This window comes from Chelonoidis abingdonii, chromosome 15, assembly GCF_003597395.2.
Source record: "Chelonoidis abingdonii isolate Lonesome George chromosome 15, CheloAbing_2.0, whole genome shotgun sequence".
Lineage (NCBI taxonomy): Eukaryota > Metazoa > Chordata > Testudines > Testudinidae > Chelonoidis > Chelonoidis abingdonii.
In genome coordinates this window covers 36,199,156-36,271,244 of record NC_133783.1, presented here as the reverse complement: position 1 = coordinate 36,271,244, position 72,089 = coordinate 36,199,156, and the positions used below count along the sequence as shown (strand labels likewise).

General features: G+C 42.6%; 2 protein-coding genes and 1 pseudogene across 2 annotated transcripts; 2 read left to right on the top strand and 1 right to left on the bottom strand.

Annotated features, from left to right (window-relative positions):
* The first annotated feature begins 3,391 nt into the window (after positions 1–3,391).
* On the top strand, positions 3,392–5,623 carry LOC116820691 (uncharacterized). Its single transcript, XM_032773344.2, has 3 exons — positions 3,392–3,668; positions 4,307–4,545; positions 4,627–5,623. The coding sequence occupies exons 1-3, from the start codon at positions 3,392–3,394 to the stop codon at positions 4,933–4,935; spliced, it is 825 nt and encodes a 274-aa protein (XP_032629235.1). The 3' UTR covers positions 4,936–5,623.
* A 12,787-nt stretch (positions 5,624–18,410) lies between these two features.
* LOC116820690 (homeobox protein vent1-like) lies at positions 18,411–20,389 on the top strand. Its single transcript, XM_032773343.2, has 3 exons — positions 18,411–18,666; positions 18,919–19,151; positions 20,030–20,389. The coding sequence occupies exons 1-3, from the start codon at positions 18,411–18,413 to the stop codon at positions 20,387–20,389; spliced, it is 849 nt and encodes a 282-aa protein (XP_032629234.2).
* Positions 20,390–25,614: 5,225 nt separating this feature from the next.
* On the bottom strand, positions 25,615–29,566 carry LOC116820689 (uncharacterized; annotated as a pseudogene).
* Between the last annotated feature and the right edge of the window lie 42,523 nt (positions 29,567–72,089).

Here is a 72,089-nt window from a genome sequence, read left to right as displayed (position 1 = left end):
CTCAATTTCAATACTATCTATTTGTAGCTCGGGTGGCACCTCATATTCTTATCTGTACGGCCTCCACCTCCCCCTAAAATTTCCCTACATTCATACTCTGAGCGGGTTCATGTAATACCATGGTGAAATGTTGGCACTAGAACTGGTTGAAAAATAAGTATGTCTTGTGAAAAATGTTAGCATGACAAGGTTGATGAGGTAATAGCTTTTATTGGGCCACCTTCTGTTGGTGAGGAGAAGGAACAGTTGGTACAATACAAGATCCATCACTCATCCACCTAGGCTCTCTTAACATCCTGGGACCAGCATGGCTGCAACAACACTTCATACAACAGTGAAAAATGACATTTTCTGATTTTTTGATTGAAAAATCTCTTAATTTTTTGGTTTTTGCTTTTCCCCCTGAAAAGGGGGATGGAAAGGAAGAAAAGGGGATAGTGAGACCTGAAATGTGAGAAAGGGGGGAAAGGAGGCAAAAAGAGGAAGGCAAAAATTTGCAGATGAGGGTCTTTTTTCTTTTAAAGAATAGTTACGTGAAGATATTTGGTTTGTGAAAAAGGCCATTTCTCATTGAACTGGATTTCAAAGAATTTTGGCCAGCTGTAGCTAGCACCCATTCTCACAATTGCTGTCACAAGTTGAGACATTTAGGTCTGGAGAAAACTAATGTAGACACACGCTAAAGCCCTGTCTACAACAGAAATGTTCATAATCATCTTTAGTATGTATGTAATAGGGTGCCATTGTTACCTATATTTGAAGCTGTAACGTAGGCTGGGTTTAAGCATTTGAATACTGTTCCGGTTAGCCTTTCTTAGGAGGCAGATTCAGTCTATCTAGTTTTAAATATGGGTTGAGTGGAGATTATGGAAGATGGCAAATGATGCTTACATAGATCCCTACCTAAGCTGGAGCACAGGCTGTTGTTTGCCCTGAAGGTTTTGTGGAAAACCTCCCATTTATTTTTCTTCTTTTTTTGGTCATTTTCACAATAATTTTACATTTGCCATTATGCACATCGTGTATCCATTTAATCAAGAAAAATGCTAATTAATTCAACCCTCAGTAGAATATTTGCTATCAAAATGCCCTTGCTATGGTCTGGTATCCACTTCTCTGCCTACATTATGTTTCATACACCTAGCCAAGCAAGTTTTGTGTTCCCATCTTTGTTGTAGCACTGGTAAATTTTAAAGTGAGAGATGGGACAAATATTATCCAGGCTGTACAAAGATGGGGAATCCAAGGCATAGAAAGGTTTGAGGGCTAGACTGAAGCACTTGGCCACAGAAGCCACAATTAAAATCCGGCCCCAGTGCACTAGATGGTCTAAAAACATGTGCAAAGACACAATTCCTGCTCCAGTGAGTTTATAGTTTAAGTAGATAAGTGACCTAGGGATAATGATGCAATCAAATAGAGAAAGCATTTTAAATTTTAAATATATATGTAAATTATGTATATAGCATATTAAATAGATAAAGTGTCAATGATCCTCACATAGCCAGCACTGATTGGTACAATTTGCATAGGCAACTTAGTAGAGGTGAGTCTTGAAGAGTTATTTGAAGGAGAGTGTAGAGGCCTTAAAGAGTGGTGCAGGATAGGAATTCCTTGCATAAGGAGCAGTGTGGAAGAAAACAGAGATTTGTGTGAAATGCTGACAAACCAGCAGAGCAGAGTAGGACAATGTGAACAAGTAGGCAGGGGCAGAGCTGTGAAGGGTCTTAAAAGTCAAGTTTGAACTTCATGCAGTGAGTTAAGTGGAGGGATTCAAAAAGGGGGGTGAAGTGCCAGGAGCACTGGGAAAGGAGAATGCTTTTACCAGCTGTTTTGAATGGACTGGAAGATGTGCTGTAGATTTCAGGGAGGTTGCAGTAAATAAGATATAAGACGATAAGGGTCTGGGCAGGAGTCACTGAAGATAAACCCTTCCCTTACAGATTTGTTTGGCGGAGATGGTGGCATTGTCAACAGTGACAGAAATGACAGATCAGGAGATGTTAAACTGAAGTGAATAATGAGAAATCCAGTAAGTGTGTCAGAGTAACAGGCCAAGTTTCAGGATTTAATGTAGAAATCAGAAGTGGAAAGATACATTGGAGTGAGGGTAGCTATTGAAATTGAGCAATCAGAGGAGAGCCCACAGAAGGAGGGTATAGACAGAAGAGCAAGAAAACAAGGACAGTGGGGGAGGGGGAGGTACAGAGGTCCTTCCCAAGGAGTATCTGAAGGGACAGGTAAGAATAGAAGGAGGAGATGAAGCTTCTTAAATGTTTTAGAAACCTTATTTACTTTACATACAACAATAGTTTAGTTATATATTATAGACTTATAGAAAGAGACCTTCTAAAAAAATTAAAATGTATTACTGGCACGCAAAACCTTAAATTAGAGTGAATAAATGAAGACTCGGCACAGCACTTCTGAAAGGTTGCTGACCCCTGTGGTAGACCATAGAAATCCCGGTGAAGTCAAAAGGAGTTCTGTGCATGAAGAGTGTGTAGAATTGGATTTCATCCCACAGCTAAATACTAATGGCTGTTGTAGCAAACAAGCACTATGCCCAGCAATAAGATGTTTGTACTGGGCCCACCCTAAAGCCCCAGCCCTGCAATTTGTTGTGTGTGTGAGCAAATCCCATATTGAAGTCAATAGGGCTCTGTGAGAGTGCAGCAGTCTGACTGCACAGAGTCAAATCCAGGATCTAGTGTCTAGATTGCCAGCCCTTTAGGGCAGGGACTTTTTCTTATATATCCATACAGCAGCGTGTTCCCCTCCACCCTGTCAAAACAGTCCAAGTAAAACAGTGGCTCATAATTAGCTGTTAAAACATATACGCATAAAACTTAACAGACCTAATTTCTGGACTTGTAAAATCTCAAACTTAAATTAGACCTGTGGAAACCTTAACTGGTACTCCGTTGTCTGCAGAAAGTAGAAATTACCAATTCACTCAAGTATAGTTTTCTTAAAATATGAATTGAATAAAGTACATTTCTAAACACTCGATACGTTTAGAGAAAAGCTCTTTAAATTCCCGATTGTCTTTTGAAGCTTCTGTGAGTTCAAGCAATAAGTGCCATTTACACAGGGATAGGATGTAACAAGTATTGTAAATCACTTACAACAGAGTTCACTAATCTATTGGCAGACATTGTGGAGCCAACCCTAACCGAGCTTTGGAAAATGTGTGAACAGCATCTTTTGTGAGGGAGACCTGATGGCAATTAGACGATACTTATCTGGGCCTTTGATGTTTGTTTACATAAACAACATTTTCCTTGAGACTCCCTTTATAAAAGAAGCAACCCAGAGAGAGGAATTCTCTGACTCTGCTGCTCAAAAATCCATCATCCCCTAGCTTGTGCTGAAATAGAAGACTATCAGGATGACCAAGACCCCTTTCTCTGTAGAGTGGCTTTCCCAGAGCAGCCAGGATACCTATGAACCACAGCAAAGGCCCAGTAGCTACGCAGAAGGCACTCAGGGCAGGAATTTTGCATCACATGGATTGCTCACCCGGGTCGGAAATCCAGTCTGCAGCTCCAGAACAAACCCACAACCGCACCAAACAGGGAAGAAGGGTGAACGTATAAAGACCCTGGACACCTCTTCTAAGAACGACCCCAGGAGTGAGAAGCTTTTGGATTCTTCCTCCTCTATAGGTGATTATAATTGCATCTAGTATTGTGCTTTAAAGACCATCCCAATGAATGCTTGCCCTTGTTATCTCTTCAGTGAGTAGAGGGAGGGAGGAGAGTTGAGTTATAACAGTGAGTAGAGGGAGGGAGAATTGTTCATTATTCTTTGCTAAGTGTATTAGGACACAAAGGGTGAAATCCTGGCCCCACTGAAGCCCGTGGGAGTTTTGTCGCTGACTTCAGTAGAGTTGGGATTTGACCCAGGGGATGTTTTTAAGTGACCGGGCATAGGATGGGGAGTCGGGACTCTTGAGTTTAATTTCCCCGACTACCGCAGGTTCCATATCTGACAGTGGGCAAGTCATCTGATCTCCCTATGCCAGCCTCGACGGGGAGTCCTTTGGTTTGACCGTGGTAAGACGCTTGGAGAGCCTATGGGGCCAGGAGATACGTGGGTGCAAGACACTAGCTGAGCCCTTCTATTTAGGAGATAAGAATCGCCCCGGAAAACTGCTTGATTTCCGTGCCAGGAAAAGCCTTTGTCATCTGCCTGCAGCTGTGTCCTTCAGTGGTGTATAATGCCCGAGGGATGCATGAGCCCTGCAGCCCCCCACTGGAGTGCTCTGAGCGGGGCTGACCTGGTTCCTCTCTGTGCCCAGCAGCAACACCAGCCGCAGCCAAGCGGGCGTGGAGCGCCGCGGAGTCCGGTTCCGACTGGGAGAGCGGCCGCTCGGAGTGCCTGTCCCCCGAGGAGCCCGGCGGCAGGGGCAGCCGCCGCTTGCGCACCGCCTTCAGCGTGGAGCAGATCAGCACCCTGGAGAGCTCCTTCAAGCGCCACAAGTACCTGGGCTCCGCCGAGCGCCGCAAGCTGGCCGCCAAGATGCAGCTGTCCGAAGTGCAGGTGAGCGGGCCGGGCGGCTGGCTGGAGGCAGGGCCGGGCTCTCCGGGGGCGCCTGGGTGACACTCTTTCTTCTCCCCACAGATCAAGACCTGGTTCCAGAACCGGCGCATGAAGCTGAAGCGGCAGCTGCAGGAGATGAGGCCGGAGCCCTTCTACAGCCCCGTACCCTTCGGAGCGCGGCCCCTGCCCCTGCACTACGTCTACCCGGCTCAGCAGCAGCTCTTGGCTCACCTCCCCAGGCAGGAGGCTGTCCCCGCCAGCTTCGCCTTCCCAGCACTGCCAGCCTCTGCCCTGAGCCCCGCCAGCACCTTCCGGGCGGAGCCAGGCTTTTGGCAGGCGCCCTGCTTTGTGGGCTACAGAGACTCCAGGGCCTTCTTGTTGCCCATTTGAACCCGCTGAGCTGGCCTGTGACTCAGAAAAGGATTTGCACTAACTCTGGCTCTGCGGGTCGCCTAGGTCTGTACCTGCCTGCTGTGTTTATGATGCGATCCCCTGGTACATAAGGACAATATTTTATATGGACACTTACGTGAGAATAATGGGGTCGAGTATTAATATAATGTGGAACCATCCAAAAAAAATGAACACTTGCCAGCTTTCACTCTACTTCCTTGCACAAGACCTCGGGAGCCCTTACTTGCCATAACCCTGAACACAGCCTCTTTCTTTCCTTCCTTCTGCCTTGCCTCCTAAATTCAGGATGTCAACTAATCTGCTGCAAAGCCCTGACCCAAACCCAACTCTTCCCTTCCATGGGCCCAGAATAGGCTCCTATATAGATTTGCAATCTGAGCTGGTTTAATAGTCTCTGCCTGGATACCACCTTTTAAGGAAGCGGGTTGAGAGTTTAAGAATAATAACCTGGAGAAACTCAATACCCTGCCTAACCACCCAGCAGCCAGCAGAGTGTTGAACCTTGCAGTATGCACACAATGGGTCAAATCATGTACTCATGGCAAAATTCCCATTGACTGCAATGGACTTGACTGTGGCCAGGATTTCACACTATGTTGAGTTTTAGTGCTGCTGCCTGATCCTTGTTACAGAGGCCCCTATACTTGCCCTGTTCTGGTTAAAACTGTTAACTATTCTAGACACTCCATCATTATCCAATTTAAATTACTAGGAGAGAAATCCTAGGTCCATTGAAGTCAATGGCAAAACTCCTACTGAGTGACTTCAGTGGGGCCAGGTTTTCACCACAGGGAAGTTTGCTACTGACACAAACAGGAACAAGATTGGGCCCTATGTCTTCATCTACTCCCTGGGTGGTTCTGCTTCTATTTTATTTAATCTGACAGCACTAATATATAATGACCATAGGATTCATTTTCAGCTTTATTCATGCATCTAAAATAAAATCAGCTTCCTACATTTAAGCATACATTGATAAGTCTAAGAGATCTGTCCAGAATCGGGCCTGCAGCTCTTATTCACATGAAAAGCAGATAGCTACATCAGTAGGATTAGTCTTGTTCAAAATAGATGTGCAGGAAAAATAGAGGTTTGTGGATTTAAATATACTTCTGGGCTATAAGAAATAAGCCTAGGGGTTTGCCTGCTATTAGTGTGATCTTTTAAGAAATCAAAAGCAAAATGAGTGGATTTGATTGAGGAAAATGTTTTGAATGCAACCTAAATTAGTTGTAGATTTAAAGTTATTTCTGAAATGCAAAATTTGTCCTCCTGAAGTAGCTACATTGACTTTCATCTTCCTTCTGTTGATCAGTCTTCTGGGATTATGAATTGTACCTCTTAAATGCATGAATGTATTAAGATATCTCCAAGGAAGCTGTCATATGGTAGATTTCTTATCAGGGCTAAAGCAGCCAAATTTTAAGGAGGGTCAAACAGTCAATGTCTAAAAATATGGATGTTTACATGAAAGCCTCTAAATTTATCTGCTTTATTGTGTCTGTTATGTAGTCATGGGATTATTGCTTTACAGGCAAAGACTGGAGTAACTCACTAAAAGGCATACACATGGAACTCAGCTTCAAAATGCTTTTTTTGGATGGGGTGGGTGGTTTCTGCTTTTCCTGCCTGGAAAAAACCTGAAGTTTGAAGGTGTTAGTGAATTGCATAATTTGCCTGCCCTCAAGACCCACCCACCTAGTAATTATTTCCCCAGTCTCATCTGAAGGATGAGGAGCCTCCTGGCTGTTGGTCTCACTGGCAGAGAGGAGATAAAACATGGTTGAAAGAAGGGGGAAAGGGGAGACAACTGAAAGGAAAAAAACAGGAGAGGAGAAGGTGTTGAAGCAAAAATGAGTCAGAAAACCTGACTGGAGAGGGAGAGCGCGCACCCCGCCCTAAACAGGTAGTGCTGCTGGGGGAGGGGAAGACATGGGAGTGGTAAACAGGAAACTCCATCACCAGGGCCCATAACACAAGTTTACAAGGTCCTTGGGAAGAAGCCACTGCGAGAGTCTCAGATTTCTTATTTTATGAAAATGCCCCTAGGCTGTCTGGCTTTCACAAAACATTTTATGAAGAAACACGACTCATGGAAGCTCCCCTAGAAATTCAAAATCGGGAGCAAATCCTCCTTCCCACAGCATCTCCTTCTCTTCCCCCACCCCAGTTTCATTCTGAAATAGCTGAGTTAGCCATTGCAGTAGCTACTGGTTGCAATGGCTTCTGAAGAGGAATAAAAAATAATTGCAAGGGTCTAGCTATTGAGTAGCTGTGGAATCTGACTGCTTATAAAGGTATTACACTTTTCATGTTATCTTCCTCATCTCCAACATTTCACATACGGGGCAGTAAAGCTACTTTTTCAAACAGCTCCTAGCTAGCTGCCCCTACAGCACCTGAGGCCAGAGGTGCTGGAACAATTTCTGTTCCAGCACCTCTGTAGTGGGGGTGCTGAAAGCCATTGAACCAAACTGTAAACCCTGTGTATGATGGAAACCACCTGAAGTCATGGGGTGCGGGAGCACCCCTACTGCCAGTACCTATGCCTAAGGCCTCCTTTTATTGTCTAATGGGCTTTTGACCTTTGTCTTCCTAGGAGGGCCCCTGTAGAAGTAGGCTTGAGTTAGAAACGCAGGAGAGTTTGATCACAGTGCAAATAATCACATACAACCATATCTGGTTTTATAATGAACTCACCATTATTCACAAACTAATTAGTAGCAACTGCTCAGTCCCAGTTTCCCTGCCCCTACCAGGACCTAAAACTATATCATACAGTAATATAACCCCAAGCATATTGCCTTGCTATGGGATGCATACATACAATTACATTCCCAGCATTCTCCCTTCAACGACAAAATCATACGGGTGGGATAACACCCCATCGTTCTCGATTCCCTGTGTGTGTGTTGCATGCACGCACATTGTTTGCACTTGTGGTAATTACATCCAGGAAGCTGGAAATATTCATATTTGATAGATACGTTTCATAGTTTAGCTGTAAGAGTTAGGCCTGGGTGCGTGAAAACAATGCAGCATATCATTGTGCGTTGCAATGATTCCTGAACGAGAGTCCTTTTGTCGTCGTTCTGGGGCGCTGGGAGGAAACTACTGCGGAAAAGAAAGACAGGGCAGAAACACCCTGTCACCAGTTAAAAAGGTGCTAATGAGCACTTTGCATAATGACTATTCAACAACCGCCTTGAAATCTTTCAGCATTTGGCAACATTAACTAGAAACGGTGGCCCGATTTATGCCAAAATCTGCCTATATGAGATACTTTTACCTGGTTAAACTTCCGAGGGTAATATAGCAATTGTGGCATCCACCTGACAAATACCAGTTGTATCTGGTAACATCTGTTTTAACTAAACATCTCGAGAAAGAGTGAGTTTACGTGAAACAGAACGGTGCAAATAAGTTCTGTTAAGCGTGATTATATAGTATATGTTGCATCTGCAAAAACAAATCCCGCTCTCCTTTGTTTTTGCAAGTTTTTTTTTTCCAGCCATAGCTCTTGTGAACGGAAGGCTGAAGTTTGATAGTAACACGTTTAACGTGTAGTATACACTGTAGCGAATTCCATCCCCAAAGAACCCACAGCGCTTAATAATTATATATAAGCTTGGGTTGGGACACTGAAGTGCAACTACTTCGCGGATAGAGAGAGATGATCAATTGCTATGCAGCACACTGGACACCAAGTAGATAGAGTCCACAGCAAACTTTGGGTCTGGACTTCCAAGCGGCCAGAGAGATAGAGAAGTTGAGGTCACACCTTAATACATAAAAGCAACTAAAATGTGTCTGAATTACGCTGCAGAGGAGGGTTAGGTGGGTTTTTTCCACCAGCAGATTTGAGCAAGTCCCTTATTTCAACATCTCTTTTTGTCTCTTTAGTCGCAGGTGGGGGTCAGGCACAATAAGCGATCAGTCCTCCCTGAGGACAGCGTGATGCTAGTGAGTCAAGTTTTCCGTTTGTACTTTAGAAAGTAAAGTATTTGGGGAGTGGAAGCGAGTTTACTACTTGTTCCTTTGAAAAAGCAACGCAGTGAAACTGCTATTATTGTTCCGCCATCGGCTTTTTACCCCACATCTGATGGGTAGCTGGATCTGCGCGGAGAGATTCGATACTATGGAGGAAAAAACTTGAATGCAAAAGCGCTCGAGCAGTGACTTCAAAGTTCCACTGCCAATCATCTCTGCCCCTGCAGCCTGGGGAACCTGATTTAATTAGCAAGGCAATAATGTCAGAGATGTCTGCAGCCTGCGCTTGCTTAACCGCCTTTATCCAATTTGGCCAGAATAGTTTGCCAGCATAGTAGCGGTTTGGCCAGATTATTTGTACCCCTGCTGCTCGCAGACTCTGTGGAGCCACTCAAGGGACCTGTTTTCAAACCAGGTGAAGCAATTCCGTGCCGTGTGCTAATAGGGAGAGAGCTCACACTGCAGGGCCATTAGATCTAATTGCTGCCCATTATCTCTGTCTTTGATAGGCAATTAGATGACAATTAACTTGGAAAAGCCCTGAGGGCTTGGAGTAGAGACGGGGGAGGAAAGTCCTTCATGTTTCAGTACATGGTCTGTGCAAAGCCTGTTAACTTTTCCTTTCAGCTGCATGCATACAAACAAACCTCGTGGGGGAAAAGGATTTCTTCTCTTCCCCCCGAAAAAAATTCTGCGCCGTGATTTTAGTGGACCCAAAACCAAAATATATCTGTAATCAAAAAAACAAGTTTCAGCGTTTCCCTTTTGCAAAGATCTATTTCTAACCCAGGGAACTTCGTATTTATTATTTATAGTAACTATGTTTTCACATTTGAACAACATACTGTAAAGGTATCGGAGTTCTTTGGACATCCCTCAGCTGTTTTGAGAAGGATAGACTTTAGGTTCATTACATCTTCTTGCTTTATTTGGTCATCCTTTGATATCAATTTTCAAAGAGCAAAATGAGATTTTCAAAATCCGGTTTTAAAATGATTACTCCCACAACTGTGATGTAATTGTCCAGATCGTTTTCAGAGTAGAAGACGTGTTAGTTTGTAAATTTGTTTATAATTTGTTAGTCTTTAAGGTGCCACAAGTACTCCTGTTCTTTTAGTTCAAAAAGGAAAATTGACATATTGCAACATGCAATCGAATTTTAAAATTGTATTTTAAAACGGTTCTGCAATATCTCCATAATTGTTACCAGAACTCTGCCTCCAGCTGCAACCAAGGGAGTGAGGGGGCAATGGACAAGTTAGTGTTCACGGGTACTTCAAGTAAAAAGGCATTTACTCTTAAACAAGTAATCTCGTTGATGCCTAATTGACTATCTAATAGCATGTATCAGTACATCAAAGCCTCGCTGAATAAACTTGTTAGCATTTCTAAGGGGGTCAGTGAGCGTTACAAACAGTGATCAATTCTCTTATCAGCCATACTTAAAAGGAAGCTGTCCCTCTTAGCAGATAACGATGTGTGTGCCTAAGTGAAGTATTGGGATTCATTGTCTCCCATGGAAAGTCTGAGAACAATAAAATCTGAAGGGGCTGACGACAGTGAGAGTTTCCCCAGTTTGGGTCCCTTTGATCAGCAAAACTGGCCGCTTGAGATGCTCCTAGACTCCTGGCGCCTTCCAGTGGGGTGGGTATGGTTTGTGCCCGGGCAAAGGTCTATGGGTGGAAATATAACTGTTCTCTCTCAATAAAACTATTATGCCCTCGCATCAATAGAGTGAATCTTGGTGTGCATTTAAATAACATATATGGATCTCATCCAAAATATATACCCTCCTCAGGCTATATCTCATTTAATCAATCCCCTCTCACTTCAGTGGCCTTGGGTATTGGTGCACTTAGTCCTTCCTGTTCTCTGCCTGTTACAGACAATAATTTAATCATCGAAAGGTTGTAATACTGTGGCTAGTTCTGGTTGTTGGTTAGGTGTTGGGGTGACTGGGTGACAGTTAGTGGCCTGTGATATACAGGAGGACAGACTAGATGATCTCTTCCTGCCATGCTTCTAATGAACCCAGTAGCAAAGCACCCGTGAGAGCAGCACCAGGCCCAATTTCTCCAGGGCTGACTCAGTATCATAGAGTATGCTGTGTGTGACTTTTCCTTAACATAGCCCTGTCTGTGTGAACATTGGATGCCAAGATATATGGAGTCAAGTATCAGAGGGGTAGCCGTGTTAGTCTGGATCTGTAAAAGCAGCAGAGAATCCTGTGGCACCCTATAGACTAACAGACGTTTTGGAGGAAAGCTCATGCTCCAAAACATCTGTTAGTCTATAAGGTATATGGAGATCAGCTGCTGCTGCAGCTCCTGGACATATTCTGATTGCCTCAGACACTGCTACCCTGGGTTCAGTGTACCATGCAGCAGCTGTGATCAGACAACTGATGCAGAAAAGGAACCAAACAGAGATTTACTTCTTTCATTACATGGTTCCACCACATAAGGTCCTTCTGGGAGATATTATTAGTACCGAGACCCCCCAAACTAGGGGTTTGCCCCAAAGTTCTTGGTCAAAATTTCCCTTTCTGTTGTTGCACTATTTGCCTCTTGGCTAGTGTCCTCCACCCCAGATATGATTGATTTTTCTGTAGTGTTGTATGCCTCTGAGGACGTCATTATGGAACCCTGGGAGCTGAAACATGTTTTATATTTGTAAGGTATTACACCTTAGGAGAGAGAGAGCAGAACCTCTGAAGCAGAACTTACAGTGACTTAATTCCTTCATCATAAATATTGATAACATAGAAAATGGTAGGGAAATATTTAGTGTCAGTAAGATATTTACATTTTCTGTGTATGCCGAGGTTATATGAAAGTTTTGGATTCTCTTTTTCAAAAATGAGAATAATCAAATTATCATAGGTTATTTTATATTTATGAATAAAAATGGTAAAGTGACAACAAAAATCATGGAATTCAGAAGATGGGTACATCCCATCCCATCCCATTGTATTGGCTTTAGTTACAAACAGAGAGGATTCTAAGCATAAGTGGACTAAACAATTGCTTAGGCCCCTGAGCTGCTCAAGAGGGTCCCCTATTAATTAGTATGTGTTAAGTGGGGGATATTCCTGCTTAGGGTGCACAATGGGGAAGCACTGGCACTGATCTGGTTATAAATTCTATCCCTTGTATGTATTGTAAGCTCCTCAGGACTAAGATCTCACTCCTATTACACATGTGTCCTATTAGTAGTAATGGGACAGGTGGGTGTAGGCCCTCCTCCTCAGCTAAGGTGGTAGAACCCCTGAACCCAAACTACTGTTGAATTCTGGGAATGACAAATGAAAAAAACAAGCAAGGGAATGAGGTCAAAGGTTAATGACAAGGGATCCGGGGGGACACCAAGCAGAGAACCCAAGACAATGTCCAAAGCTCCTCAAAGGCATCTAAGGTGTCAGTGGACACTGCCCTCAGGAACTCTGTCCAGAGGCATGAACGTATAAGGTGCCAGAAGTCCAGAGTATTCCCCCATCCAGCTTCCTCCTCCTGGTATGATGAATGGCTGACTTGGCCATCCCCAGGAGGCAGTTCATGAGGAGGTCTTGTGACTTTGTGGGGCTATGGATGGGTGGTGCACTGAGCAGAAGACATGAAGAAAAGTGCAGCCAGAACCTCAGTGATGGTGTATTTGGGGGGGTTCAGTGATGGTGTATTTGGGGGGGTTCTGGAGGTCTATGTGTGTACTGGGAGGGGTACCCTGGGGGTGTTGAAGAGGATATCGGAGGGGAGCGGTATGGGAGAGGTATGAGCATATTGGGAGGGGTATTTGGGGAGTGATAGAGGGGTTATCTGTGGAAGACATAATCACTGGAGGTGGGGGGTGGTGTCGCTCCCTATCATGATGGCGGGGTGGCTGATGCAAGCCCAGAGTGTAGTGCCAGCCATCCGTCAGTGTCTCCCTCTGGGACCTCCCACCCCAGAGCTGGGATCCAGCAGCTGTGACTGCAGGGGAATGGACCAGTCATCTGCAGAGGCAGGGAGGGACCAGTCAGGCAGCAGACCTTTCAGGGCTCTTTCTGAGCTGCAATGACTGCTGTTCAAAAATCCCAGACATTGCCTGTTATTTGAAAAATCTGCCCAGACAGCAGGCAGATGATCCAAAAAAAGGCAATGCCTGGGAAAACCCAGACATATGGTAACCCTAACTGAACACCAGCCAGACTGACTGACTCCAGACCATACCCAGGAAATGTCTGTCTGTGCTCATGCTTCATCCCATCCACTTCCTCACCCACATGTCCTACCTTGACACCCAGAGGCATGACAGGTTGCTACCTAAAGAGGGTGAGGAGGTCCCATTGGCAAGTTGGTACTCCACTCAGGTCCCATGGCCCACCAGAGATATTAGCTGGTGGCTCCTTCATGGAGCTGCGAGCACGGGCATGTACCTGCCATGGTTCATGAACTCCAGACACCCGTATTTTCTGCATCCAGAGGGAGATCCTCACCACACTGCTTTTCTCTCTGCCTGTCCTTTTCCTCCTGAAACCCCACCCCCCTGGCCAGGCCAGGAGCCAGAGCCTGGCTGGGGAGCCCAGGCAGCATGAGGTGCTGAGCTGCAGACCCTCCACCTGTCCAGGGTGGGGATGGGGGCGAGAGCAGTCCCCAGCCTGTGTCCCTATCCCCCAGACCCTCCTCTTAGGGCAGGTGGAGGGTCCATGCCTCCTGGCAGCTGCACAGCTCTTACTATGGCTGGGCTGTGGCTCTGAGGCCCTGTCCCCTGGCCAGAGCTGGGTCAGGGGGAGCTGCAAACCCCCTACCTACCATGGGAACAGGTAGCGGGAAACCCTCTGCAAACCCTCTACCTGCCACCGAGAACAGGGGTGGGAACATTGGTGGGGGACTGCTCTTGGCCTCCCCTCCCAGGCAGGTGGAGGGTCTGCAGCTCCTGGCCTGCTCTGGCTTCTGGCTTGTCCGGGAGCAGGGCCTCAGATGGAAGGGGCAGAGCCTCAAATGGAAGGGGCAGAATGGGGCCATGGAGGAAGCAGGGGTCCCTGCTGGCCCCCACACTTTTGGGAAGACTCTGTCACCCTGTCCTGGACCCTGAGTCAGAAGGAGCACATCTTCAGAATATGCCAACAGGCCCACCCACAAATCCAGCAATGACATGTCTGTAGAGCAGTGGTTTTCAATTAAGGGTACCTCAGGGGTGGGGGTGGGGTATGCAGAGGTTTTCCAGGAGGTACATCAACACAACTCATCTAGATATATGCCTAGTTTTAAAACAGGCTACATAAAAAGCACTAGCGAAGTCAGTACAGACTAAAATTTCATATAATGACTTGTTTGAACTGTTCTGTATAATATATGCTGAATTCTAAGTACGATATTTATATTCCAATTGATTTATTTTATAATTATATGGTAAAAATAAAAAAAGTAGTAATAGTGGCTGTGACACCTTTGTATTTTTATGTCTGATTTTGTAAGAGAGTAGTTTTTAAGTGCAATGGAACTTGAGGGTATGCAGGACAAATCAGTTTCCTGAAAGGGGTACAGTAGTCTGGAAAGGTGGAGAGACACTGAAGAGCATCTAGCACTCTAAACAAATAGGCATGGGTGGCAAGTTTGTAGAAATTTTGGTGGTGCCCAGAACCCGCCCCCCAACTCTGCCCCCACTTGCCTAAGGGTCTGGGTGGGGTTTTGGGGGGGAGGTCTGGGGTGCAGGTCCTGGGCTGGGGATTAGGGTGAAGGAGGGGTGCAGGCTTTGGGATGGAGTTTGGGTGCTGGGGGCAGGCTGGGGGAGCCGTTCCACGCGAGGGACACGCAGGGGGAGGGGTGGCAGGCGGAGGCTGGGACCCGCTCCAGGCAGAGACGCGGCAGCGCGGGGGTGACCCGCAGGGGCCCGGGCAGATCCAGGCAGGGCCGGGGGAGAGACCCAGCTCCAAATATTGCTGGAGCAGGGCACCCAGCCCTGACTATTCCTGGTGCTTGGGCACCGCAAATGTATATAACCTGCTGTTTATGCAAATAGGGGCTAAAAATGACTCCCTTCTACTCAATTAGCCTCTGCGATAGTTTCACCTGCTTATTGCTGATGCAGATGTGAGTGGAGAGGCCCAGGCCTTTCCCTTTTTATTCTGTGCTGCTCTCCGGGTTGTGTGTGTGTTTGGAGGGACTTCAGCGACTCTAAGATCGGAATTGCCTGCCCTGCTGGTATTTCTCATTTCCGTCAGCCACTGACCCCTGTGTGCGGAGAGCCTTTGAAATGGACATGAGGCCTCTACAGAGTTAAAGCATCAGCCTCGCAGAGCAGTGCCGCTTCGCACGCGCGGCCCCTCGGGATTTAGAGCCTGTCTGAGCCCAGCCTGCCTTGTAGCTTGTGTAGGGGTTGCTCTCTTGGCTCCCGGCCGTGCAGGAGCTTCGGGAAATGTCTCCCTTGCTCAGTGCCCCTAAAGCTCGTCCATGAAAAGCCCCAGGCAGCCCTCACTGCTTAAACCGTCAGAGACCGGGTCCGGGTGTTTCCGAACAGGCCACCCGCAGTGGAGCCGAGTCCGTTTTAGAGGTTTCCAGCTTTAGAGGTAACAGCAGCTGCTGTAACGTCCTCTGGGAGAGGAAACGCCGCGAGCAGGCAGGTGTGAGGAAGCGGCGTGTAGGGCTCGGAGGGAACCAGCTGGAGCCTGTTCCCCAGTGATAACGCTGGGGGTGCAGAGCGCGGAGCGTCACAAAGGCACAGATGTGAGCGATCGCAGCACAGCGCTGGGAAGAAGAAACGCCAAGAGTCAAGCGGGGGGGCTCAAGCACTCCTGGGGCGGAGCGGAAAGGGACAGCCGCAGTAACCCCGCCCACCTGCAGCCGGGATGTGTTCAGGGCTAACCAATAGAACAAGCCCCAGTCTGGGAGCTGTGGATGAGAACGAAATAGCTGGCTGAGCCCCTGGCATGGCACAATCACGATTGGAGCTAACCTGTTTTCTTATCGCGACGCTGCCCGGTCATGTCATGCCAAGGACAGGGTGTGTGCCATTATAGCTGGTGTGTTTAATCACAATACTTTAGTTGTAATACAGCAAAGGGGTGGGGGAAGGGCACAGAGAGCCTTTTAAGCCTCCTTCTATCTGGGGCTGGAAAATAAATAGAACCAGAAAAAGTGTCTTGTTAAGTATGAATTACAAGGAGAAAGGAAAGATCGGGAAAAACAGCATCCTAAGGGCTGCTGCTGCTTTATTTCCACACACAGTGGAGACAGAACCTGTAAGTTCTACTGAGCCCACCACTCCTATGCCAGCTCAGCCAGCGCTTCTCAGAAGGCCTCTTAAGAAATTAGGTTCATGTGGCCTGATATTCAGCCGTGTTCAGCGTATGCAGCTGTCCCGAAATGCAGGTGCTGAGTAAAACCTGTTCCTAAGGCCCTGCTGCCCTCCTACTTGTATGTAATGGGCCAGGTTGCAACTTTAGTCGATTCTCCGCGCTCTGGTAGGATTAGGAAAGATTCTTACACTTTTCGCGGAAAGTTCTATGCTTAAATGGCCCCTTGCATTCTGTGATACAGATCAGTACAAGTTCATAATCTGCTGCAGCTCGCTGTGTTAAGACATCGGTAGCAGAGGATGAGGGTGGAATTGGAAACCAAGAAAAGCAGCCTCACTCACATACCATTGCATTTTCAGTGAAACTTGCCTTTGGGGAAAGAAGGAGGCATTTATGTTTTTTCGTTCTGAAAAGAAAGATCAATAATCTAATTATAGGAAGAAGAAAAAGAAACAAATATGCTGCTCATTAGATCCGAGTTTGAGTCAAATCCTTCAGTTTTGGCGGGTTTCATCGGGGGCTCAGTGAGTTCACTAGAAATTTAGCCCTTGTGAGCACTGTAAGAACAGGGCCCTGGTAACAAGGTTCAGGGTTAGAGAGGGAATATCTTCAGTTTGCTCTCCCAGTTAGGAACAATCTGAATATATGGTGTCCCGGTGACTTTTGTAGCCGATTGATTTGTGCTTTGTGCTGGCTGTATGTTTTCCACTGGCTTATCTAAACGCAGAAAATGGTTGAAACCTCAGTGCTAGGTTTTAATAACATTTATTATACTTGCAGTGATTAAACCTCTGGGCAGTTCTTAGCATTATCTGCCCCTTGCATCACAAAGGCGAAGCTATGCTTTATAAATAACGTGTAAATTGGGGTAGTTTGAAGTTGACGAGGTGTTAGCTTTCTGGTCCTGTATTGCTTTGATCGCTAAACTTCCAGGAGTTGGTTGGAGATTGGCTATATTTCTGGCTAGACAACTGGCGCCAAATTCAAGCTGAGAGGAGTGCAGAGTTGAATTTGTACCCGTTAAACCAGAAACAGAGCAGTAATGCAGCCAGGAGCTGGGAAATCCAAGCCAACCCAGACTTTTGTCGTCTCCGTACGACCTTTACAATGGACTTGGATTTCTTCCGCTCATTAGTTTGCAGTCGAAGGGATTCTGATGTTGATAGGGAACATAGACGGGATTCTATAGGAAATCGATCATGACTTTTATTTACCATGTAGTACCGTTTTGTGTTACATGATTGCTAGACTATCCCTCCTTCTCCCCTTCAGCAGGAGTCCCCTACGTCTTTTGCTGACCTGAAATATACAGTTTGCAGTGTTGTAGCCTGGTGGGCTCAGGATATTGGACAGACAAGGTGGGTGAGGTCATATCGTTTATTCGGCCAGCTAGAGAAATTGGTCCCGTACAAGCTATGACCTCACCCACCTTGCCTCTGAAATACATACTGCCAGTCTAAAGAGGACATTTCAAAGGATTATCTGGTAGCGTCATTTAGATCTGCATTTTGAAAGGTAAGGATTGGTGTAAAAGTCTCTGTTATAACAGAGTTCTGAATTGTGTTAATCGGGGATAAATGTTCTCATACATAGAACCGGAACCTCGCATGTTAAAGATACTAAAATCCTGCTCCATTCACGTCCCTACCCTAAGGAGCTCCCTGATTATGGCTGTAATGAGATGCGGTTGCTACTGCTTGGAGATCTACGCGATTTAAAATATGTCGTATGTGCCTTTTGTGTTAGTCCATTGAGGTTTGGAAGGGACATGATTGAACATCGTTGTGCCATTATCTGGCGTGTAACTGTCTTTAAAAGCCCTTTTGCTGGTCTTTTGTTTGGTGTGGCTGGAATTGTCCTTGCCGCCCCTCCAGGGGAGAATCAGGAGGGGCCCAGAGCAGGTTTGCACTTCAAGGGGGTAGAAACAATCCTTCAGACTCTCTGGAGCCAGGAGCTGCAGACATTTGCCAGACGTGTGAACTCTACTCCTAACTGACAGCTGTTATCTCTTTTCTCTTCGTACTTTGATGTGGATTCACACTTGCAAACGAGCCTGCGAGGGAGGGCCCCCTGTAAATAAATGGAGGCCCCCACGCGCTTGCCCTGCCCTCCAGCCGAGCAGCGCTAGCTAAGCCAAGGAAGCTGCAGGCAGCTCCTGTAAGCCCCGCTGCTTCAGCCGCCACTCGCCATGGGTGAGACCGCTTTCTCCGTGGACTTGGCGGCCCAGCCTGCCAGCGAAGAGCAAAGGCCAGCGGGCAGGCAGGCCATCTGCTGCGTCTCTCCTCCGCGGGCCCCCACCTGCTTCAGCCGGAGTCCCCGCCTGGCCAAAGCAAAGGCCAGAGGGGGAGCCGCGGCCGGGGGCCAGTTCCACCCCAGCAGCCTGGGCCGAGAGGAGCTGGAAGACACCAAACCCCAGGAGCTGCCCAACGACCGAGCAAGTCCTGGTAAGTCAGAGGCGAGCCCAGGGGGAGGTGGTGGCTGGTGCTGGAGCGGGAACTAGGGCTCTGATCCGGCCCGGAGGAAGAGCCTCTAGCTAGCCGGGGGTGCGGCAGCGGGTCCTGTGGGGTGACGCCTGCTGTGCCCTGGCTGGAGGAGCAGGGGAGGGCTGGCTCGCAAGCCAGTGGGCCGCGGGGCCCGATCTGGCTGCTTTGCCCCCGCTAGGCACCCGAGCCCTAACCCACCCTCCGCCTTTGCAGCTCCCGAGGGCGGCTGGGTGAGCGCGGACGAGTCCTCCGGGTATGAGAGCGAAAGCGCCGCCTCCTGCATCCCCTTGTCGCCGGGGGAGGACGAGCCCCAGCAGCGCAGGGCGCGGACCGCCTTCACCCAGGAGCAGGTCGGCAAGCTGGAGAAAACCTTCAAGCGGCAGAAGTACGTGGGGGCGGCAGAGAGGAGGAAGCTGGCGACCGCTCTCCAGCTGTCAGAGATTCAGGTCAGTCCCGCGGCGCAGACGCAGCCGGGCTGGGGGCTTTGGGCCGCTCGCTGCTCCCCTAGCTGCAGGGGCGTGTGCAGGGACGCCGAGAGCCTCCAGCTGCCCCTTGGCTTCAATCAGGCCCCGCGCTTGCTTCGGTTTCCCCGGACGGAATCGACTTGAGCAAAGAGAGCGCTGAGCGCTGCTCGTGTAAACCGCTCGGGTCCTGAGCATAACGATAACTGGTTATGATTTCTTGCTGGGGACTGGTATTCAAATTGTTTCCTACAGACTATAAACGCAGGGCACGGCATGTTGTCCATTAAAGAAACTGCCTAAGCCCATGTTTCCATGCGTCCGAAGAGTATCTTTAAACGCTCTTAAAACATTTGTACTTAATATTTTTTTAACTTAAAAATACAACCGGGATCTGATCCTGATAATGTTAGTTTATTTGATATTCACTTGGACAGTAAAATTATTTAGAGTTAGTAACTAAGGCCCAGATCCTGCAAGCTTTTGCTATTCACTTGTTAACACCTTGAGTAGAATCAGTCAAGTGCTGCTCACAATTAATGGATTTAAGATTTGGGTCCCTAACATGCTCCCCTTGGGATCAGTGACTTCCCATTGACTGAAATGGAAGCTGGATGAAGCCCCATATTAGGTCTTTGCAGTTGCTATCGCTGGCAAATGCCCACAGTAAATAATAAATTATGCGCTTATGCAATCTGGAAACTTTCCTACTGAACAGATCAATGCTTTAATTCAAATTATTTTAACTCCGACTATACTGTATGGATCACAAGTGAGTTCAGTTACAGATGCTCTGAATAAATGATAGTTTATAAATTATTCTGTTAGGACCCTGATTTCTTTAACATTGCTTTTTTTTCTAGGTCAAAACCTGGTTCCAGAATCGCAGGATGAAACTTAAGAGGCAAATACAAGACCACCATCATAATTTCATATCTACAGATCCCTTCTATGGCTATAAGCAAGGGACCCCACCAAATATGTTACAGGATTATTCCCGCTATCCTAGTCCACAGCAACAAAGACTTCTGCCTTTTACTCCTAATTGTGCTTTACAGTTCAATTCTTCCTTTCAAATATATGAAGCCCAAAACCCATCATACCCCCTTAGGGCACATGATCTGCCTATTTTCCACCAACACTTTCTACCACAATTCTCTGTCCATCCAGTTATACAGAACAAAATGGACAACAAACAATTTAATCCTCTTCAAACATTATAACCAAAGCAAAGTGGAAGATATGAGAGAGGTATAATATTAATACACTATATATGATTCAACTGTACATAAAATGTTTGTCTTATGTAGAAGTGTCTATTTTTAATATAAAACTTAAATATAAAGATTCATACCTAAATTAAGTATAACTGTATTTAATTGAGTTTGAATGCTGTTAGAGGCACTCTAGTCCTAATTCTTGGGTTTATACCCAACCTATGTAATTTGAAGGTTACTGATCTGAAGGATTCTGACAGACTATGCTATCTTCCTTTAGTGTGTGAATGCTTAAAAGGATTTTTAGCTATAAATTCCATATTGACAATTAGTCTGTCCACAGGAGGAGAATTCCACTGGAAGTACTGCTGGCACTGGTGAGAACCCTAAGGTAGATGTGCTGAAAGCAAATTGTGTACAGATTTAGTCACGCAGCCTTGTCTACACTAGTATTCCCACCATGTAGGCAAGGCTATGAGATAAAATTAATTGTTGTAGAGGGCCACAACCAACCCCTGGAGTCCTATACTTAATATTATGCAAACATTTAACCTATAGCAAAATCTTACCAACAGTGAAGAAACCATCAATCTGGAGGCATTGTTATAGTAATGTTGTTCATCTAATAGTTTTTCCTGTGTATATGGAGCACAGAAACCAGACACAATTAGGTTTCAAGTTTGCTAATTGTTGGTTTGATAGTAACACTCTGCTTATAATCAGAAAGCTGGCAACCGGCCTCTGATGAGATGATACACATAGAACGTCCAGTTAGGAGCAGGAAAGGATAACAAGACAATTTATAAACTCTTAGTTCCAATGTACCACATAATCCTGAGTTGGCAGTTATGCAATTTGTGACTTTTGACCATGTTCACTTTTCCTATTCTCATCCAAGTGTTTGCTGGCCTGTTTTTACAGCCAGTGAAAATTAAAACTTTTAAGCTATTTAAAGAGAATCATAAAATGTACTTGTTTTGTGACCTCAGTATTGCATAGTGCTTCTATAATAGGATTCTGTGTAATTTATGGGGGGTAGGAGGGAGCAAAGTGCTGGTCACTGAATTGTTTTGTGAACATAAATTACCATTTTACACTTCCATTGCATCTTCCTCCCAAGAACCTCAAAATGTTCTACAAATGTAGAACATAGAATAGTTGCACTGATCAATTGATAACTGATTTATACTGATTTAACTAAATTGGTAATTTACTGAATTAAACTATATTGTATAAACAACTTCTAAATAAATGTGTGTGTATGTGCGCACACAGGCTTTATCAATTTAAATCAATTACAAAACTTACAGTGAAAATGGTGCAACTTTTTGTGTACGGACAAGCTCATGAGATAGGAGAAATAGTAAGAAATATTTACCTATGGGGGGAAAATGAGAGATACTGGGATTTGCTTCCAATTGACTTCAGCGGAAATTGCTCAGTACTTAGCCTATTTAGGAACTAAATTGGGATTTTGGAGCATAACATATATTCTTGAAAGTCTTTGCCTTAAAGTATGACTAAAATCCCTTTTTAAATGAATTTTAATTTAAAAATCTGGCACAAGGACTTGACAGAGCACTATTGCATGTTCGATGTATTTTTAATTCAACTCATTTCTTCCTGAAATAACGTTTTGAACTGACTAATGGGGGAAATTGGAGACAAGAGCTCCCTGAATCTGTGCTAAGGCATCAGTAGAGCCACAATGAGTCTCTCTCTCTCTCTCTCTGCCTGTAGCATGAAATAGTTTAATCTCAGGCCTGTAATACTTGTCTAATTCTGGCTGTTGGGCTTGGTGTAGAGGTAGCTGGGTTGTGTTTAGTGACCTCTGATAGACAGGAGGGCAATCTAGGGATCCCTCCTGCCCTTAAACTCTGTGACTACAATGAGCAAAGGCTGTAACACAACTGGAAAGCCTTGATAAGATACCAGTTACAATAATTGAAACTCTGTTGCTTAGGCGTATTAGACTCTCCTCCTGCCTCCCTGTTCTACTGCAGCTAGTTAACATGGCTTTATATGTTAGATCAGGGTTGGGTCACAAGGCTGTTACATGGGGGAGGGGTTGCAAGCTGTCAGCCTCCACACCAAACCCTGCTTTACCTCCAGCATTTCATAGAATATTAGGGTTGGAAGGGACCTCAGGAAGTCATCTAGTCCACCCCCCTGCTCAAAGCAGGACCAATCCACAGACAGATTTTTATGCAGTTCCCTAAATGGCCCCCTTAAGGATTGAGCTCACAACCCTGGGTTTAACAGGCCAATGCTCAAACTACTGAGCTATCCATCCCTTCCTATTTATAATGGTGTTACAAATTTAAAAACACATTTTAATATATTTAAGGGGGAGTCTCACTCAGGGGCTTGCTATGTGAAAGGGGTCACCAGTAAAAAAGTTAGAGAACAACTGTGTTAGATCTTAATAGGGCTTTTCAATTGTTTGAACTAACTTGATTAGAAAACTAGCCCTTTATTGATGCACAAAAAGATTTGCATTTTTAATCAAGTTAAATACAATTGAAAAAGCCCATTGAAGCATGTCCATATACAGCTGCCAAAATTTATATATTGCACACATGAATCAGTGGTGCAGGAACTAAGGGTGCTGCTGCATCCTCTTGCTTAAAGTAGTAAAAACACACCAAATATATGGTTTCCATCATCAGCACCTTACTGTAAAAATTGTTCCAGAACCCCGATATGCATACTTGTCTGCTTGCGGGGATACAAAGCACAGTGCAATGGGTAGGAAGCCCAGCATGCCACAAGCGCCTCTTGTCTGTTGTGAGATTGGGCCTTAATAGGGCTTTTGTAAGTGTGCTTAACATGATTGAAAAACACACCCTTTTGACCCTTGAGACAAGGCCACTGTGTTGCTGTAGCCCTCCAGACACATGGTATCTGTATCAATGGCTACCTCCAAATATTGCTGCAGACAGGTAGAGGAGCAAAACATTCAATTTCTTGTGCAGATGCTTGAGCATGGAGGCACTGAGTTCACCCCAAGCCAACCCTTTTCTCTCCCTCCACTTCCCTGAAAGTAAAGACTGCATTTGTTTGTGTCAAAAGTCTCTTTAAACCAAAAATAACATTTAATTTAAAAAATGTTGAAATGAAGTCTTGAGATTTTTGGATTGTTGACAATAATTCAGGCAAACTGGCATGAATTCACAAAACATTTGTGGTGTTGAATTTTAACTTTTTGCCTAGGCCTTGTAGGGATTTTCACAACTCAGTGTATGCAGTTAAGCAACCTTAACTGATAGAGTAAATAGAGTTGTCTGTACTGTTCCCATAGGCAAAACAAAAAAGGAAAGAAGTGTTGTGAGCCATAGGTGACCTCTAATGTCAGAATGCTGGTATTCACAGTCATGACCCTGGATGAAAGAGTTGCACTTTGTAGCTTCCCTAGGCTGAGGGTATTCATGCAGGAGAGAATCCTTTCATCCCACACAAGCTCCCTATGTGCTACCCTCCCATACTCTATTTCAGGGACTTTATGTAAGCCTCTCTCCCCCTTGTTCATGACACATTCTGTGTGTTTGCCATGGTCCTCTCCATCACATGCCAGAGACAGGTCCATGTTTTCCACTCCCAATCTCTTTTCTCCCTATCTCCTCCACTCTGGGTCCTTTCTTACTCACCAGCCCCATTGTTTCACCTACATGGGTCCCTGCTTCCCTCACCACTCCCACTTTCTCCTCCCTCCATTATCTTTCCCCTGCCCCACCCATCCACTTTCTGTCTCCAGTCCCCACTGCTTCCCTACAAATCTGCATTCTTGCCCCTCTCCCAACCCCACCAGCCCTCCTTGTAGGTCTCTCATTTCAGTCCCCAGGCAGAGTGAAGCTGACTCTCACTGATAGCTGCAGGTAGCAGTAGGGAGTGAAGCTCCTTTGCCCGCATCACCAGCGTGTCTTTGTTAATGAGGTTTTTCTGGGTGTTCCATTTTGCACCATAATCAATAGTTTTGTGCATATCGATGCCCAGACCATTCCTTGAAACTGATCACATCCAGCCTTCTAAAGTTATATTACAAAACTGCCTGAAGTTGAGAGTAATAAAACAAGTCACCTTTTATTTTAAACACTCATGCTGAGTCAGTTTATATTTATCACATACACAGATAAAATTTGTGAGTAACATCCTGAAGTTAACTGGTCTTGAATGACACTTATACAGGAGATATTTATGGAATTTGAATATTAAAATGTAAATTTTGCAATGCTCAGAAATCTTAAAATTCACAAGGCAACAGGCAATTATCTGTGATTACATTGCAGAACACATCCTGCAGCCCTTATTTAGGAAAGGATCTCTGAAATAAGAGTTTTGAGTACAAGATTTTGTTCCATGAAATATAAGAAAACAAGTATTAATTACATGAGACATTTCTGACTTGCCTAGTGGTAGCTATTTCACGGAAAATGGATGTTAGTTCTGACAGTTTTCTTTCCCCCCCCCAAAAAAGATTTAATCACAAGGTGCCTCTACCACAAACGAACTTGTGAAAGCCATGATGGTCCCTAGTCCCATATAGTTTAAACTTCTGTGTTTACCATTCACAAGCACACACTCTTTTTCAATCAAGTGTTCCCATTACTATATTTTACTGTAGTTATTACAAGAATTTCCTTAGAGGTAGTTTGACAATGTTTGTAAAGGGACATTGTCAAGTGTTAGTATTAAATTCTGGTAAAGTTGTTAGTCTTAGAAACTAAAAGCACCCTATTGTCCACCCCCCCCCCATGCACTTGTTAAACAATTCTGCCACCACCCCTGCCACACACACTTATGAACTACATGAGCTATTATAATAGATTAGTATTTCTGCAGATAGGATTCAGTAGATAAGTTGGACAGTTAACACTTATTGATAAAGTGTTGGGTTATTATAAATTAATAATCAGCAAAAATCACTCCTGTAGTCCCACACCATTATTCCCAGTTATGAGTTTTCATTGAAGTTTTGATGGCAATATGTCTGCAGTTGGAGGAACTCTACCATTTGTCAGCCTATTCTAATTACCATTTTGAGCCTGTTCTTGATTGTGTCCCTTTAACAACACTGCTTTAAAGACAAAATAACCAAAAAAAATAAAGTTTTTGAAATACTGAATTAATTTAATAACTATAATAAAAATAAGTTAAATAAGTACTCTTCATGATTTCAGGTAGTTCATTTTAAAAAAAGTTCATTTTGCAGCTCAGAGCACTTTTATGCATGTTTAAGAGGGAGGAAGATATGGTTGGAATCTCAGTCGATTATGATCCTGGGTTAGAGAGACCATTGGAATTGTAGACTGATAAGAAAATCCTGGAGCAGCAGACACCAGCAGGGCTGGGGTTGGCACAACTGGCTGAAGAGATTGAGTTGGAGCAGGAGGTAGCAGCAGGGCTGGGTTTGGCATAGCTGGGTGAAGGGAACAGGTCACAGCAGCAGCAGAGGAGACATTGAACTCCATCCCAGCGGTATAATTGGGTGTCTGGATCTCTGGGTAACAATAAGGTAGAAGTAAGCCTGAAAAGAGAGCTTCAACCCTGGCATCTTGGGTCTGTCGTTTGAACTTCATACGACGGTTCTGGAACCAGGTTTTTATCTGAAAAATAAACATCCAAGAGGTTATTACCAATTCATTTACCAAATAAAGATGTGCACATGGTTCTATAAGTTTTAGAAATGCATTAAGTATTGGTGATTATTGGCCAAATTCTGCTGTTACAAACTATATGAATCTGGAGCATTTTCCCTGACTTCAATGATCCTCATACAACAGTCAATGTTCCCCCAAGGATGCAGTTTCATAGACAATGTCCAAAAGAGAGTGATGTGGCCAGAGCATCATGTCAGATCACCTTTGACTGCCCAATGTAGCAGGTAACCATTTTTCAGCTGAATGCACTGGAGGTGGCCTTTCAGTATGAGATCAAGATAGACTCGGACCCAGACCTTCAGGATTGTAGCTGAGTGCCTTAACCACTCAGTCACTGCACCTCCTTCATACTACATAAGTACCGAGAGAGAGAACAGCAGAATTTGGCCCCTATTTTTCAGGGAACTTAATTCAGATTTAATGCTGAAAGAAACCACTTTACTTCAGAGGAAACACACTAAGGGTATTAAATTGTGCAATCTTTTTTAGCTTGGAAATTCAGTTAAGGTTCTACTGTAAAAAAAAGCCAACCAAAATTAGATAGTATGGCAGTGTGCAAGAAGCTTACCCAAACCTTAACTCTGTTCCATGCTACTCTCTTTCCCTTCCCATGTTTCAGCTATCACATTTCCTGTATTGATCTTTTGACCCCTCACTACACTATGCTTTTACAATTAAGAGATTTGGGGTTGCAGGAGGTTTGCATTTGTAGATACAGTAGCTGTGTCCAGCAGCACTTGCATTTGGCAGCATATCTTTGGTGATTAGTACATTAATGTTTTTCCCCAGTACACTCTTGAATAATGAAGTGGCCAGATATTTTTAATAGACTGTATGTAATCCTACATAGTCATTAGTTATGTGCATTTGCAAACTCTGGTGGACCTTTGATTCAATAAGACTTTAGTGTGCATTAATTTTAAAATTCAAACTAAAGCTCCAGTCCTGCATATATTTAGGCATAGGCTCAACTTTAAGCACAACTACTCCTGTTGGCTTAACTGGCCCTAGAGTAGTCTAGTAAAATAGGTTTTGGGAGTCATTGATCATATAAGCATGAAATGTTATTTGCTGTTCATACTGGGCCAGAGTAGATACAATACAATAGATTTTAGTAGACTTATACCCACTGCAAGCCAGGAATAAATCTGGCTCATTGTGTAAGTGTTGTCACATTGATGTAAGAGAACATGGAGTGACCTTAGATATGCATTTCTGTGTTATAAAAAGTGGAATCTTAGTTGTGGTATTTCCAGTTACTCTGATGTAATTTGTTTAATTTCCATTGTCTCTTTTTGGAGGAGGGGGGGAAATGATCTTGTTTTAAGGGTTATTTTTCAGTGTGGTGATATAGGGTTCACCCCTATCTCCTATTTAACAAAGTTTGTACCTGATTTTTTTTTTTTTACAGTTCAGAATTACTAAATATCAGACATGTATTTTTAGCACTATAATGCAAGCACTAGTCTGTAGACCCCAGCTCTGAGATTTGCTACAGTGGGGTTTTTTTGTTTGTTTTTGTCATTTAGACATATCAAAGGCATTCTTGGTAAGTTCCAAACTCTGCTTATATTGATGTGTTTTAGACCCAATTTCTGTATCTTGGCAAGGGTTAGACTAGATGCCTCTTGTGGTCTATTCTAACCATATGGTTCTATCATTCTAGGTGGGGCTCAGAAATTGCAGAGCCTACTCGCGTAGTGCAGGGAATCCTAGCTTGAAAGCTGATGATCCGTGGACTTTCTTTGCATTCCCTTCTCCTTCCTTCCTGCCTGCTGCTCAGCCCTCTCCCTCTCTTACAGAGGAGCTTCTCACTGGTTCTCCATGTGGTTTCTTGGCTGCTACTTTCTCTGTTGTGGCCATCTCATGACAGTCATGAGGTGGGTAGATGGCCCATGGGGATTGCGGATATCTATTAATCTAAAAACACTTGAAACTATCCAATTGTGCCCATAGCTAGCCTACATAAGTATGTCTTCCTGTCACGGATGCTTGTCCTCTGTCCCATTCACTTTGTGTAATGTCCATTCGTAACATCTTGTCAAATTAGGTTCTGATCTTTTCGGGATAATCTATCCGCTTGTGCGGTGACTAGCACTCTGCGCCCCCACCCCCTCCTTTAGGATCTGTGGGAATTAATAATAGTAATGCTGTGGAGCAAGCATTGACACGATGCGGACTCCATATTACACATGAGGCGCTGCATAGGAGACACCTACTCCCAGATAGGATCAGGCGGATTGAATTAAGCTGGGAGAAGGCTGAGGGTAGAATCAATGCAATGCTAGTACCCGCCTTAACTAGGAGCTCCAGCCCCGGGACTAGAAAAAGGTTTACAGAAGATTCGAGCCCATGACTCCCTCTCGCACGCTCTTGGCCTCTTTCACAATAGCGGGGGCGGCTTCACGTGAATATATTCCCCCCCCCCTCCCATGGAGAACAAGTGATCTCGCGTGCAGTGTAATCCTGAGCGGCTGGGCACCCCCAGTTCCTCCTGGCGTGTCCCTCACCTGGGTCTGGGAGAGCTTCAGCACCTTGGACAGCCGCCGCTTCTCGCTGGCCCCAATATAGCGCTGCTCCCGGAAGCTCCTCTCTAGCTCCTGCAGCTGTGAGGCCGAAAACTTGGTGCGGGGCCGCCCCGGCTGGGTGCAGCTTGCACTCTCCGAGCCGCTGCCTTCCCCGCCCGCCTCCTCCTCCTCCTTCGGGCTGGACGCGGTGCTGCTTGGACCAGTTTCCTGCAGTTCCCTCGGGGCAGCTGGAATAACGAGAGCAAGGCGTGAGAAGAGAGACCCCCGCAGCCAGGAGGGGGCAGCCTCATGCCCCAGCCGGCCCTGGGCACGTGGCATTACATGCTGAATTCAGCTGGCCAGGCGACACCCACATGGGGCCTCCATGTCCCACCAGGGCCCTTCTTCCCACTCCTGGCCTCTGTCAGGGAGGATTCATAGTGGCCTCACCACGGGCAGGCCGGCTCAGCCCAGCCGGTGGGTGGGAAGGCCAGGGCAGCATCTCTCAACCAGCTCTGGCACAAACGTCCACATTACCTGGAGTTTTGGGCTCAGCTTCTTAAAAGGTCTCTGGACCAGCGGTGGGGTCCCCCTAGCCTGGCCCCCCTTCCATAGACTGCGACTGTCCCCCAGACTCAGGGACCCATTTCTCGCGGACCAGGATCCAGCCCCGAGGACTCTGTCTCTTGCCCCACTCCACATGTGGGTGGGCAGGGCTGGCACTCACCTTGGTCTCCCGGGCTCCGCCGGGTGCCCTCAGGCGGTCTCTCCCGGCTCCTAGTGCTTGGCTTGGTAAGCGCTGGGTTTCCCTTCTCCTGAGCGCTGCTGGCACTGGCTGCATTCTTAGGCAGGGACTGGTGGCCCCGCGCAGGGTGGTGGGTGGAAGACACCCCGCTTGCAGGTTGGGCTTTCTCGTGGCTGCTCTGAGCGAGCCACTCCACCGAGAAAGACCCCTTCTCCATCCTTCATGCCCTTTGCCCCTTTGAGCCCTTCCTAGCCCCAGCAGACCGACTAACCATCCCCCTGGGTCTCCAAATATTTAAAGCTCCTCCGCGACGTGATTTGAAAAGGCCTCAAAGCATCAAATGAGACCGAGAACAAAGGATCCCATTGAGACCCTTTAATCTCCCCTTTCAGGTGATTGTTACATCCGACTAATCTCTGAACACAGTTGTTAACAGAACTCAAGGCTACCTGACCTGGCGCCAAGTTCATCTCGGAATGATACAGCTGGTAATAATTACATCAGGGCCTGCACTTTTGTTTTACTCATCCCAGCTACTGCAGCGTTTGAGCCATCCGAGGAGTTTAAATCTTTATCTTGGACGATCAAGAACAAAGATTCAGAACGTGGCTATTAGAAAAAAAAAAGCTCCCAAGATGACTGATGACTTGCCACGGAGCTGGAAACACCCACCCTGGCTGCTCCAGTGCTTGCAAAAGTTTCTCAGCCTTCTAACCAGGTAAGGTAATCCTGGGGAAGGGTTAGAGCAAAGCAGACTCACGGGCCTGGGGTGTAGGTAAACATCAGGAAATTAAAGTTGCAATATTCTTCCCATTATGTAGACAGGCTGTTGGAATATACCTGGCCAGAGGGGGATAAAAGCGCCAGTGTTTTGTTGTTTGAACTAGGCGGTGTGGGGAACGTAGTTGAATGCAGTTTTCTGTATTCTTACTGCTCTTAAAGTATGGTTAACTATATGGCAAATAAACCTGTCTTACCTACACATGTAAGGCTTGTTTCTGTTTCCAGAAAAATCCATCCCAGAAGTCGCATTAACCTTAGTAGTGCAGAGTAAGTTCCCTCATTAACAGAAGGTCAGAAACTATATCACGTTTACTCCTTCGTTTGGCAGCATGAGCTAACGCTTTTGATCCTCTAGTAGGCAGAGACAATTAGTTTATTGTGATTTTATTTTAGAATTAAACCGGTCAGTGGGGGAATATGGGTCAGGGCCTTGGGCAGAAAAGAAAGGAAAATCCCAAGGAAATAGCTGCTGGTTTCGAATGTAACCGTCAATGTCTAGAAGAAAACAAAAAATAGAAAAGAAACGAGGCTGGTGCATTTCAAAGTAAACAGCCCTAATGTTTTTATAAAGTAGATCAAAGACGAGGAGTGTAAACTTCTGTTAAAGAGGCAAAGTCTGTTAAGGGAGGATTCAGATAAGAGTGAGAAAAAAGCCACTTTTACAGTCTGTAAGTGCGTCTGGGACAGCAGAGTCCTTAGCCTCGGCAAATACTAGCTAACACTTTTACAGGTTGTTTCAGTAAACAGTCGCCAACTGTATGAGTTTATACAGCCCAGAGATAATGAACTAGCTTATGTTCTTCCACTCCTCCATGCTGATCTGAACATGTTTGAGATATGTTAATTCTTAGACTTCAAAGGATTCTTGTCAGCCTATTATGAACGGTGCTATATTTGCAGTGAGATGGTGAGTGTCAGATAACTTCACCCTCTGAGATGTCTGTTCCCTCGCGGCTTTATGCAATTTCCCAGCAAGGCAATGGAGTTCCCCGTCATATAATATAACGCGCTTTACATGATTTTGTGCTTAATACATTACAGCATGACATGAGTCAGCAACTTTGAGACCTCTGTGTGACTGTCCACCCGGAATAAATTTCACAGGTAAATCTCTAGTTATTTTTCCACGTTTTAGTAATTTGGAGAAAACCCTGTCTAATTATCTAATTACTGAATCTGCTTATCTTTCTCATCAGCACTGCATATTTTGAGGTAATATTCATGCTGTAAAAGAAAACAAAAGATCAGCCTTTTTAAAATTTGAAGGCATTTTGCAAAAATGTTAAATGGGCAAAATGGCTCGGAACTGAAGTTCCATTATTGTTGCAGCATATTCCTTTCCCATTGCACTGAAACTGTAGGGTGTGGTGATATATGGTAATATTGGTTTGGCCAGTGCAGACAAAGGTAGGGAACAGCCACATTATAATAAACTGTTCTACAGAACTAACCAAAGCCCTCATCTGTAAATAATCCCTAAGTAGAAAAGGCCTCAAAGTCTATAAACATATATCTATATTAGTCCTGGCCAGTAGTTTTTTTTTGTATTTGTTTAATTTTAATGTAAAACAATATTAATTTTAATGAAACTGGTGTAGACTATTATTCCCATTTGTAACAATATCTTCTATAGATATGTTTAAAAAGGAAGGGAAAAAATGAGTATGACCAAACAGCATGTTTTTGTTAGTGACAAGGGGTGATCTTGATCCTAGTATGATAATATGGAGTAATGGCTATGGGGGAAAGATTCTTGTGAGTGATTTTTTTCCCACAAAATAAATGTTAAAAATATATTTTAAAATAACATAGATCCCAATCCTGCAAGCATTTACACTTGCTTACCTTTGCACCTGTGTGTAGTCACATTCAACTCAATCCACTACTCTGATGAATAACTGTTTGCAAGTTTAAGACCTTGTGGCTAATTAATCAGAAAAAAAAGTTGATGTACAGAGAATGTAAAATAATTTATAAACTGAAGCAAGATTTGAAAACATCAGTGGTTGATTAGAGAAAATGATATAATCCAATAACAATTCAATCATTTTCTTAATGAAAATCCAACAATTTACTTAGCGTGGGATCCACAAAGGATTCAGGTGCTGCAACTTTTCCTCATAGCTACCCCTGTTGTATTCTGGTAAATTCATTGACTTCAAAATCCTCCCAATTTACACAAGTGTAAGAAAGTCACTTAATTAAAACTGTGACATTGCACTCATATTTCTAAGCACACATGAACATATACTGCACAATGCCTAGTGCTACTAAAAGCACACATTACTTGTAATGAAATAGAAAATAAAATTTTATCAATACGGTGTACTAATATTATCTTTGTTTTGTTGTATGCACACATGCTTGCTGTATAAAATACTCTACTCTGCTATAACCTTATTATTAGTTTTTTAAAAAAAATGCTTTGGTAGTCTGAATACCCAAAATGAATTCTTCCCTTAAGATTTTGTTCTAATATTTCATCTGTATTGGTTTATATATTTCACAATACAAATGAATTTTGGGGCTTTTTCTGTTTATGTTATGAACTTTGACTCACAAATGAAATAACATTGCTTCAGGCTGATACTATATGAACTTTATTTCTGGTAAGCAAGTCAAAGGAAGCCATAATAATAATTACCATGCACAAACTGGAAGGTGGGGCAGGGAAATCTATGGAATTGACTGTGTCCACTGCCTTGGGGTAGATACTCAAAAACCTAGAAGAAGGGAGGAAATATACATCAAATGCTTTGTACATTATAAAAAGGCTTAATTTAAAATACAGAACCAAGCTTAAGGCAAAACTCCACATTTTGAAACCAAAACTACTTTGATCAATAAACTGCTAGGATGCTTTAAGTATACACCTCATGAAAGGAATCGTAGTTGAAGTCATTGCTACTTTTGTATTTAACAATTAACAGTTGTCAAGTGCTGTGATGAAACAATGTCCATCTCCAGTATTCAGTATCATCTGCTTATACATAAACATGTTAACAACAAAATTAAATAGCACAAACTGAGCAAGTGTGTGTCATGTGCACCACTGGCCAGGTGAACTCCCAGAGGCAATGCAACTGAGAGCTTACTACTGTGATCTAAGGATACCCTTTTATAATGGAGATCTCATTAAGGTGCTTTGCACTACTGCTTCCTTCATTCTATTTCAACTTCTCTTAATGCATGATATATATTCTGATAGTAGTAAGCACTGGTTTTGGTCATTGCTTTATTGCATCATTTGGTACAGTTGCTCTTTGGGCGTTGCTCCCTGTATGGAACATAGCCAAGATCCCAGCTGAACACTAAATTGTGACTATATTGTAACAGAGTCCTCTGATTTAGATATATTTGTATCGTAGATGGGCCCTCGCCTTGCAGATCATGAGAATGGCATTTTGAAGCCATGTCACTGTATAGCAAGAATACTTTCTATCTTCGTAACAGTTTTCAAAGGTGGGAATTAATTTAATTAAATTTCACAATTGCAAAATATGTCCTACAGAAATGAATCAAGCGGCTAATTTTCCATTGCCATCCACCTTGTGTAGTCATTTGGATCACTGTAAAATGCTGCGTCTGTTACTCTATAAGGTGCCACAGGACTCTTTGCTGCTTTTACTTTGGTGTAAATGACTACATAGTTGCAAAGCAATGGGAAATCAGGACCAGAGAGGATTTTTAAGTGGTTAACATGGAGGAGGCTATGTTTGACCATTTAAAGATGTACTCCTAGGAGGACTGCTAATACCAGCCAATTTCTGGCCCTGATTCTTTTAATCTTCTACCCTGGTGTAACTTGAGAGAGTCAGTGAAAATCAAATCAGCTGAGCAAAATCAAATAAAGAAATCAATGAAGTTACTCTGGAATGAAATTGATGTAATGAAGTGGAGAATCAGGCCTCCGACCCTAGTTGTGCTGCAGCATACTGTGCAATGTAGGTTAAGTGTACATTGTGAGACATGGTGACTTTATGGAGATAGGAAAAAAAGATGCTTGGGTTGTAGAAGCAAAATTGCTGTTATTAAGGCCTTGCCTACACTAAAAATGCTTTGCTAGTATAGTTACTTTGGCAGAACCCCCTAGTGTAGATACCACATATCCTGACAGAAAGTGGCTTTTTATAAAGAGTGTGCATTCCAGGAAGTGGTGGACAAATAATTCATTATAAATAACTTATGTGATGAATTTTGACTCTCCTGTTTGCAGAGTGTCTCTCAGCAGATCATAATATTCTTGAATTTATTGATTATTCCAAGTCACTTAAAAAAATTGACAATAATTCTTGACCTGTAGCAGGGTTAGATAAAACTTGATCCCATTTGAGCCAAGTTTACATTATAAGTTCCACTGGAGCTAAATCTGTTGGCATCTATAGGTCCAACAATTCCTAGAGCTGACAAGGCCTACCTTAATTTAGTAGGCATTTTGCATTAATAAGGACAGTAGAATTGGTCCCATGCCATAATTACCATAAATGATAATAGATGTTTAGTGTGTAAGGTCCTGTGTAGAGAAAGTTTCTCTCTGGGCAAACTGTTGTCAAACAAATAATAGCACCAGCAAATAGTGTGAATTCTTCCTCCCACCTCAATTTATCTTAGTGAGATTAGGACTGTTCTAATGCTGTTGTTCAACAAGATAGTTTGAGGTCTGGCCTATGCTAAAAAGTTAGGTTGACCCAGCTAAATCACTGAGGGGTATGAAAAATAACTCCCTTGAGTGATGTAGGTAAGCCAGTCTAACCCCTTGTGTAGACAGCAGAAGAATTCTTTTGTCGGCCTAGCCACCACTTCTCAGGGAGGTGGATTACCTGTGCTGATGGGAAAAGCCCTCATTTAGGTGTAAGTAGTGTGATGTGTCTACATTGAAGTACTACAGCCATGCAGCTGTAGCTTTTCAAGTGTAGACAAGCCCTGAGAAACAAAACCCAACAGTAATGAGTCACAGAACATTTCACTGTTAATGGGCCATCCATGCTGTTAAAAGTAACACATGCCCATTCAGACTGATAGAATGTCAGATCATAGCATGCTATTTGGGAACAATAGAAGGGAGTACTTCTCACGTTCCTGATATATTCCCATACTTACAGAATTGCAGAAGAGCAAAAGCAGATCACTGGGCCTTCATGTATACAATAATCAGGAAACAGCTCTCTTGTCTCTATACTATGTCATTTAAAAAAATGACACCAAGAGAACTGGGATCAGTGTGGGATTGTATTGCTGTAGGCCCTGACCTCCACAGAGCCACACAAATCTCAAGTTTGGGACCCTAGATTCCCTGTCACTTGGATGAAAAGCAAACCCTGCACTCAAAAGGAGACTTTATTAGAAAACCAGCAGGCTAGATCCTGGCCCTCAATATGGCTGCTTTGCACCAATCTGCTGATACAAAGGTGCTGCCAAGCCATTTTAGCCAGCTATCTGAATAGGGCTAGCACTTCTCACCTGCACACAGGACAGCACACAGGCTAAGGAAAGGGTGTGTGGTTGTGCTTTTGCAGCCCTATGAAAATTTGAGCAGCTCTGGGACTGCTTTACCTAGTACTTGACCAATACACTTATTTTAAAAGCCCACTATTTTCATATTCGGAAGTCTCAGAAGTCACCTTTTAAATAGATGAGAAATGAAATGTGCTACAGCTGGCTTAAGGTGACTCACCGAATAAGCAATCGTAAAGTATTTGTGACAGCATGAATTACTATGTATTTGAGAGTAAAAGCAAAATCCTTAAAGTCAATCAAATTGCCACCTATTGGATGTACACATATTTGTGATGGGTGTGAGGGTGAAAAATGAAGTCTAACTTACAAAGGAATGCTAGCTTCATCAATAATGCTTTGTTTGGTTGGTTGTAAAAGTCACATCCACAAAAGTGTTGATCATGGTGATAATGGAAAACACTTGGCTTTTAGAACGATGGATTGTGTTCATTGTTAGATTAATATGCATACTTTTGAACTTTTTCCAAATGTCCCCTCAGGACCTAGGCTTGCCTCCATTGAAGTCAATGGCAAAACTGTCATTGGGCTATCCTCTCTATCCTGTTTACAATGCAGGGGCAGTGCAGAATGTAGGCCTGACTCCCCTACTAAGAGTACCTCCAGATTCAGGAGGAATTTATCAGTGGGCTCAGAGCCAAGGTAGCACAAGGAGTATGATGCAGATGTGGAAGGGCAGCAAGGAGGTAGTGTGTGCTGCACTCTGGCTATCCTTATCTGGCAAATGATCATTGAAAACTTGCCAACTCATGCAGGCTTGAGAGTCCTGAGGTTCCTCTAACCAGTACCAGATGGACAGAGAATCAGGGAACTGTAACTAGTGCTCTGATGATGGCCCCCACTGATGATGCAGTAGAGAAACTAAGACACTGCCTTAATTGGAGCAGGATCTGGTCCTTAGAGACACTTAGACTTTATTTTCCAAAATGTAAGTTTTCATTTTTAAATAGCATTGTAAATCCCTCTGGATAGGAACCTCGGTATCACAGTGGTGGGCATACTGAAGATGCCTGCGTACAGGGATCATGTTTCCCTTTAAATCTGTACTGTGCCAAGCACCCTGCCCATGATCAATAAATAATATATTTGTTAATTTGTATTACGGTAACTTCCATAGGCTCTGAAAAAGATCCTTGCCCCATTGTGGTAGGCATTGTAATGAATAATAAATGGAAGTTGCTAGCTCTTCTAATTGCAGAAAGAGCTTTTATAATGTAACAGTTTGGTTTTCTTTTCTTTTAGTACGCAGCCAAACAAATCAAACCGAAATAATAGCTGCAAGAGAGGTGTGAACTTCCATTCACATGTTAACATTGTGGCTATTTAGGACTTGTCTAGATTAGTGGAATTTGTACCACTATAATACATCTATATAGATATACACATAAATCAGTGCAAACCCATAATGTAAACATATTATGCTGGTGCAAAACAAGTTTGCTCCAGATTTCTCTAGTCTAGACAATCCCTTAGATGCCCTGACTTCTAATAGCTTATTTGCTGAAGGAAATATCAGGACATGCCAGAAACTACTAGCAAATGTACTTGCTTGGTGAAGCTCAATGAATGTGCTCTAATATGGCACTAATTAGAACAGATATGCAAAGGAAAGGGATGAGTACCATATGTATTCCGTTAGTAGTGGAGGAGCAGTTAACTCCTTTTTAACAATGAAACATAGTGGGACTGCGGGATTCTGTCTTTACATCAACTTTGAGGAGTTATGCAAAATAGAAGTAAAATAAATAGTGATGAGCCAATTTAATACATTTAAGTAAAATAATAATTAAAACTACTTCTTTTTTTATCCATGTTAACCTGTATAGATGTCAATTCCATAAGAAGGTTATGTGATTACATATTCTCGACGGGAATGTATATGTATTTTAGCCATATATCTTTGATATCAAGAAAAGGGAATACAGAAGAATATTGGTCATGTACATTTTTGTGTCAGTTTTTTCTTGTTCTTCTCCCAGCCCCCTCATGTTTTCTCCAAACTTAACATTTTTCTTTAAAGCAGAACTTTGATCACAACAATAAAATGATGAATATGGAAATGTTTAACAAAGCCTTTCAAACCTCCTTCTCATGCTAATTTCTACTGAATGTTTGTTTTTTCTTGTCCCCTTTTCCTGGATTATTATTATTATTATCAGCATTAATAATAATAATAATAATAATAATAATAATATTTATTAGTACTTTTAAGACACAAGGCCAGATTATGATCCCTTTACTCTTGATGTGGCATCAGGTCCTTTTTCAAGCAGTGCCAGTCAGTGGAACTACTGGTAGAATAAGGTGTTATTAAGCACTGAGGCATTAGTCTGCCCTCTTGTGCTGCACTAATCCACCTCCAGCAGCCATATTATATTGACTATTTTCCCTTGTAGATGGCAGTGTTTTGAAGCTGATTTTACATTATGAAATCTGAATCAGAAGTTTGCTGGTATTTGATTCCACTTTCCCCATAGGGAATCATGCCTGGAGCCTCACTTAAGGGAAAGGTTAAATATGTAACATGCCAAACTGAACCATAGTCTGTCATTAGTGTAGCTAAGAGTCTCACTTAAGAACACAGGCAGCCAGTGTTCTGTCTAGCCTATGTCTACACTTAAAACTCTACAGCAACACAGCTACAGCTATGCCACTGTAGCGGTTCAATGTAGACATAACATAAGAATGGCCATGCTGGGTCAGATCAGTGGTCCATGTAGCCCAGTATCTTATCTTCTGACAGTGGCCAATGTCAGATGCTTCAGAAGGAATGAACAGAACAGGGCAATCATTAAGTGATTCATTGCCTGTCATCCAGTCCCAGCATCTGACAATCCAAGACCTAGGAACATCCAGAGAATGGAGTTGCATACATCCCTGACTGTCTTGGTTAATAGCCATTGATGAACTCTGTGAACTTATCTAATTGTTTTTTGAATGCAGTTATAGTTTTGGCCTTTGCAACATCCAGTGGCAATGATTTCCACAAGTTGACTGTGTGTTGTGTGAAGAAGTACTTCTTTATGTTTGTTTTACACCTGCCGCCTATTAATTTCATTGGCTGACCCCTTGTTCTTGTATTACATAAAGGGGTAAATAAGACTTCCTTATTCTTTCTCCAAACCATTCATGATTTTATAGACTTCTATCTTATCCCCGCCTTAGTTGTCTCTTTTCCAAACTGAATAGCCCCAGTCTTTTTAATCTTTCCTCATATGGAATCTAATCCATTCCCTTAATAATTTTTGTTAACCTTCTTTGTACCTTTTCAATTTCTAATATATCTGTTTGGAGAAATGGCAACCAGAACTGCACACAGTATTCCAGGCCTGGATATACTATGGATTTAAATAGTGGCATGATATTTTTTGTCTTATCTATCCCTTTCCTAAAGGCACCTAACATTCTATTAGCTTTTTTTACTTTCACTGTACATGCTTTTAGAGAATGATCCACAGTGTCTCCAAGATCTGTCTTGAGTGGTAACAGCTAATATAGACCCCATCATTTTGTACGTATGGCTGAGATTGTTTTCCAATACGCATTACTTTGCATTTATCAACACTGAATTTCATTGGCCATTTTGTTGCCCAGTCACCCAGTTTTGTGAGATCCCTTTGTAACTCTTCACAGTCTGCTTTGGACTTAACTATCTTGAGTAGTTTTGTATCATCTGCAAAAATTGCCACCTCACTGTTTTACCTCTTTTTCCAGATCATTTATGAATATGTTTAAACAATACTGGTTCCAGTACAAACCACTGGGGGACACCACTATTTACCTTTCTTAATTCTGAAAATTGACCATTTATTCCTACCCTTTGTTTCCTGTCTTTTAACCAGATATTGATTCATGAGAGGACCTTCCTGCTTATGCTGTGACTGCTTACTTTGTTTTATGAACCTTTGGTGACAGACCTTGTCCAACGCTTTCTGAAAATCCGACTACACTACATCCACTGGATCACTATCATCCACGTGTTTGTTGACCCCCCTCAAAGAATTCTAATAGATTGGTGAGGCATGATTTCCCTTTACAAAATCCGTGTTGACTCTTCCCCAATAAACAGTGTTCATCTGTTCTTTATTAGTTTCAAATAGTTTGCCTGGAACTGAAGTTAGACTTATGGGCCTGTAATTGCCAGGATCATCTCTAGAGCTTTTTAAAAAAATTGACACTACATTAGCTATACTCCAGTTATCTGGTACAGAAGCTGATTTAAGTGATAAGTTACATACCACAGTTAGTTGTTCTGCAGTTTCATATATGAGTTCCTTCAGAACTCTTGGGTGAATACCATTTGGTCCTGGTGATTTATTACTGTTTAATCTGTCAGTTTGTTCCAAAACCTCCTCTACTGACATCTCAGTCTGGGAGAATTCCTCGGATCTGTCACATAAAAATAATGTCTCAGATGAGGGAATCTCCATCTCATCCTCTGCAGTGAAGAACAATGCAAAGAATACATTTAGCATCTCTACAATGGCCTTGTCTTCCTTGAGTGCTCCTTTAGCGTCTTGACCATCCAGTGACCCACTGCTTGTTTGTTTGGCAGACTTCCTACTTCTGATGTACTTAAAAAATGTTTTGGTGTAAATTTTTGTCTTTTGCTAGTTGCTGTTAAAATTCTTTTTTGGCCTGTCTTCTTATACTTTTACACTTGACTTGCCAGAATTTATGCTCCTTTCTATTTTCCTCAGTAAGATTTGACTTCCAATTTTTAAAGGATGCCCTTTTGTCTCTAATTGCTTCTTACTCTGTTGTTTAGCTATGTGGCATTTTTTTGTTATCTTACTATTCTTTTAATTTGGGGTACACATTTCATTTGAGCCTCTATTATGGTGCTTCTTTGGTATTTCACCACCCACAAGAATGTTATATTTTAATTAGGGTTGCTATTAGTGAGCAGTTCAGCTATAGTTGCCTCTTGGACCAGATCTTGTATTCCACTTATGACTAAATCAAGAATTGCCTCTTTTTTCTTGTGAGTTCTAGGACTAGCTTCTTCAAGAAGTAGTTATTAATGGTGTCTGGAAACATTATTTCTGCATCCAGTCCTGAGATGATGTGTACCCAGTTCATATGGGGGCAGTTGAAATCCCCCATTTTTATAGTTTTCTATTTTTCTTGGCTCTCTAATCTCCTTGCGCATTTCACAATCACCATCCTAGGCAGGTGGCTGGTAGTGTATTCATTGCTATACTCTTATGATTCAAGTATATAATTTCTATCCAGGTCAATTTCTCACATCAAAGACAATGCTTGTAGGCAATGAACTACAGGTTTATTATCTAGGAAAAAGAAATGAGTTATTTACAAGTTAAAGTGGGCAATATATATAATCAAATGAGTTAGTCTATGATTCCAAAAGGTGACTGACTTGTAGTAATGTGTCAGCAGTGAACACCTTTTACAGCTAATCCAGGTTGACCCTGGGGATCGCTGTTTCTGATTCTTAGCTCCCCAGGCCTGTGAGATTCCAAAGAGCAAGAGAGAGAGAGAGAATTTTCTTGAGTCCATGTTTTATCACCTTCTTCCAGAATTCAAGCTGATGGGATGGGCTTTCCCTCAGATAGCAGCTTCATGTCTTTGAGAGGACCATAAGCCAAGTAATTGTATCGTGATGTTCCACAATGATGCATTTAGTTTTGATCGTCTGCCTTGGTGGGCGGTGGATCGTTCCTCCTGTCTGGTTCAGGGAAAGCATTTTTACAGATATAAAGCAAAACTTACACATCACTTTATGGCATGGAATACAGAGATTACAAGTGAAATTAATGCATGCAGCAGCTTACCTATCTTGCAAAATACTAACGTACAGGTGAGCTGGTCTGGTTTCCAGCTACGAATCTTGTCAGTGCTCAGCTGATGCCTACAGCCTTGGCAAGAACTGGCAGTGGTCTGTCAGCATCATATGCCTAACTACGGCTTCACACCCCTGATGGGCATAGATATGCTGATATAACTTTTCCGGGTGGACCAGCCCCTAATGTATGTTAGCTTGTCTTCACAGAAGACAGTGATCTATTGAAAATACTCAGGGGAAGGCAGTATTCCAATACCCCTCTCCCCATGTTTAAGGCTATATCTTCACTGCCAAAAAATAATGTGTGTGTGTGTGTGTGTGTGTTTTACAGCAAGACAATGAATAGAAATTAGTTATCTTGCTGTAAAATACAAGTGGAGACAAAGCTGTGTAGTTTTTACCATAATGTAGCCTGGTGAGGTCAACCCCAGGAGTGAGGTATTAAATTCCCACTGCTGCTACTGCCAGCTCAGGTCCACCATGGTAGCAAGAGTGGGAAAGCTAATGTAAACAAGGTCTGACAGCATGTTACCCACTGTGCTGTTTGGAGCTACTTTAATAACTAATGGATTGTTTAAAAATAATATTAAAATCCATTCTGAAAATGTGCTAACATATTCTCAAGCATATGTAAGTAATGTCCACCACACCCCATTGAGATACACTGAGAGCATTTCTTTAAGAAATTGCTCTGTGACTGAACAGATACAGTATAACTTGATGTAGCAGTTTCTATGGTGACTGTACTTTACTGGGGTAATGTGCAAAAACCTATGTAACTTACTGGGAAATCAAAGAAGACTTCTGCATTTTCATGGCTTCCTCTTTGTCAGCTTTTGTAGATGTCTTGATTGGATGAGTTTGACCTTGCAGTGTGTTCCTTTTGCTTTGCTCCAATGCTTTATTGAATTGAATCTGGTTTATTTTTGCTGTGTAAAGGCTTTTGTAACAGTGCGGGGTTATGTCACTGAAACATGGCCAGTGATCTTCAGCAGAGAAGTTATTAACGGACTGAAAATGTGCCCTGTGGTTTGTGAAGCACCTGTGGCTCAACAGAAATAAAAAGAATGTGTGCACAAATAGTGCATTTTGCTTCACTAAGGGCAAACCCTGCTTTTACTTGCATTGTTTTAGAGCTTCCTTGAATAGAGAACCAATGTCATTCTGTTGTGCAAATGAGTTTCATGAAAGGAAGGCTTTTTCCTAACACTAAATAATTGATTTTATTAGAATTACATTTAACATTCCCCCAAAATAAAGTGAAATCTAAACTCAACACTCTTGTGTGTCTTCATTTTGATGTCATTAAGTAATTGATCACATACTATTTTTTTCCCCACAGATCCCCTGCCTTCTTCAGTGAATAAGTAGTTAACCAACATTTCTTCTCATTCAATGTGTGCCCCTACCTACTTAAGAAACACCATCCAAAGTGTGCACTGAATACAAATTAATTTCCTAATGGTCATTTGGCTCCAGGTGTCTTACATTGGGCCCCTGCCACCCACAAGTGAGGAACACACAATTAGTGGCCAAATGTGAGCATTTTGATTTTAAGTGACTTGCCCAGCATCAGGAAGGAACTCTGTGGCAGAGGCAGGGATTGGCTCCAGGGCAGCATTCAACTGCCTTAAACACTGAACCTTCCTTTCTCTTCTTACTATCCCCCTACTCATTCAGTGCACATCTGTGGCTCTGGCTGGGGGTTTCCAGTACTGTTGGGGCTGCTGCTCGGGCTGCACCATCCCTGCTGCTTTGCTGTTGTTGCTGCTGGGGAGGAGGGAAGTGGCGTGGAGCCCTCTGCTGCAGTCCATCTGCTCTCCTGCCTCTGTTTCCGAAGACCACCTGTGGACTGCCTCCACTCGGGTGCCTCCCTCCGTCTCTCCAGCCTGGGCGTATAGCAGCAGAGACTCTGCAGCCTCACAAGCACCTGTGGGTACCCGTGCTGCCCCTTCCCAGACTTTCCTTTCCTGCTTTCCTTCAGTTTGCAGTGGACTGGTGGGCCTCTCCCTCCCTTCCCCCACCCCCACTTTGCTGCTTGCTACTTGTCCTGCCCAGCTCCCATTTCGTTGTTTGCAACCTGCCCAGCCCCCCCCACCCACCCTTTCCTGTTTTGTTGCCTGCCCAGGATGTCCCAGGATGTGGTATCTGCTTTCTCCAGCCTCCCCTGGCTGCTTCCCTCCTGCCTCTGTGTACCTGTGCATCTCTGTGCTGGTGAGACCCCCCCCCCCCAACTTTTGTTTGTTATCCCATTCAGAGCACGCACACACACACCACCCCACTTACATCTGCCCTTCACTCCCAGCCGGGTTCCCCCCACATGCAACTACCATTTTTTTTTTCTTGTTTGACTAATCCTCCAGTTTCTGTTTGCACCCTCCTCCCGCCACATGCAGCTCAGTGGTTTGGTGGTGAGGAACCGTTAGCCTCTGTTCTCCCCACCTCCATGTTTCTATTTATTATTGCTATTCTGCTCTCTGGTGGCTGATCCCATCACCTGACCTTGATGGTGGACCATGACATGGCTGTGCACGGAGCTTCTGCTCCAATGGCTTTGTCTAGGTGGGATGGAGGGATACTGAAGGGGGAGACCCTTGGCCACCATTGTTGCCCCACCTCAGGTTTCTCCCCCATCTTCCCCCACAGCTACCAACACCTCTGCTAATACCATCAACACAGTCTCCTGGTGGCTGCCTTGCTCTACAACAAAACCTACATGCAGCTGTTGGCCCAGGTGGTGGAGTCCTTGGCCGTTGTGGCAATTCCAAGCTGTACAAGAAGGTTGTCTTCTGGGATCAGAGGCTTTGCCCAGGAGGTGATGGAAAAAGGCATCTCAGTTGGTGGAGGGGTGGGCTCTACATCCCCTTTGAGTGCTTGAAGGACTTGGGGGTATGAGTGGTCCTCACCTTCATCCTGCCCTTCCTCCTAAAACTGCCATTCTACTTCCCCACTCCACCCTGGGAAAGCTGATGCCAACCATCAGCCCTCTCCTGCTGAGCTCTAAGAACCCTACCCTCTTTCACATCCCCTTGTTCCCCCAGCAAGTTACCATTCAGCTGCCAGTGGTGCTCTATAGCAGAGGGAGCTTGGAGAGGTCCTTCCAAGTGCCCCTCAGGGAGCCTTATGCCAGGTCCACTACTCATCAGGGGAGGCTCAGTGCTTCCTCTGCAAGGCTTCAGGGCAACCGATGATCCCATTTGGGTGCCAGGGGTGTTCTTCCATCACACCCAGCTGAGTGGGTGGGCTCCTGCTGCTGATAAAAGCTGTCGGTGAAGTCCCTGGAGGAGGGGGTAGCTAGGACATCCAGGCGCTTGGGAGAGGGCCCATCTCAGGAGGAGAGCATCTCTCCCTCTGCTGCCCTATCTCCATCCCCCTTAAACCCCAATCCTATCGCCTTTGCCCCTGGACCCACCCCCATCAGCCAGTCAGCCAACAATACCACCATGGAGGGCTGGATACTAATTACAGGGAAAAGCTCGATAAACTTAAGTCACTGGCCTAGCACCTTGCCCTTGAGAGTGGGAAGGAGGCGTCCTGTAAGACCTCTGGGGGCCCACTGCTGGACCTGAATCCATGCCCCCCAAGAAAGTCCAATGGATGGAACTGGCCAAGGAGGCTCTGGCAGCAGAGGGGGCCAATGCTCTCCCCTCTGGAAGGAAGCATTAGAGGGAGGGCCCCCACCACCTTTCTACCATCTGTCTGAGTGAACGTTGAGGAGAGCGAGGCCCTGACCCCTGTGACAAGGGGGAGAACAAACCTTTGCCAGATGGATTCAGCACCCCATCTGAGGCCAACACCACCACCTCCTTCTGCAGCCTACTGCCTGGGGTACTGCCCCTGCTCTCATTCCTGGGGCATCCCCTCCCTTTTCCACCTGTCGAGTTTGATGCCACCAAACTGGTCCCAGCAATGGCTGGTGCCGAACAGCCAGGGTCAGAGCCTTTCAGGGCACATGCCCCCATCTTCCAAGACAGGACAGTCGCTCCCAGATCAGCTGAGGGGCCCTGACTCAGTCTTCAATCTGATGCCAAGGCTGCAGGTGTCAAACCCATCCTGGCACCCAGGCCTGGTGTCATAGAAGAGCCCCCTACATCTGCCCCAATGACTTCTCTGCCTGGTGAGGTGATGCTGCACCCTAGTGGCTCAGCTGCCAAGGACCTTTATCCACCTTCCACCTCCCATGCTGTGGCTGCCCCGGAGGTTGTCCTCTTTCCTTTCCCAGGACGTGATCCTTGGAAGGTGGTTGTATTCCCTTTCCTTGCTCCACTGGGGGCTGATGTAATCCCTCCGCCGCTCCTGTGTTGGGAGCTCAGGTGAACAATGCAGTGTGGGTGATGCTGTTCAGAGTTCAGCTACCATTGAGGTAGGGGCACGTATAGTCATGCTGTCTGGCACTCACAGTTGTGAGCCACTCCAATCTCAGGTCAGGCTGTCAGAAACTTGTCAGGGCAGGCACCCCAAACTGGTGGTATATTCTATAATTAGATTCCACCAAGCCAGTCCCAATTGTGCACTCCTGGATCACTATACCAGTCTTAGCATGGAGTCCCAGACAGTCCTCTTTGGCACTCCAGCCTATCTTGCCATGCAGACAGGTGGAACTTTGTTATTAAAAAGATTATTAAAACACAAAATCACACCACATCAGGTTACTTCCAGTCCCAAAAGATCAGTCATTTACCCCAGATCAATTGGTGCTCTGGATCTCACACCAATGACAGTGCTGACAGCCAGTTCTATAAACTAACTATAAGTTTATTAGCTAAGAATGAGAGTTATTGAGAAGTTAAAGCGGGTAAAATATAATAAAAATTTGTAGGTCCAAAATCTTAGTGGTTGATATAATACACTGCTAGTTTCCCAAGTCTTTTCAGGGTCTCTAGATGTTTCTGGGGTGCTCCACTTTGCATTTGGTATCTTCCTTGTAAGAGTCCAAACAGTCAGAGAGATACAGGATCATCCCTTGAAATCTGTTTTATAGCTTTTCTAGAAGATAATCTGAACACTCTCTTTAACCATGTGAGTTTTGATTAATAGGAAATGCAGACTGAGTCTGTGAATTCCCATTGTTTAACACAAGAACCCTTGCTTTGAAGTTAGCACTCTTCTTCAATTACATTTCCAAGGCACCACTCCCATTTGATGAATAACTTAATTACATGGATATACACAATGTAAAAGGTAATGTAATCGCAAACAACAATCCTTCATTAGTTTTCATGAAATTCACACATCAGGTACATTATCAGCTGAACACTACCATACACTTTTGATCTAGGGTTACCTAGTTACAGGGATATACAAAATGTAATGCAATAGCAATCAACAAGTTATAGATAAGTGAAGACAATACTATTAACATTTTCTTTGAACAAAACAAGGCACGAGTGAATTGGCCTGATTACCTTTTGACACTCCTTTGGTTTCTATTAGCATGTGAGTTAATTAGCCTGCAGCCCTGTCCTGAGCTGACACCTGGGCAGGGACGTGTGTCCCAGCATGTCCCTGTCATTAGGCTGCAGGGCTGCTAAGAAGACCCAGATGAAGTACAGCTGGGAGCTCTCTGCCTCAGACGCTTTGTGGGATGAGCAGTGCCAGTTCCTGGCAGACACATGTAGCTCTAGGGGAAGGTGCAGTTTGCTCTCCAGTGGTGGGGAGACTTCAGTTTCATTCTCCAAACTGTGAGGGCCTTGATGGGGGAAAGCAAGAGGTCCAGGAAACAGGATGCCAGGTCACAGTCTACCAGTGGGCCTGCAGCTTCCACGATTCCCTGATCACCTTTGGGATCAAATCAACCATGGATTGCTGTGTGGCCCAGTGAGGGCAGGTGGCACTCTTGGCAATGAAACTCACCACCTTTGCATCACTTAACATCAGAGGCTGCAGGGCAAGTTTCCACAGGTGCCAGGTACTCTGTGATCTTCTTGCAGAAGATTTTTACCAATCCAGCTACCAAAGCCAGCCGGAGGCTGAAAAGGGGAGATGGGATGTACTTCAAACACTCACTGAGGTTTTGGTATGGGGGGTAGCCACCCTGTTTTCCCCAGACCTATAGCCCAAGGTGCTGGGTGCTGCCAAGGCCATGCCAGGATGCCTGCTGCACCTCCAGGTCTGTGTGGAGCGGCTGACTCTCGACCTGGTTACCCTGATATCAGGCCTGGAGTGGGAGCACTTCCATGGGTAGGTGTCTGCCTTCCTTGGCACTTTGGATCAGCCCCACCTGAACAGACTTGGACCCTCAATAGGTTTGGTGGAGGGATGGCTGGGCCAAATTTGAGTGGTGGTGAGGGTAGTACACTGAATTGACTGTGATTTTCAAGACATGCAGGACGCAATCAGTGTTGTAATTTTGTGTGCGTGTGTGTGTGCAGTGTTGTTGTAGCCATGAGAGTCCCAGGATATTAGAGAGACAAGGTGGGTGAGGTAATATCTTTTACTGGACCATCATGCTGTTGGTCAGAGAGACAAGCTAACAAGCCGCACAGTGCATGTGTGCGAGAGATATATACACACATGCCCTCCTCTGGATGGAACTGGAAATACTCAACTGTGTGGCACCAATACTGGTAGAGTTATAGCCCCATAAGCCTGGTCTACACTTAAAAAATTATCAACCCAACTATGTTGCTCAGAGCTATGAAAAATTTTGCCTCCTGAGTACAGTAGTCAGGTCAACCCAACCCCTGATATAGATGTGGTTAGCTCAACGGAAGCATTCTTCCATTGACCTAGATACTGCCTCTTGGAGAGGTGAATTAACTGCATTGATGGAAAAACCCTTTCCATCAATGCAGGAAGCATCTACACTACAGCAGCACAGCTGCAGTGACATAACTGTGCCTTAACAGAAGTTCGTTTGGATGTGCTTTTTGAATAGAAGTGTCTGTTTTATCCTTGCTGTTACTTTAATGTCCCAGGTGGCAGAGGTGGATTACAGTTTTGTAGGGCCCTGGGCCAGAGCAAGTGGGGGCTCCTCACCACCCCTTCTGCCTGCAGTCCCCCCAACTCCCCACCCGGTGCTCCTGCTGGGGAGCAGGGTAAGAGTGTGGAGACTTCTCCTGCTCCCTGTCAGGTGCGCCGGGCCAGTGGAGCAGGGCAAGCCCCCGCACCCTGACTCTGCTCCTCGGTACAGCGCCAGGTGGGTGGACCAGGTCGGTGTGCAGGGGGACTCATTTTTCCAAAGCCCCCCAGTTGGCCAGGGCCCTTTTGGACATGGACTCTGTTGGGCTAGTGGCTAATCCACCACTGCCAGGTGGTGACAATGTTGAGCATCATGACAATTATGAAGTACTAAGTGACCAAACATTTGGGAAAGTGTCAGACACTCTGCCTTAGATTAAACTCATTTGCTTGCCCAGTTCTATGAAAATTCTCCATTGTTTGTGAAAGCAGCTATTTAGCATTTAAAATATTTGACATTAAAATCAAACACTAAATTATATTTCTTAGCATTCTGTCTTGTAAATGGACTTGTCAAGCTTTGGTATCTGGGTTGGTCTGTTGTTTTGTTTGTTGAAACCCAGAAATATTCATGGAGTATAAAAAATTATATTGCTAGGTTTTTTTCATGGTGTCAACTGAATGTCCAAATTATATATAGCTACAAATAATTTTGTAGTTATATATAATTATGACTATATTATTTAGAATTGTTTGAATTTCAAAAGTGGTACGATTTTAGTCCTTTTTTTCTGTTTGGAAGATGGTTTATGAAACAGTTTTGTGTTATGAAATGTATTAATTATTCAAATGTGTGTTCTAAACAGCATAGGATGACCCTTTTCACCTTTAGGTTGCTCATGAATTGATCACTTTGGTTAATTGCTTTTTGTGGTGTATGAGTGATCATCACCTAAATCATATGGACTTGTTTCTGCTCCCTGATTGGACTACTGAAGGTTTTTTTGTTTTGTTTGTTTTTTTTAACAAAATATATGTGCAAGTAATACATAGCTAATGCTCTTTTTCGGATAAGAATATCCTGGGTCTCTTGTGGTTATGGACGTTCATGTGGGGTGAGATTGGTTTGTTGTGGTCTGCAGGATCAGAGTAAGTCTCTCCACTCCGCTTAAGTCCCTGTATAGACTGTACAGAGGAAGAAGAATGAATGAATGAATGAATGAACGAATGAAGATGAATGCTGGAGAGAAGGCCACAGTAGGGATAACCCAGGTGACCCAATCCTCAAGTAACTTGAGCAGAGCGGCTGTGGCTAATGTAGTAGCCTTGCACATTGGCCTTGGGTTGTGAGGTGAATTTAATCTCTTCCACATGCCACTTGCATAGAGGCTAATGCTTGGGCTCTGTGTGGATGAAGTGGATTTAACCCACTGGTTTCCATTGGGCAGCATGTGAATGCAATGATTTGCTCATGTAGATCTGATTGCCAAATCGGGAATAAAGTTTGTAAAAATATCTTGCATAAAATATTATATATAAGTGTAAGCCAATAATAGTTATTAATGCATAAATCATAAAATATATTCCAATTAGACAAAAGAGGTATCAATAAAAGAAAGGAGATTCATGTAACCAAGTTAGGTTTAGATGAGCTACAATGGCTGAGAAAATAAATTTTAATGTCTTCTTAATTACATACCATACAATGCTTTTACAGGGGAGCTATTGCTTAAGTACACAATGACATTAACTGCATTCCTGCAATTGTAATGCAAAACATCAGTCCCAAACCTTGTTATGAATGACCTCTCTTTTCTTTTAGAGAGATAATGGTCTCATCATGTCCCTGGTGCTGCAAGGAGAGAAACTCCATCTGTAAGTGGGAAAGTTGGACTGAAGATTAGCTGCAGGCCTTGAACTAGCAGACTCCTCTAGTCTGCTTGATTTATTAAGGCAGAATTTAGGATCATCCTCAATAAGAAAAATCAAATAAAAGTAAGTACAGTTACAAAATGGGAGCATATACAAGTCTTAAGAATTAGGCTTAAGATGCTTGGCATTTCAGGGTCTGGTGATAATGAGCAGTATTTTGGTTGCACTGTGAAGATTGATACTGGTAGGACAGGAGGGGTCATGGTTCAAAAAAAATATTTCGATACTGTGTTTTCTAAACAAAATTTAAATACAGAGCTCGCAGTGAGCAAACTCCCCACATCACAAAGCAGTGTGTATGCACCTGAGAGCAGGAAAAGTTATGTCAGTCAGGGATTGAGTTTCCTTTTAAAGTTTCCAAGAGGGTTATTTACAAATAATGAGAAAAATTATTATGAAAAATTTCTTTGTCATTTAAAGTAGGGGCCTATCTATTGGGAGACCATAGTTCAGATTTAACAGTGAATATGATTTTTGTGTATATATGCTTGACCTGGCCTACATTTTATTGTAGCGCGGCAGCTTATGTTGTTCTTATGCGTTTCCATTTCTATATTTTGTTTCTGAAAAATGTCCAACAGAGTGAGATTAGGACTCAAACTGTGTTCACTCCTCATTGCTGTTACATCCACATTAGGTATTAAAACTAGGCCCTGATCCTAATGTAATAATGTGGAAAAATCATGACCTGTTACTTTTTCAGACTTTATTATGAAAAAGTATTAAAAAAACAAGATTCTGTGCAAAATTCTAGAATCACCCTGATTTGCAATCTTGAGACCCAATGCAAATTAATTTTTCTCCACAAAATCGTTTAACAGGACACAGAATCATAGAAGAATAGGACTAGAAGGGATCAGCCATTCAAAACTGTGGGGTGTGAGGAAATAAAAGCTGAGTGTATAATTTATAGTGAATTATTTATTAGATAAATTGAACTTCTCTTGCTTTTGTGAACTGCAAGTAACATACTTTTTGAAAGATGATTCATTATTTAGAATTGCATAGTTTCTATGAAAAATTGTTGGTGTGTAGTTTTGACGGTGAGCAGTTGACTAAGAGTGCTGGGCATCTAAAATTCAGGCTGTATTGGTTAATTTTTTTATTATGATTTTCCCTGATATTGTTTCTGTTCATTTTATGAAGTCCTGATTCAATGTTTAAAATTAAGCTTCTACCCGTGTGTTCTTTTTTTGAATCAGGGCATGATTGAGCAGAACCTTTACAACTGGTCTTAGGAAAAGTGTATGCAAAGAGAGCAATCTTGGGGAATCAATGGAATTACTCTTGTGAGTAATGTCAAATGCATAAGTAAAGATTTGCTGGATCTGCCCTACAGATGTTCAAAAAATAGCAGCATATAATCAAGATGAGTGCTGTTCACGAAGCTATGCTTCCACTTTTCTCTCCTATTTTCCCTTTTTGAATGGGATGGGATGTAGGTGGGTAAAATGATTTTTTTGGCAAAGGGAATAAGAAACTTGACACTGATAATTCTGAGTAAGCACTACTCACAAGAGGAGGAGAAACCTGTAAGAACTGCCCCATCCCCAACTAAAAAGCAGCAGATTCAGGGAGGAAGAAATACCTTGAGGACATGGTGATGAGAGTTAGGGATACTGGGTGGGGGTGGGGGAGGGAGAAGTAGGGAATAAAATGGACAAGAGGGAAAATAGGAAGACAGACGACAATTAACTGAGAGAAGAGAATAGAGAGGAAGGGCAGAGGAATGGAGAAAATCTTCCTTGATGGAAGCAGCCCTTGTCAGTCACTGTGAGAGGAAGAAAACTAACTGCAGAGGTCTTGAGTCACCTCAGCTAGGACAGCCAAGGCAGGAAATACATTGGAGCAGACTGGTTCCACCTGGTTCCATACTGGGGGGGAAGGGGGACACTGCCTCAACATAGACAAACCATAGCTTTTGCTTCATTTTTGTTCGTGGTAAACTTAAAATATAGAAGAGTTTTTTTACTCCCTTGTTCCCTTCATGGACAAAACAGGAGTGAGTAGTTCATGATCATTAGTTACTGAGCCCCTTGGCAAATTAGAAGCAGCTTTGGAAAGGGGGTTTTAGTGGAGGAAGATTTCCCCAGCTCTTTGTTCACCTGATATGTACTGTAGGACAGAGAGACTGGTGCAATGTGTTCTTTAGAACTGAAAAGCCCAAGAAAGAGACTGATTATAAGGTTTACAGGAACAGGCATCTGCAGGTACATTTCAGGAATTGGAGTTATGTAATAGAACAGTTTTTCCCTCTGTGCAGCTCCGGAGTGGTTCTTTCTGCTTCTTTCTTTTTTTCTGGGTCTTAAGACAAAATCTTTGAATGGCCCTGATCTATGCTATCTGTTGCTTGGAGATTAATGATTCCATAGAGTACATGGTAATGCAGATGAAGATAACATACATTGTATGTTATCTTTAAACTGCAGTAACTGGCTGTGATGCAGGTGATCAGTGTCTTGTATTTATAGAAGTGGGCATCATAAAAGTCTTTCCTTTCCCTAACAGTTGCCCTTAAAATGACAAATTAAATGAGCTCCGTGAGTATAGTCTTGCAAAGGAATTTTGCTAAAGGCTTCCACTTCATCTTCAAGTCAGGACATTGTGCTAAAGTATTTCAGCACAATAGGACAGTAAAAGACTTAACACTGAATTTCCTTTCCTTTGTATTTTTCAATCAGACCCTTAATATTGCCTTAATGTGTGTTTAAATATTTGGCTAAGTAGCATATCCCCTCTATGCATGTTGTATTCTTCACATTCGTTTATCAGTTTCCCTCAGTCTGTGTTTCTGGAGATGAGTGTAGGGGGGTTTCATGAGAAGTTTTTGCACCCCTTCCCCCCGTTTTTTTTTAAGGTTGGGGATGGCTGAATTTTCTCATCCCCACCCCCCTACTAATCCCAACGGAAAAGCTTCCATTTCACTTGGCAAAAACAGATTAGTTTAACTCTTGCGTTAACCCTATTAACAATGTTTTTTTTTTAAATTAGAGTTGATTAGCTGGAGTAAAGTTTGGATTTAGTAACGTCATGAAGAGACAGGGAATTTATTGCAGCTTCTTGCCTGCACCTATCTCCTTCTCCAGCCACTATACTCTGCTCCGCCCTCTTCCTGCTCAGGCCCCCGTCCAGCCAAGGGGGTAAGCACAGTAATATGTCATGGCTTGTGAAACTTAATTTTGGTCCCATGACTGGAATGCTAGTCAACGATATTTGGAATGGTGAGTTAGACTGACACACACGGAGGGATTTTCTAAAACACCTAAATGACTTTCAATGAAACTTGTGCTCCTAAGTCACTTAAGTGATTTTGAAAATTCCACCCTGTATTCTTAAGATACCAGCCTGTTTAATGATTTCATTATCATCTAAGGCCTGATCCTGTGAGATGCTGAGGAGTGATAGCTTCCACTGACTCTGAATTGGGAGTACTTAGCTCCTCTCAGGACTGGGGCGCTTACACTCTGCCTCTTATTTCCTAGCAGGATAAATGCCCTTTAATGGATATGTATGAATGAACTGAACTCTTCTGCTCTGATGACCCCATAAAATAGTCAGTGAGTGAAGCACATTCATTTTTTGCTGCAGGGAGTGCACTACATTGGTTTTTTGACTTTCAAGCTATTACCAAAATCTCAGCTGTTCTAATTTGCTTTTTTTTTTTTTGAAAGCTGTTAATCTGAATTTCAAAAGAAAAGAGAGACCATTCCTGTTTTGTGCCCCACGGTTTGGATTTCTCTCCCTGTTGACATGCACCTCAGTGCTTCACACTCTACCTTTAATCTTCTCCCCCTATAAACATTTTTAGTATGACTGCTCTTGGGCCCCATATTTATTACTGGTCCCTCCCACCACACTTTTGTCTCTATATCATTTAATGGGCTAACAGTTCACACACATCCATCTCTGATTGATTTTGACTTTTAAGATGGTGTTAGTTTAAACTTTGGATTTACTTGGATTTTTTTGTGTGTGGTTTTAATCATATTGAACATGTGTTTCTGAGCACCCTGGTGGGATGCTCTTTGGATATAAAAATAGATAATAATTCTTACACAGGGGAGCTTTCTACAAGCATCATACCAATTCCATAGTCTATTTAATTGCATTTTTATATTTTGATTTCTATTACAAAATCTCCTCTGGATTTGAGTAGCCCATACATTGTATGGAGTTTCCCCTCTCGGCAACAATATTGTTTTTATTTTTATTTGTTTTGCATTCCAGATTTGTTTCCCTTTTGTTCTCTAATTGTGGTGATGCATTTTGGTTTAATTAAAGTGTTATGAAAAACACAATTCAATGATTTTATTCCATTCAAACACCCTTCAAGCATCTTGCAAACAGATAAGAAAATGCATTGTTACTAAAATATAGTGTTTAAATTACCTCTGACTCTCCCCTCCACCCAGCCTTAATATGAAATAAATGAATAATACACAGAGTCATGGGTAGAATATTTTTATTACACTTTAATCTATGGAAAAGAATGACTCACAAGTAAAAGGAAAGTTCTCCAAAACTCTACATGCTAAAGGCAATAGAAAATATGGCATTTTATCTTTATATTGACTTAGTTTAAGTCTTATTTTAAATTAGCCTGTATTGTGTGGCATAATAACAGTATATGTTAGAAATTTAATGCCATGTAATATGACATGACCCTGCTTATATAAACATGTAGCAATAAACGAAGTAGTGTTATTAGAATTTGTGATACAGTATTAGGCAAAGTTCGGATTTATGATTAAAATATTAGATTTCTGTTTCACTTGTAGTACATATAATTCAAATTTATTTCATTTTCTATGGACTCTTTCCCCAGAAATCACATATCTGTATCAAAACTAAATAAAATGAATTAGACATAAAAGCACTGCAATGAATGGCTATTTTCCTGTTGAGTGAAAAATTGGAGTCAGGTTACAGGTTGCACTTCCCAAATACCTGTGGATGAAACAAAGGAAAAACTGAGTCTTATCTTTCATTACTTGTTTCAGACTAAGGGCCTGATCCTGCAAGATGACTTCAGTGGGAGCTGAGAGTCCTCAGCACCATACAAGAGACACTTGGCATTTTGCAGGATCGGGCCCTAAGAAGCCTGTGATCCTTATTCCCATGCGTAGTCCCATTAAAGACCACCAGCATTCGTAACAGTGGCATGACTGTTCTACGGGCCTCATCCAGAGTTCACTGAATGCATTAAAAAGAATCTCTCACTGATTTCAATGGGCTCTGGATTTGACCCAAAGTGCCCACTTTTGCAGTCTTATTGCAGCAAAACTCCCATTAATTTAATGGTAGCTTTGCTTGAGTAAGAACTGCAGGAGTGAGCCCTAAGCAATGCATTTCTTTAAGAAGGAACCTCCAACAAATTAGTATTGATTCTTCTAATTGAATAAATAGACGTGTGCTAAATATTGTTACTCCCATGACAAGACATTCAGATAAATGCATTAACATGAGACAAACATTCAGCTACTGTATCTGAGAAAATATTATGTAAATTATTACACATTACTATTAAAAAGCATTTTTCTACCCTTAGAATTTCACAATTAACCTGTTTGTTAATACCAGGTACTTACTATGCTTTCATGTTTCCCCCCACAGGCCTCCCAAAGATGCTTTGTAGAGTGAGTGGTGGAGTACCTCAGTCGCCCCATTTTCCCATGCCCTATGCCTCTTTAGTTCCAATTCTCAAAGAAGTATATGCATAGGAAAAAGGAACAACGAGCAGAATCAAAAGAAATCCAACAGTTGGCAAGGAAACCTAAAGTGTAAACATATATGTTAATGAGAATAAAAATCAGTAATTACCCTTGAAACAGTATCTGTTTTCTTGAAATATCCCCCAATGGATACAGGTTAGAACAGTGGTTAAAACACAAGAAAGTGGTGACTAAATATATCAAGCATCAATATTGTTTTAACAGTATTCAATATATAGAAAATGAATCAATTTAAGTTAGCTATCTTTAAAAACAAATAAGATATGGAATCTGCAGAAGGAAAAAGTCAATAACAATTTCTCCACAAATCATCTAAAGATGAATTTCAGGTCATTAACAAGATAGCATTCTGATTAGCACAAAGTCAGAATTATTGTACAATACTAAAGTTTTTTGTTTAATTTTACAAAGCCATTAGACCAGTATCACAAACACAAGAGAGTTAGAAAAAACGTTGTATGTAAACTGCAAAGTACCGTAAAGCCTTCTCTGCAAACAACAAATAAGACTTACCTGATTAGCCCTCTGAAGCTCTGCCTGCATCAACTTCTTTTTCATCAGCATTTATGCCTTGCTCAAGACCTTGAAGAAGTATGGACAATACAGTGTAGCTGTTTTCATAAGTGATAATCAGCTTGCCCCTTGCCAAGGACTCTGGTGCACCTGCAGGTGGGGTGCACAAAAGCATTGCTTAGTAAAAGTGCTGAAAACTTGGAAAGGATCACTTGTGGGCCAGGGGAGGTATGTAAGGGAGTACAACTGACAAAAGGAATGATTAGAAGATATGGCCTGAAATGTGCTGTGAGGATGAGAAGTTTATCGCCTGTTTTTTTTTCTTTCACATACGTCAATGGGTTGGAAAATGTAAACCTGGGAGAGAACTTCTCGTTCTGGAAAGTTGCACTTCATTTTTTTCCCTGTGTCTTTTTTTTTAAATCTCTATCAATGTCCTTCACTGCAAACATGGCTTTAGTGAGGAGATATCAAGGTCTGTGTACAAGGCTTTTCCCTGCTTATCCAGGCACCAGCGAGGCTCCCCTACTGGGTACCAAGGCTGAGAATTCTCTTTCACCATATTTAATCCTTATTGCTAACAAATGCTTTAACCATTTGTTTTCTAGCTGCTGCTTTTCCTTCAGCATGTTCCAACACTTTCTTGATCTTTTTACTCCATCAACTCTTTCCTAAATGTGCCATATTATGGACATATGATGAAATAGATCTTCTTGCAGTTAGAGGAAGGCTGGGTGAACTACTGTAATTCAAAATGGATCAGAATGCTACAGCGTCTGCAGTTTTCCTCACATACTAAGTAACCACAATACTAATTGTTATGTGCTGCTGAGGATTGACTGCTGTAGCTCACTGAGAGGCACTGTTTCAGCTCCTGAGGATTTGTTGGTGTTCATAACAGAGCGGGACTTTTCACTGTGGACCTTTCATCTGAATTGTTGTTCATGTGCACAAGTGGATTCAATAGGTCTGCTCACTTTTGAGTAGAGTTATTCGTGTGCCTAAGCGTTTGCAGGATCAGGACCATAAGCTTGCAATTTACAAAGGGTACTGGATGTTTGTGTAACCCACACACCTCTTAGGTGTGGTGTTCTGTCACCTCTAGTGGCACCAAGACCACTTAGAGAGAGAGAGAGTTAAATGAGTCTGCTCTAGAGCCTTAGCTAAGAGCCACCTTGTTTTTAGTTCATGCCATATAGGCTCATGCACTAAGCTCCAGAGGTCCCAGGTTCAATCCTGCCCTCTGATGAACAGGGTCCATGGGCATTACACTTGTATATCAGGAAAGTACCTAATGCATCTAACCTATAGCTCTTTTCTCTTGGGTCAGATTCTGCAATTTTTCTCAAACAAAGCTCCCATTACTTCAATTGCAGAGCACTAGGCCCTTGTTAGTGTGTTTTGCCCAGGAAGGTAAGTATATTTTACAATTTGAAGCAATTTTTTAGCATGAGCCACTATTTTTTTTCCACCCCAGAAATATTAAAAAGTCCCAATCTTTTGTGATTTCTGGGCTCAGTTACTGCACAGCACTCTGGTCGGGGTTTCCCTTGAAAACTACACAGAGGCTGCAGCTAGTGCAGCATAACTCCCTAATGTCTCTAAGGACTAATTATGTGAGTGTTTTATGAGCAGCTTGGTGGTCTCCAATTCAGTAAGTGCACTTCAAAGTCCTGCAAGCCACATGCATGTACTTAGCTTCATGCACACAAGTAGACCTGTAAGGTTAAGCATGTGCATAAGTCTTTGTAGGATCATAGCCTCAAGCTGTTGTTTAAAAACAAAAAACCTGCCATCTAGGATCAGTATATCTGAGGGAATGTCTGCTGTTCTAACCCTCATCCTGGCACCTAAAGTCAGTGAGGCTAGAACTGCTGATGATCCCATGATATATTCTCCAGAGGACAGAAGGCAGAGTACATACAGCTTTGGAATGCTCATCTGTGAGCTGAGGCCTTTCATGGCATGGAGGAAGACACTTTTATTTCACTTCTGGGGTGTGTGTTGATAAGGGGTTATTTATGGGTAAAGGGACATTTTTTGCTTGGGAAGTGTGTTTTATTTTTATTATGACGTGCTTTACACTGTCCTACTGTAGATTTTGTCTGAAACCACATTGCCATGTAAACCTTGTGGTTTTAAGGTGTTTTGGAGGGTTATCAGCATGAGCACACATAAATACAATGTTGTGTATGTTATGAGGGAAAAGGGGCTTTTGTTTTTTTGTTTTCCAAATCCATGTTGAATGTTGCTGTGCTGCTTTCCAAATAGTTCATGAGACATTCATCGCTAGGTTACTGGTTCTAGCTTCAGGAAATACTGCACAATCACAAGTGCGGGTAACAATTTCTAACACAAGTACATGGATGGATTGTGCTTTGAGGGTATGGAGGGCTGACACAAGGCCCTCTGTACCACATAAGCCCTGCAGTGAGGTTGTGCTGGTGAGGAATAGGCAAACTGTCTATGATGTGACTGTTTCCTGTATGCCATGGAGGGGAATTCCATGCCAATTTCAAATACTCTGGTACACAGAGGATATTGTAGAATAGGCTGGGGCAATACTGTGGGATCTGCAGTTACACAGACCTAATAACTCTGTCTGGAGGGTATAGAATGGCAATACCCATTATTCCACCTATATTCTAGAACAGTGAAGAGCAGAACAACATTTTCCCTGGCCTTATTGAATGTGTGAATCCTATCTCCCTCGGTCCCCATGGAGATCCCCTTACATAGTCCAATTACTAGGAGGTTCGTTGAGCGGAAGGGTACATTTCACCTTAATGAAACTATCCTTTAAAAATAACCTGTATTACCTTATTTATCAAGAGATTATTCAGTAGCCTACCATATTCTCATACTGGTAGGCTTATGATAAGTTCGAATCTAATCTCCAGCATTATCTTTGAATAGTCCGATGTTCTAAATAGCTGCAAATGGGGAACAGAAATTATTCCTTAGTTAATGTGTGAACTCTCCCTTTTGATGTTGCCTGATAGCAGTTAAATGTATTTATTTGCAATGCATTCAAATGCCGTCAATGCGTAGATTATTGCTGTCTATCTTAAATATTTGGCGCTGCATAAAACTGAAGAGATTGGGTTTCCAAAAATGGATACTGATCCTGCTCCCATTTGAAGTCAATGGCCAAACACCCATTGACTTTAGTGGAAGCAGGATTGGGCCCAGTATGTCCAAACTGGGTCAGAGGTTGAATCCCCAATTGCCAAGGAGGCCCTTTGGAAAACCTATAGGTCTTCTCCACTTCAACTCTCTGCCATTCTGTATGGTATGCACAGTGGAGCACACCTTATTTTTAGATAGAAGTGAGTCAGTTTGCTGCTGAAAAAAATTGGCTAAGGTGACTTTATTTATTTATTTATTTTTAAAGATAACTTTTTGGTTTTCCAGTTACTGGAAATGAAAATATGATCATTATACAGGACTTGTATTGAATCTGCCAAGGCTAATGAACCTGGCAAGTTCAGCTTAAAAATTGTAGAATTCTTTATACATTTCATTTTACTCCCCAGAGATGATCTCTTGATTGCGAGTATTAATGTTCTCTCTGTGACTAATTTACAGGCCAGTAACAATGTATATAACAAGGGAGCTTGTGTGGAAAAAACTTTCCACAGGTTTAAAGGGACAGTTGAGGATGGCCATCCAAACTAAGCATATAATTCATTGTGTCCTTCTGTCAGTCCCTTTGAGCTTCTAACCATTTGACCAGCCCTTCTTTAATGTTAACCAGATAAATTGCTCTATTCTGGGTTGCCTATCTAAAACAAACACTTGTGCCCTGTCCCTCTATGCATGGATGTTCATGAACAGCTGCAGCAGAGAGAGGGAGTGAGCACAGGGAAATAACTCTTGCAGCTGACATAGATGTCCTGGACTGATCCTCCACCAACCACATGATTTATAGGGGTTGAGGCCATAATTGTGGTTGGGATATGATTAAATGGGGCCAGGAGGTCAGCTGGAGGAGGGTAATTAGGCTGGAGGTATAGTTCTTAGAAACTAGGAATAAAGCAGCAGTTAGGGTGCTTGGGTCAATATATGATTTATGGACCCTGAGAGGAGGCAGCTAGGAAATCAGGTAGAGGCCAGATTTCTAGAAGAATATTTTTCAGAAAACTCCATTTTGTAAAGAGCATGTGGTCAGGCATTGTGCTTCTCTAATGAATATCCCTAATACATTCTTGACACAGTGGTGATATGGGAGCTTCTAGTGTCCCATATGAGATTAGATTAAGGTCTCCAGTTGAGTTGAAGGTTGGGACAGTGTTCACCCATGAGTGCCCTTTCCATGTTGGTGCCCAGGTGGAGGAGGATGATGGATTAGCTTGTTCTTTTAAAACGTATATGAACATCCTCCTCTGATGTTTCTTACTCCTGGGCTCCTTTTCTGAGTGCTCACTGAAGAGGACTATTAACAGAAAAGGGGTATCTCTGTGTGCCACAGTGGATGCAGTTGCATCATACAATGTCCCTCTTCTCTGTCATATTCGTTTTTCGTTCCCTACATATGTAATGGAATGAATTATCATTCCTCTTAATGCAAGTGTGTTTCTGAGAGGGATTGAAAATGTTAGTGGAATGATCTCTTAGTGATCTTTTCTCTTTGATGCTAGTCTTTACTTTGACTAACTTAACACTTGTTAAAAGCAGTGTTGTTTGTCTACACTGGACTTTTAAATTGTGTTAGCTAATACATGCAAATATCACAATTTGAAAGCAATAGTCATTCTCCATCCCTCTGCTGCCTTCAACAGGGTAGTTCACCCTCTCTCCTTGGACATCCAAAATTCTGTCCTCTCCTCCTACTTGGGCAATCATACTTTCAGCATTGTCTTCAGTGGTTCCTCTCCCTCTTTCTGTAGGTGTCTCTCAGCATTCTGTTCTTGGTCCCTCCATTTCTCCCCCTAACTTTATTTCCTTCATGAGCTGTGTTTTTTTTTGTGTGTGTGTTTTCAGTTATGTGTATGCTGACAATTCTTGAAACTACAATATATGATGCCTCAGTACACACCCTAACTCTGTATTTATATACACATTGTAAATTAGAGTTGTACCTATGCACACTCTTTCAAATCTGGTCATATATATTATTTTCTTATAGAACCATTGGTTTACATTGAACTTTATGGACAGAACAGACCTACAAAGGCAGAGGGGTGGTGGTGGAATGAGGCAGGCATGAAAGACAAATCATCTAATTAAAATTGTTTAAGTTTGCCTTGATGCTCACAGGCTCCAGTTGTATTGTCCAGCTTAGACTGTAAACACTCTGTGGCAGGAACTTTTTTATTTCCATCTGGCAACATTCTGCCAAGTTCTTAAATAGATGCTTAACTTTTTAAGAATAAGTCCCACTGAAGTCATTGAGGCTACTCACATGCTTACGCTAGTGCATAGGGCTTTGCTAGATTAGGATCTGTGAGAATTGATGCCAGTGAAAAATGCATTGAATGTAAAATAATTTATATTTGTATTATTTCTGAAAAAAGGTTGTAATAATACCAGTGTATTTGCATAAAATTTTTCCACGCTTTAAAAACAAGGAGGAGTAGGATGTTCACCTTGCAAGCTGGTTCTGATAACAGGTACAAGCCACACAGTTTTCCCATTCTTCTTTCCTATTAATTCGTCTTAAATTGCAGCTATACAAAATGTACCCAAATATTAGAAACATAAACAGAAAAATATGCCAGTGACATAAATGCTGACAGTCTAAAGGTCTGGAAGAAGAGTCAGTGTATTGTGTATCTGAAATAACAAAGTTGGCAGACATTTTCAGTGTGAAAAGAATGCAAGATAAAGTGGGTGTCCTTCAAGTCTGTATCTTTCTCGACCAAACAGGGTGAACAAAGTTGATTGTGTGCAAGCTGCAGGAAGCAGCTTGTTACAAAGTGAACTGGAATGAACAAATATGCAGGGGCCTGATTCAAAGTCCGTTTTAGTCATAGAAAGAGTCCTATTGATTACAATGGACTTCAGATCAGGCCCCAAACCCTTATATTTGTTCATTTTCCACTGTTAGTGAAAATATATGTTGCTTACCAATGTTTTAGGTAACATAACTCAACAGTTAGCAATTAGTACAAATTCAACATAGCTACAAGATTTGATGTCCTAAAACATGAATTAGGAGGCAAATTAGCACCTTTGTTTCTGTTTGGTTTTATACAATCCCTGTCACAGTGGAATCTAAGCATTGCACAAAACTAAAGAGCATAAATGGCCAGAAGAAAAGGGTGGATTTCTCTGTTTTTCTTTGCAGGGGAGTGGGGCTTTCTTTTAAAGACCATCTGCTCTGGTATATGTTTTTATTTGAAAGGGGTGTTTAGTAAAAACACAGCGAGCTTGGGCTCAGTCTAATCTCATTTGGCAAAAAGCCCCACAGCTATGGTTCTCTATTCCCAGCGCACAGTAGTAGGAAACTTGTTCTATGCAGGAGCTGGGTCCCTGTGGAGCAGAGTTGCCTTGAGGGATGCAGAGGATAAGGTGGTCTGTGGGGCACTTATCATAGAACTGGAAGGGACCTCAAGAGGTCATTTAGTCTAGTCCCCTGCACTCAAGGCATGACTAAGTATTATCTAGACCATCCCTATGTCTCAGCCTATTAATATCTTGAAGACTGTCTAAAGGAGAACATGGAAGAAATTAGGCCCCAATCCTGCAGACACCTAAGGTTTAACTCCACAGTGAAGACAACCTGGGCTGTTACTTGGGAGTCACCCTTCACCCTGCTCCCATCACCCAGACAAACCACTTAGCCCAAAACAGGCCAACTAGCCCAGCTATCAGCTAAATCCCAAGTGCTGCTTACACTTGAGCTGGTAGCCTGTCCATTTTGCAGCAAAGGTTTAGCTTAAACCACTTGAGAGCTGATAGTCCTCCATTGTCTTCCCCTAATTCCTCCCATTGCCCAGAAGGACAAATGAGTTCTCCCACTATTCTCTGTGAAAGAATCATAGAGCAGCTCAGCTTACTGCAGTGCTAAGGCCCACAGGATATGGTCCCAGATAGGCGAGCGACTACAGCATCAGTGTGGATGCACTGGAGTCTGACTTTGGAGTGTGGCTGGTCTCACTGAGATGGATGAGAGCGCTAAGATTGGCCTAAGTGCCAATCATCCAGGCTAATTCAGTAGTGAAGACCGTTACATATATGTAACTTTATAAACTTGAGTAGTCCCATGACTTCAATGAGACTACTCACATGTTTAAAATTAAGCATGCGTGTAAGTATTTGCCAGATTGGGGCCTTATATTTCAGTTCTTTAAGAAGGTCCATGTGTAATCAATTTACTTATTTAGCACATACCTTTCATTTTGGCTGTAAGTTTTCAGTTGCTTTGTATTGGGATTCATGACCTAAATGTGACCATGGTGGCGGAGGGTGGAGGAGGTCCCAAGTGTCCAGAATTAAAGCTCACAGTCCAAGTTTATGGAAATATTAAAGACAAAAATTTCTACTGGCAGACCCTCAGCTGGTGTAAATTGTCATGACTCTATTGAATTCATTGGAGCTCTGGCAATTCGCAACAGATGAGAATACATTTCCTCCCCCTCCCCCAATGGTATTTTGGCCCTCTTAACTGAACTCCAGGACAGACAGACATGGCAAGTGTGGATGTGTGTCAAAAATGAAAAATATTGGGAAAATTGTAATTAATCATTTCCATAACCTTCCAGAAAGCTTCCCTTTGAGCTTATACCTAAAAATGAATAACATTTTGGGAGCCAGGGCTTCCATATTTTTTATGTACCAATTTGCTAAATCCTTAATAAGCATTAACAAATTCCTGCACTTCAAAGATCGGTCAGAAGAAAATGTATTCAACAAGCCAAAAGTCCCAAGCAAATCATTGGCATCTGAATAATATGAGAACTTTAAAGGCCTGTCCATATCTGTGTTGCAGGCCAGATCCCCAAATGGTGTAAATCAGCAAACCTCACCTGGCCTTACTATGGCTATGCTGATTTATAGCAGCTGAAGATCTGCCCCTGCAACTTTCATATTGTGTTGAGGAAAGAACCACTTCTGAACTGTGCTATTCATGGCTTAAATGTATTCTACAGACTTTTAGAACTGTTTGGAAATTTGTGCAAATCCTGATAGTGGGTATTTCCAACATAGGTTTGTTGACAGGGCTTTACAAAGCCATTGCCTACAGTAAACAATGTGGACAAAGTAATGTCTTTTATTGGACCAACTTTATTGGAAGCTGGTCCAGCAAAATATACTACCTCACCCACCTTGTCTCTCTAATATCCTGGGACTGACACAGCTACAACTACATTGCCTACAGTAGGTCTTTTTAGAAAATATAAATGCTAAATCAGTTCCACTTATCTTTTGTTAACAGTTAAATAGGCTGGGTGCAGACTCCAGATGAAAATTGTGTAGCTGCCACAAACTGGCATGACTTATAGCTCACTGCCATCCTCATATCCTTATGGTTTTCTTTATGGTTTTCCTTTGCATTAGTGGTAAAATTATTATCATCATAGAGGCAAATTCTGTATCTAACTCCATGAATGGACCCACTGATTTTAATAGGAGTGTTTGAGGGGTAAAGTAATGCTCAGCATTAATAAAGGTGGTAGAATTTGGCCCTTTGTTATTTCTCTGTTCTTGAGAGAAGTATCTTATCCTAAAGAGTTTCTATTCTAAAGAGTTCACAGATTCTCAGTTGGTGTATATTTGCATACCTCCTTGACATCAGTGGAGCTACACCTATTTACAGCTGCTGAGGATTGGGCCTTAAAGTCCCTATCCTGTAAAAAAATATTTATGCTTTACATTTTAAAAGAGAATAGTCTATCTATTTCAATGAATAATCTGTTTGATTTCAATGGGACTACTCAGATGAGTAAAGCTAAAAATTGCATATTTTTTGCTAGATAAAATCTGTAAATGAAACTTACTGGTTTATTCTGTGTCAACAGACATCAAAATATAATCCAAAGAGAATTTTCTTCAGTCCTATTTACATGACTGTTACAGCATATGAACATTTTTGATCAATGGCTTATGCAAAACCACTTCAATTTTAATTAGTCAGAAATGAACACTACCTAAAGAGATATTTAAGATATTACTCTTCACAACAATCTGACTAGCTCTGATGAAGTAACCTACAGGTTTTCTACAAGTGATCTTTCTTTGAAATGTTACAGTTACCTTTAGAAATACTGTAGACAGAAAAATCCAAACTGGTGGCCTTGAAGAGAGATGAAAAGTTCACATAGTGTTGGTGCATGTTACTGATATCAAACAAGCTGAGAAAGAAATTAATAAGGAGACAGAATTATCTTCTGATTTTGCAAGAGGGAGTGGCAGCAAAATGAACCTTGAGAAATGTTTGGAGAATATTCTAGTGAAAACAGTGACACAATGTTAGAGTTTTATGGATATGGAGAGGCCAAGAGTTTTTAACTAATTGTGGGTGTCTGCACTTTTATAGCATGATACTACAGATTTTCAAAATGCAAAAGCTTCCCACTTTCTATAACCTAGACACTGTGTTGTTTAAAATTTCAGGGACAAGTATCGTGCCACATAAGTTTTGTCTGTGAATACTGTGTTGGTAACCCTCCTTTTGAAAATCAGGCCTTTTTAAGGTATCTCAAACTAGGCACCCTAAACATGAGGAATCCCAAATCACTGGTCACATTCTAAACTGCCACATTTTTTCCCCCTCTGCAACCCAGAGCAGTACCAGGTTTACAATGGGCCAGGTTTATTATGGGCTACTTCTAAGCCACTACTGACTACATGCAGCCGGAGGGGTAAGGGTACGAGGGCTCCTTGCTTGCCCCCTCCCCCTACTCTCGAGCTCCTCCCTTGCTCTCCTGGGACAGCAGCAGCTCTGTGACTCCTGGCATGCAGCCCCCCAGAAACCCTGATGCCTAGTTCTGGGCTTTTGGGCATCATCTCGATCCTGCAGCTTTGCACAGACAGGGGGTGTGTGTGTGTGTGTGTGTGTGTATCCTCAGCCGCCATCAGGCCAGCGCAGGAGAAGCTGGTTGTCTGAGGCCTCTGGGGCTGGGTGGGGGGCAATGACAGTGGGGCTGACTGCCACACCCCCTGCAAGTGGCAATGCCTAGAAACTTTGCCACATACTCTGTGGAGTGGAGGAGGCAAAACGTGGTTTGGGGGATGGGTCATTGTGGGGCAAGTCCAGGTGCAATGGGGGAGCTGGCAGTGACTCTGTGTGTGTGTGGGGGGGATAAGGAATAGAAGAAGCAGGGTGTGAGGGTAGAGGGAGGGGGGAGAGTCTGGGTTGAAGGTGGGGGTTGGCTCTGTGTGAGGGGGGCAGAAGAAAGGAGGGAGGTGACAGCCCTGGGGTGAAAGTGGGTGGGGGTGGGCAGTAGCAGGGAGATCGAGGAGAGCCCTTGTGTGAAGGTACAGGATAATTGTGTGTGTGTGTCGGGGGGAGGAGGGGCTGGACAGGAGGATGGGCAGAAGGAGAAGAGCCCAGGTGTGAAGGGTGAGGTAGGGGCTTGAGGTGGATTGTGGTAGCCTTGGTGGTAAAGTGTGTGTGTGTCTCAGTGGCCTTTTCTCCCTGCAAAAGATGGGCACCTGAGCAATTTTCCTCCCCTTGTTTCTCCCCAGTAACTCTGTTTCACTTGAAGTCATGGGGGGGAGGAGAGGGCAAAAGGAGAAACAGGCTAAAGAAAGTAACTTTTAAAAAAGTTTAGTAAATATTATCACACCAAAGTAGAAAATCCAGCATTCAAAAAATGTATTTATGAATGTAACTTTAGGTGGAGGAAGTGGTGGTGCGGAGATGCAGGTGCAACTCCACTGACTGCTAGATTCAGTCTTAAGATGGCTTATAAATGTGCTAGTTAAGCACTTGTGTTCAGGGACCCAAGGACGTCCTGAGTGCTTACATAAAAAAGACAAAACTAACAAAAGTAACAACCAACTCCCTCCCAAATAAACAACCAACCTCCACACAAATAAACCAAATTCAAGAATATTCTGGATATATTGATGCTAGCCCAGTTTGTTCTCTAGGGGCTGAGTGGAGGTCTAAATCAAGTGAGGCTTCAGATATCTTATTTTGTTTTTGAATAAAGGTTTTCATCCCCATCCCAGCAGTACTGGGTATGCTATGGTGTTCTCGTGCCAGGTCCACGCTCGGAAGCGGCCCATAACAACTACATGGGGGACCACAGATGTGTTTTTTACATCTTAGTAGGTCTAGATAAACATTAGGTGAATGCCAAATTTTTAAAAAGTGACAATGACCTGGCAGAGCCTTTGCTTAAATGTTAAAAACAGTGCACCTTTTTGGTCATTATGCATGATTTCTCAGTTTTTAAAAAATGGTTTTTAAAGTGTGTCTTCTCTGTGTTTAGTAGCTAAATTCTCTTCAAATATTGGGTGCTCCTAATTTCCAATTGAAAAGCAATAAGTTATGGAATAACTTGGCACGTAATTACAATCAGTGTTCTTCAGAGCAGGAAATTCTAGGATAATTAACCAATAATTATTTGGTGAAAGCAAAAGCTGAAATCTCTTTATTTAAAAAAAAAATGAGGATTTTATGTTAAGTACCTTGGGGAAAGAAAACAAGCACTTGCTTTCTCCCCTAATACACAATTCTTCTACTACAAGTTATTGGTATGTCTACATTGAATATTAAGTTGTGTTTTCACATGTTATTAGTTAATTATAACAGCTATAAATTTCAGCTATAAGCAGGATAGTAGAATGCTTCAGCCTACGGTTAAACACAACTGGGATAAACATCTATGTAGGGCCTATGTTAGAATCTGCAAACATTAAAACGCAACTAAGGCAAAGACATTAAAAAGTGGCTAGTGATTTTAGATGCCTCAACTGCAGATATCTTCTGAAAATCAGAACCTTTTAAGGTGCTGCTCCAGCATTTTCTGAAAATCTGGTCTCATTAAGGAGTTTCTAGGTGAAAACCCGAAAAGTGAGACACCCAAAATCATGAACTTTTGTCCAAGTGAGTACATGTGCTAGGAGAAGCTAATGCAAGTTATACCCATCCTGTGGCAGCTGAAATAGAACTTCTCAGCAAAATGGCTAAGGTCCAGTGTTTGTGTTTTCTCTTTCCTAGACTCCTCCTTCAGAGACATCCTCAAACTTCAAGTTCAGCTCTGTTTGTCTGAATTTTGGGTTAAAATATTATTCTGGGCAGAGCTCTGGTTCAGGCCAGATAGCTGGATTTGAAGAAAACCCCCTCCAATTTATTGAATAAACTAGAATAGTCTTAAATACAGAAGCTACCACACTTGGCAGTCAAAAACATGTGCTTTATGTAGATCTATGATTTCACCAGTTGTTTCCAGGTTAATTTTCTTTCTTCCGGGACCTTTAAAGAAAACCTTTGTCAATGAAGTACAGTGACAACCTTTTCCCTTTTGAGGGCGAGGGAGGAAAGTTGATAATGAAGACTGGACTCTGAACACTCCCCTCAGTCCATCTGGTAAGTGGTGAGGAATTTGACCATTCAAATGGAAAAAAAGGAGTTGTTGTTTTTTTTTGGTTTCTTTTCTCACAGCACTTGCCAGGCTTCTACACATTATTAAAACACATGGAGAATGTTACAGTGATGAGGAGTTTGTGCAAGGAGGAGGGAGGGCAGTAAGGGACAACAGGTGGGACAAGTTAGGGCAACAATACGTTTAACAATAAATATTAGATATTACAACCCATCTGGGAGATGCATAATATCTAGAAGCTGCTCAGTATCACTTTGAGGACTAGGATCTAAAAGATATAGAAGGATGAATGACACCAGGAGACTTCAGTGAGACCTAAATTCCTTCTCCTGGAATAGATGTACTCTGGAAACAATTCAGTTCTCGCTGTAATTCCCTGTGACATCCCTCTACTTCATTTTGTAGATCCTCTCCCTCAAACTGATACTGGGTAGTTTCACAGCGCTCTGACATCTCCTAAGCTAGATATTAGGTCTAATATTTACTTACAAAGATCATGGTTCTGTTCTCTGTTTCGTCCATGGAATAAATCTTAAAAGACACTCCCATCTAAGTGCTGTCTGCATCCTTCTAATGAGACAATTGTGTGGTCACCTAACTTCTCACAAGAGAGGAAACTGATCTCACATATGTTTCTGCTGGCTTATTTGCTGCATGGTAACATGCAAAAATACACCACATAAGTGTAACTAATGTTTACTGAGGGCAAGTGGGAATAGATGGCCACAGGGGTGAAATCCTGGCTCCTCTGAAATCAAAGGTAAAACTTCACTGACCTCAATGGATCAGGATTTCACTCCAGGTTTTCACATTAATTCATTAAAATATTTCAACTGTGTTTCATACCATTGCCCACGAGGGGTTTCTGACTCTCCTGCAAACCGAAGCAGGGGTAGATGGAGTTTGCTGCTTTCCCTCATAGGGCCCCAACTGGTAGTATTGGGTAAGTACTCAGATGTTCTATGGGAGTCTATTCTTCCATAACTGGTTGAATGGTAACAAAGCTATCCCCCTCCCTAATTTTTATGTAAGCAAAGAGAGAGAAACAAGCAAGCTTCAATTTGTTTCCCACAGCTTTGGAATGAAAAAATCCCATGCCTGGCACTACCAATGGCTGAGAATATACCTAGATGGCTTATATATCAGCTGCAGAAACCCTTTTCTGGAAAGAGAGAAAAGGAATAGTTTAAAGAAAAATATTTCCTAATTGTACTATGAACATTTTTTTAACTGCTTTCATTCTTAACTCACTGCATCAGCTGCTTGGCATGTGGTTTGTCCGCCAGATATAACAATAAACCACATCAACAGTGCTTCAACTATTTGATTTTAAGGTAGGTTGCAAATCTACAAACAATTTGGCAAATAATTTTGAATTTTCAAAAAGTAATTTTCCCATTTTTCAGGGTTTGAAATTGACCTGTATCCCATTTTTTCATAATGTTTTCCACAACATTTTTACCTAATTCTTCAGCCAAATCATTTTTGAAATGTTTCATGTAGAGAAAACCACATTTTCATATTGAAATCAGATTTTCTGAAAATGGAAAAAATGTTGAATAAAATTTTGGTCAAATTTCACACAAAAAGGAAAACCTGGATAATGTCGACCATTTGTTGTTAAAAATTTAATTTTTGCAACAAAAAAGCACTTCATTTTAAACAAAAAAAATATTGAAGAAAATGTAAACTAGTTCCATTAATAATCCTACATCACATATATTTAGTTCCCTTCTTGCTGAAGGATTCCAGAACACTTCCCAAACCAGATGTAAGAATCCCTTTCCCACTATTGAAATACAGGAGCTGTTTAAAACTGAACAACTAAATTACTGTCCTACAATTTCCCCTCTGCATGGGTTGAGGAGCCTCTGAAGGACTTCTCTTTGGCCTTGTCTATTCTAGGAAAATTCATTGTATAAATGTGTTAAACACCCTTAATGTTAGCTGATCAGAGTTAACCTTTGGAGAAGGGGATCCTGTGGTGAGTCCTCCCTCCTTTTCCTCTTCTATCGGGTGAAGTTTGAGGTCTCATTTCCTTCATATGAGGAGATATCCCCTCTTTGTCTCTTCCCTCCCACATTATAGTTACACTGGATGGATTCAAAGCTGCATATAAACATGATTTTGTTTTGATGCAGATTATTGTAAAATTATAAAGGTGTGGACACTCATAGAGTTCAAGACCTGAGGGTATCATTAAAGTAGATCATCTTTCTGCCCTCTTGTATAACACAACCCATTACATTTAATCCAGTAGACCTTGCCCTGAGCTCAATTACTTGTGTTTTGATTAAAGTGTAACTTCCAGAAAGGCACTCTGTCTTGACTTTAAAAACATCAAGAGATTGATTATCCATCACTTCTCCTGGTTTGTTCTAGTGGTTAATCATCCTCACTATTAACAATGTGTTCCTAATTTCTAATTTCAATTTGTCTGGCTTCAGCTTCCAGCCATTGGTTCCAGTTATGTTTTTTGTGCTAAAACAAGAGCCCTGTAGTTCCCAGTATTTTCTTCCCATGTGGGAATGTACTGCGTGAAGCCCAGACTGGGAGTGATGAATGCCTAACTTCAGTATTTGTCTGAATATTAAATAACTGGAAATATATCAGTCTGCAGGTGTTAGAAGTTAGAGTAACATAGAATAGTCATGTTCCATTTGATCATTGGTAGCAGAACAGAGTTAGCAATCAGAACCAATATCAATACTAAGCTCTTAACCTCAAAATTCAGAATATTACTTTTCCTGTTTTGTCAATAACTTGCTTTTGATTAAAAGGTGTATTGGAATTTCAGTACAGAATCCTTATTAATCATAAAGGTCCTGTTTCCATAAACATCTTGTCAATTTTCTTCTATAGTATCATTTTTTTTGTTTTAATTTCTATGAGTAAAAGTGGACTAATGTATCAGAAATGAGATCAGTCGCCTCACTGAGGGCTGTGGCTCTGATTTTAGGTAGGCCTTTACCTGGTCTTCAATATTGTAGATGCAGTTTTGTGTGCATAACGAAATGCAGGTGAAAAATTGAAGGCATAGCTGTTTCATTATGCAGTTGCACCTACTTATCTATCTATCTTGCAGGCGCAGTCAGACAGGTAGGGTGATATTGCTGA

Coding starts and splice junctions, on each gene's coding strand:
- LOC116820691 (XM_032773344.2), top strand. CDS start 3,392: ATGACCAAGACCCCTTTCTCTGTAGAGTGGCTTTCCCAGAGCAGCCAG. Junction 3,669..4,306: donor GGATTCTTCCTCCTCTATAG/GTGATTATAATT, acceptor TGTGCCCAGCAG/CAACACCAGCCGCAGCCAAG. Junction 4,546..4,626: donor TGCAGCTGTCCGAAGTGCAG/GTGAGCGGGCCG, acceptor TTCTCCCCACAG/ATCAAGACCTGGTTCCAGAA.
- LOC116820690 (XM_032773343.2), top strand. CDS start 18,411: ATGGGTGAGACCGCTTTCTCCGTGGACTTGGCGGCCCAGCCTGCCAGC. Junction 18,667..18,918: donor CAACGACCGAGCAAGTCCTG/GTAAGTCAGAGG, acceptor CCGCCTTTGCAG/CTCCCGAGGGCGGCTGGGTG. Junction 19,152..20,029: donor TCCAGCTGTCAGAGATTCAG/GTCAGTCCCGCG, acceptor TTTTTTTTCTAG/GTCAAAACCTGGTTCCAGAA.